The 72089-nt window shown below is 49.9% G+C and overlaps 1 long non-coding RNA gene across 1 annotated transcript; it reads right to left on the bottom strand.

The window, feature by feature from the left end:
- Window positions 1-17855: 17855 nt before the first annotated feature.
- On the bottom strand, window positions 17856-50890 carry LOC139278051 (uncharacterized). The gene is made up of 3 exons (XR_011596204.1): window positions 50836-50890; window positions 18831-18988; window positions 17856-18544 (listed from the first exon to the last, which is right to left on the bottom strand). It is a non-coding gene; the product is annotated as an uncharacterized lncRNA (long non-coding RNA).
- Between the last annotated feature and the right edge of the window lie 21199 nt (window positions 50891-72089).

Raw genomic sequence — 72089 nt, 5'->3', positions numbered from 1 at the left:
ATGTTGGGGCAGGAGACTGATGCTTCCACATACGTGACCCCGGGGTGGCTGGAGTAGCTAGTGGAATTGGACCCCAACCATCCTGGCCACCTTCCCCTGTGGGTATATACTGCGGTCTCCTCTACCCCTGGTGTCCCTTCTCCTGTGGAGACAGTCGGTGCCTGCCCCGCTGAACATCCAAAAATAATAGCTTCTTCAGTCTCTCCACGGTAGCCGATGCGCATTCTGATGTAGGTGCACAGGAGCAGGATTTTCCTCATCTCTGGTTCCTCTTCTGAAAGACAAAACCTCATTTGGTTCAAAAACCCTGAGCCCCCTGGCTCATCCCTCCCCCATTTTCCACTCTGTCTACACCTCACAGTACCTCTGCACGGGTTTAAACTGTGTGTGCCTATTTTACCGTGGATGTCAAGGGGTTTCAACTAATAAACACTTGAAACAACAAACAAACCTTACACAAAAGAGAAAGTGAGAGAAAAAAGTCCAGACTCCCTATCCTATTGGCTCAAAAGCCTCACTGTTATACTCCCTATATTGCAGAGGCCACCTGAGCCCACTACACTAGAGAAAACTTTATATATATATATATATATATATGTATATATATATATATATATATGTACACACCTACTGATCTCCTTTTTAACCTGCTTGCCATCCTTCCCGGGTGGCTGTGCTAATCCCTGGGATGCTCCTTGGTTTTCCTTTTATGCGGGGGAATGTAGGGGGAGACCACCTCTCCTTTGGCCTCTTGGGCCGGACCGACCTCCGCGGCCCCTTTGTCTCCCCTGCCAAGGTGTCTTCCGAGCTTCGGGTGGTGCTTACTGGGCTGATACAGCCCCTCACCCCCTCCAGGGATGGCTCACTGCCCTCGGGAGCAATGAAAATTCCCCCGGAAGGCTCCTCACTGCCGGGGACTCCCGTATCCTCTGGGGCCTTTGGGTTGTATAAGGGTTCCACCCGAAACCACTCGCAGCTGATACTCTCACAGCGTTTCCTCTGTTCTTCCAGGGGCCACTCACTACTGGGACCCGCCGCCACCCTCTCTCCTGCAGGCTCTGGGCTGTCTGCACCAAAAGCTAGGCTATCCCCAACAGGCTGCTCACTGTCGGTGGCCCCTTCCTCGGTACAACCCCTTCCCTGTCAGGAGACTCTCGTTCTTCTAGGGATCACTCACTGCTGGGACCTGCCGCCACTATCTCGCTTGCAGGCTCTGGGCTGTCCACACCAAAGGCTAGACCAGCCCCAACAGGCTCCTCACTGTCGGTGGCTCCTGTCTCCAGTACAACCCCTTCCCCGTCAAGAGACCTTGGCTGTGGGGTCACGTCCAGTGACTGGCTGCCTGCCCTGGGAGGTCCTTTTCCCCTAGTGCCTCTCGGGAAAGTAAAACAGGCTGCTAGGGACGGTGGCACCTTGGCTGCGGAGTCCGAACAGATTTCCTAATGGGTGGAGGTGAGTCCTCATCCCATATATAAGGTGGGAATCCCCCTTCCTGTGGGTCCCAAATCTGTGGGTAGTCTGTACCTGTGAAGCAACTCACTGCTCCTTGTGGTGGGATCGGTGGGGCTGCAGTGGTGGGCTAGGGGCCTGGGCTTCCCATCGGGATTATTCCTCTGGGCTGCCCTTTCCCACGAGGTTTTGCCTTGTTGGGGTTAAACAGTTTACATTGGTTAACGTGAAACCATTTAACCCGGCGGGGCATCTTGACCGCGTATACCACGGGGCTTGCCTTGTCGACAATGCTGTAAGGCCCCATGTATAGTGGCTCAAAGACTCCCACCCTGGCAAAGTTGCGGATCATGACCTGGTTCCCCACCTGCCACTCGTGGTGTTTGCTCGATTCCAGCAGCAATCGGTTGGTCTGATGCTGCTTCCCCATGTTAGTGGCCACCTGCCAGTGAATCTGCTTGAGGTGCTCCAACAGACTCTTGGTAAAGCGATCCCTATTCACCTCGATTACCTGAGCTTCTGTCAGGACCGGGGCAAGTACATGGGTTGGGGTTCACATGGCTCTTCCAGTCATGAGCTCATATGGGGAATACCCCGTGCTTTTCGACTGGCTGGCCCGGATCCCCATCAAAACCAGGGGCAACCTCTCCACCCACCTCTGCGGGGAATCCCCAGTCTCCTTCCTGAGTTTTTCTTTCAAGGTCCTATTCATACACTCCACTAGCCCCGAGGACTGGGGGTTGTAGGCAACGTGACACTTCCCCTCAATCCCCAGCACCTTAAGGGTTGCCTGCATGACCTGTCCTGTGAAGTGGCTCCCCCGGTCGGACTCCACGTACAGTGGAAGTCCCCACCTGGAGAACACCTCCCTAACCAATATCCTGGCGGTCCCCGCTGCTGTGGCTGTTCGGCAAGGGAACCCACTTTGTGAAAGTGTCCACAAAAACAAGGCAGTACCGGTACCCTCCCTTAGCCACAGGTAGGGGCCCTATGTAATTGATTTGTATCGATTGCATGGTCCCTCTATCCTCCTTGCGTGACCTAGAGACACCTTTCTTTTCTGGGGATCTGGACAGACAAGACAGTTTGCGCAAAATTCACGAGTGTCTTCCCAGAGCTGGGGCCACCACACGACCTGTTCCACCCATTGCCAGGTGACCTCCAGTCCAGGGTGTCCAGCTCCAGGGCCTGCGTGGGCCAGCCGAAGGAACTCCCTCTGGTGCTGCTGTGGCACTATCCACTGCTCTCCTTTAAACAACATCTTCTCCCTAACATGGATGCCTGTGCCCCCGTACGGTCCTTCGACCTTTTCTCCCACAGTCAGCTTCTCCATGACGGACTTGAGGACGGGATCTCGCGCCTGTACCTGCTGGAGGTCCGGGGCCAAAGCCACCCCTGCGCTCCCTTGTGTCCCCTGTCCGTCCCGGATAGCTGCTATGGGGCCTGCCTCGAGCGGCTTCCACTTGGTTCCCGTTCGGGTTCCCTCTTTGGCCAGCTGATCTGCCTTTTGGTTCCCTGCAACCCTGGGCTCATGTTTGTAATGGGCCTTTACTTTGTGTACAAATGTATGCCCCGGTCCCCACTGCCTGCATGATGTGCTGCAGTAGGGGTTTTATGGCCAGGGGCTTACCGTCTGCAGATGTATACCCGCAACGGGACCAGATGGCTAGGTACTCCGTGCAGGCATTTCAGGTGAACATACTATCTGAACAGATGGTATTGGGCCATGGGAATTCATCGGGGTGGGTGACTACATACATGACTGCCGACAGTTCAGCATGCTGGGCGCTCATGGTGGTTGGGAGCTTTATGGCCCTGGCAATGCCTGCCTGGGGATCATAAATCCCACACCCTGTGAGCCTTTCCCCCGCCACCACCGTGCTGGAACCGTCAACATAGATCTCCCGGCCGTGGGGATGGATCCCCGCCTGGAGCCCTATGTCCACGTCCCAAACTCCCTCAACGGAGCAACGGTGGGCTTTCCCGGGGTACAGCATGTTGGCTGCCAGTCAGGGCTCACACATCCCTTTTACTCTCAAATCCACCTGTGAGAGCAGGAGGGTCCAGCGAGCAATGTGTACGCTGCTCACTGTCCCATCCTTAATTCTCCCATCCAGCAGCATCTGAGTGGGTCTGTGATGAGTGAGGAGGGTGATTGGGGACACTCCTGTGAACACCTGCGACCGCTTCACAGTGGGTGGCCAGCCGATGCCTTTCACAGTTTGAGTAACCCCTCTCAAACTCAGTGAGGACCCTGGAGGAGTAGACCACCGGCCTCAGCTGGTCGTACCGCTGTTGCATCAGCACAGGAGTTAAGCTATCCCCACTGGCTGCTACCTCCAGGAAAAATTCCTTGCCCTCCCCCAGGGCCGGAGCTTTCTACAGGTCTCCCTTGAGGCGGGTAAACGCTGCATCACAGTCCTCATCCTACTCTCACTCCACGCCTTTGCGCAGGAGCCGGAGTAGAGGGGCTGCAATGGCTGCGTAATCCTCAATGAAGGCCCTGCAGTAACCGGTCAGATCCAGGAACGACCTCACTCCTGTAACTGTAGTCGGAGCCAGTAACTCCTGAACTGCCCTCCTCTTAGCCTCATCAATGGCTCTCTCCCCTGCCTGCACAGTCAGCTCCAGGAATTTTAACTCTGTCTGGCCGATCTGTGCCTTCTTAGGGTTTACTTTAAAACCCTCCTCGTGCAGCAGTCCCAACAGCTCTGCAAGCAGGGGACTGTGCTCTTCCTCCGAATCAGAGAATAGGAGGAGGTCGTCCACATACTGGACTAGCTGTCTGGGTCTGCTGAACTCTTTCAGGCAGTTGGCCATACACTGATGAAAAATGCTCGGACTGTTGTGGAAGCCCTGGAGAAGACAGTTCCAGGTATACTGCTGTCCTTTGAATGTAAAGGCAAATTTGTACTGGTCCTCCCACCGCAGCGGGATGGACCAGAACCCATTCGAGATGCCCAGCACCGTAAAGACGGCTGCGGACACGGGGATGGCTGCGACTAGATCGGCTACGGCTGCCACTGTGGGCGCACAGGCAGAGATATTTTTATTGAGGACTCGGTAGTGCACTGTGGCCCTCCAAGAATTGTCCGGTTTCCTAACCGGCCAAAGTGGAGAGTTCACATGTGTGGCTATTGGTCTCAACACTACCTGTCTTACTCGAGATCCAATGCGACCTCTAGGTCTGCCTCAGCCTCCCTGGGGCTTAGACATGAGGTCCCCATCTACTCTGACCTCGACCCCATTTACCCGTCCACAGTCGTGCTAATGCTTGGCAAATGCCGACAGGTTGGCCCGCACAAAAGCCTGATAGATCATCGGGGTGCCGTCTACCAGAGCGCTGAGGTCATATCCCTCCTTCGGCTTTACAGTGCAGAGAGAACCCTTCCCCTGCTTCCCCTGGATGACTGCTGTACCTTCCCCCTCCCCGGTGTCAGCTGCGCCCCACAGACAGTGGTTCCTCAGGTCGACCAGAATTTCCGTTGAGGAAATCTGCCCCTAGGATGCCTTTACCCACTCCCTACCACGGCAGAAGGACATACTTCCACATGGTGTGGAGGGTGCCTATGTGTATCTGCAGTGGTTTGGAGAAGAAGCCCTCGCGTTCTTCTCCAGTGAAGCTGGTTCGGCAGTAAGGGATCCCACTGGATAGGGTCGTCTACATGAACCAGGGTGCACGAGGCCCCTGTGTCCAGCAAATACTCCCCCTGGACCCCCTCAACCCCCATCATGACACGGGGTCTGCTCCACACATCATAGGTGACCGGGCAGAGGTACACAGGTTCCTTGGGGTCTAGTCATTGTGGGGTGTTGGTCTGGGCCTGAGGGACTTCGCCCCCGGTCACGGCTGCGACCTTCCCAGTCTGGGTAAGGAGTGCCTGCAGAGCCGCGAGGAGACCCTCGAGTGGGGCGGCAGGGCTGGGCACAGCTGGCTTGGGAGGGCTTGCAGCCGTGGGGACTGGGGCTGAGGTTGGGGCCTGTAGACCTCTCTTTTCCTGCCTCGGAGCCCGGCATTCCCTCCTCATGTGCCCTGTCTTCCCGCACCCGTAGCAAACCACCTCTCTGCCTGCCAGCCAATTCCCTTCATGCCCCCACTCTCTTTTATCAGAGCCGGGGCGGATCTCACACACCTTCCCCTTGGTGGGTTTCTCCCCCCCGATTCTGCCATTGTGAAAAGAGAGGGTCAGCTACCTCAGCACCGTCTCCTCTGTGGCTTGTGGGTCTCTGAAATCGAACCACAGGTTAGCCTGGGCGCGCAACTCTGGTAGGCTGTTTGCCACCAGTGCACGCAGCCAGCGACCACGTCAGTGTGCATCCAGCTGGGTTCGGTCCAAATTCCCCTCACTGGCTTCCCCATACACTGGCCACAGTTGATCAGCGAACGCCTGGGGCGTCTCCCTGGGTCTCTGGACAGTGGCCTGTACCCGGTCGAACGGACAGCCATCGTTCAACCCCATAGCCTCCGGGATATCCTCCTGGAGAGCGGCCACTGTTCGCTGACCCCTCTTGCTCTCAGCAGAGCCTGACACAGGGCTGGGTCCAGTGAGAACAGTATCAGTTTGCTCCGTTCAGCCTCATCGCAATCATTTATGTCTCCGACCTGCTCTACTTCCATAAAGTGGACAGAGGGGTCTTCTTTTCGGGTAAGTTTATTCACATGAGCCACCTTCTGCCGCAGCTGGGTCGCATTGTGGGGAAGCACGTATTGGTTCTGTAGGGGACCCTCAGCCTGACCCACTGTGGGTGGTCCGAATCTACTCTGCCTGATGGGGCACATTGGGGCTGGTCCCGGAGGTTTAGATTCCAGCATTTCACCCTGCCTCTGTTCCGGGATCCCCAATGGGGCTGTGGGAGAGGGCCTGTAGGATTCTTCCTCCCTATCCTCCTCCCCACAGCCTGTTTCACTTTGCTCCTTCCTCCGCACCTCGGCTGGGCTGATAAGGCCAAGGGCTTTTGCCTCAGCTCGGGCCAGAGCTTTGATGTCGGGCCGGGTGGGGATTTGCGTCTCGGGCATTTCCAGAGCTTTTGCTCCGGCTAGAACAAGGGCTGCTTTGGCTTCAGCCAGAGCCAGGGTGAGCCGATCAATTTGTTCCTGAAAGGAACAATGATCCGCCTCTGCCCTGCTGTGGCACGCCTGAAGCGCAGCCTGTAGCTGGAGACTCTTACCCTCCCCCAACCTTCCCTGGTTCTGAGCCTGGACAAGTTCCTCCTGCAGTCCCCAACGTAACCTTTTCCCTCAGTTACCTGGGACTGAAGGTACTCCCTGTGGTTGCGATAGCTTTCTCCATCTCTATCTCATTCCTGCCTCTCCCACTTTAGATCCTGATCCAGCTTTTCCCTTTCTTTGCTGGTCTTTACTAGCTCCTCTCTCTGCTTAGCTAACTCTGTCTGCAGGATGTCTACCTGCCTGTCCAAGACCTGTATTTGCTTCTGAAAGCAAATCAGCCACACTGCCTTTTCCACTGATCTTTTATGATCTTTACTCTGGGTCCATCTGGCTGCTGCGTCCTCAGGCCGTTCAGCCCTCAGCAGCACCTGCACCCACTTCCTTGAGCAGTTTATTCTTGCTGTTACATACCTAGCAATCCTACCCTACATTTTATACTCCTCTCCACCAAGACTGACTGCCTCTTCACCCTCACTCAACGCACGTCCCTTTGTGGTCTCCATTGTAAGGGGAGCTTGGGGTGTGGGTTCGAATCCACACTCCCCTGGGGTTCTGTACGTGCGATTTATGAGGATGGGTGAGTAACGAGGCACCAGACACAGTGGGTAAGAGTACAAAATGGCTAATATTGTTTATTTAGAATAGTAAACACCAAGATAGAGGGCATAGGAAGAGGTCATAAATAGCAGTAATGGCACAATCTCACTCAACAACACGAAAAATTCTCGCAACAGAGAAGGGGAAAATAAGAGGTTAAAACATTCCACTCACACACAACCACGCCTCCCACTTCTACCCTTCTTACCAATTCCTATCCTAAATTAAGTCTGTGAGGGGGTTTGGGTTATACTCACAATCCTATCAACTCCGGGGTTCTGGGGGCACTTATTTCAGCTCGGGGTCCCTCTGGGGTGGGGTTATACGTTGTTGGTCGGTTCGGTTTTCCTCCTCGATGTTGTGTTGGTTTCTTCTCTTTGCATTTCGGTTGGTTCCTAAGCAAAAAGCTGCTGGAGTTAAGCACACCTTCCCCAGAGCGAGGGCCCTGTGAAAAGCTGACTCAACTCCCAAAAGTTGACTCCAACCTCCAACCTCTGGTTGGTTTCCTTGCTCAGCTCAGCTGTGGGAAGTCACTGCCACTGCCTGCTGGTTTTCAGTCTTGGTGGCTTCGTCTGCGGAACTGCTGCTTCTTCCTCTGGTGGAGCGAGAGCGAGAGGGAGAGAGAGCTCTCTCTGGATACAAGCTGCAAGCTCCAAGCTCCAAGCTCTTCAACTTCCAAAACCTCCCCCCTCTCCAAAACCTTTCCCACCTTCCAAAACCTCCAACCTCTCCAACTTCCTTGTGTGTTTTTACAGCTTTTCTTATAGTCAGTTCATGGAGTGTGAATGGCAGTTCGATGTGTATCCATCTGTCTGGAATGAAGATGATTGTTCACTATCTCGACAGAGCTGACTCTCTGTCTGGGCTGGCCAAACTGATTGCATCAGACCTGTGGGCCTTTGTTTAATTATTCAAACTGATACCCTTTGTGTTGCCTTGTGTATTACTGGGGAGATTTTACCTGTACAGGGTGGCCAGAGTCCCATCATCCTCCACGGTTTACAGGCTGTTGGCTGCAGTTGATCATTTTAAACATGGCATTTTCCTATTCTCCCTGCCACATGTCTCCATGGTTGGTTTTGCAGAACGTTGCACCACCGAGGAGACAGTGGTCAGACAGCTGACCCTGGCTTACCGGAATGACAGAGGGATGAAAGAGCACCCAACTAAAGGAAAGGTCCACGAAATAAGGCCAATGCAGAATAAGAAAGAGAGGCACCAGGAAGGGAATAACCCTTCCGATATGAAGCATAACTGCTTCGGAAGTGGGAAGCGTGGGCATTGGAGAAAGGACTGCAGGAATCCATGGAAGGATAGCATAGGGAAGAATTCTCCAGTTCCTGCCCAAAAGGCCGGGATCGGGACACCAACCTCTCCCCATACGTTCGACGCATTCGTGGCTGCGCTCTGAACTGTATTAGATGGCCCAGAGAAGGTAGCCACTGCCACCGGTACTGTAACCCCATCTGCCACATGCAACCCAGAACAGTTACTAGAATCGGCGCAGCCTGTCTACCTGTGTCCCCTTGAGTATGATACTTGGAAGAGACCATGTGTTCAGATGGAGGTGGAGAAGGTGAAGGGGACTTATCTGCTGGATACTGGAACGTCAAGCACCCTTGTCTATTAAGATAGCCTGACTACCTCACCTTTGTCTAATGGGGTCCCATACAGCTTAGTGGGGTTTGCAGGTAACGAGCAGGCGGGCTCGTTCTCCATCCCGCTTTCCATTCATTTTGGAGCACTCCACACCAAGTGGACTTGTGTCTGAATGAAGTGGGAGCAGCAAGGAAAGGGTATCTTGGGGGCTGATTTCATCATAGGCCACAGGATTCTAGTGGATCTTGGGAACCACTGTCTTTGGGTGGCAGTATGTACCGGCCAGGAGAGTGAGGTGGCAGTTATCCCAGAAAAACAGGGCAAGGGGACTTTGTGCATCGTGATGCCAAAGGAGGGTTACGACCTCGAACTGCTGGTCAGTAACACTCCGATGGAATACCAGGCGTATGTGCGGGCACACCTTGCAGCATTCGCCACCCACAAACATGATTGTGGGAGGGTAAACAGGCTCGAGGTTAGTGTGGATGGGGATCCCATGAACCAACCACAAAAGCAGTACAATTTCCCCAGGGAGGCAGAGGCAGATATGGAAACGGCTGTGGGTTCTTTAGTTAAACAGGGGGTATTGAGACCGATAGCCACCCACGTAAACTCTCCATTGTGGCTGGTTAAGAAACCGGACAACTCCTGGAGGGGCACGGTGGACTACCGGGTGCTCAACAGTATCATCCCAGCATGTGCACCCACGGTCACAGCTGTCGCCGACCTCATTGGAAGTATCCCAGCATCCACGACCACCTTCGCGGTGCTGGATATTTCCAACGGATTTTGGTCCATCCCTTTACGGTGGGAGAACTAGTACAAGTTTGCCTTCACATTCAAAGGCCAGCAATACACCTGAAACTGTGTCCCTCAGGGCATCCACAACAGCCCGAGCATTTTCCACCAATGCATGGCTGATTGTTTGAAGGGCTTCAGCAGGCCCCAGCAGTTAGTACAATATGTGGATGACCTGCTCCTATTCATCGATGAGGGGGAGGAGCATGGCCCACTTATGGCTGAACTGCTGGAACTGCTCAGGGAGGAAGGCTTCAAAGTCAATCCTAAGAAGGCGCAGATCGGCCAGTAGAAAGTAAAATTCCTGGGGCTGACTGTGCGCACTAGGGAAAGGGCCATTGACAAAGCTAGAAGGGAAGCAGTGCAAGAGTTACCAGCCCCCAACACAATGACAAGAATGAGATCTTTTCTAGGGCTAACCGGTACTGCAGAGATTTCATTGAGGATTATGCAGCCACTGCAGCCCCTCTGTTCCGACTCCTACACAAGGGAGTGGGGTGGGATTGGGACGAGGGTTGCAAGGCAGCAGTCATCAAACTTAAGAAAGACCTGCAGACTGCACCGGCCCTAGGGGCTATTGATGGGGGGGAAGGAGTTTTTCCTGGAGGTGGCAGCCAGCGGGGACAGTCTGAGCACAGTGCTGCTCTAGGAGCGGCACAGCCAGCTGAGAGTGGTGGTTTACTCCTCCAGGATACTCACGGATGTGGAGAAGGGGTATGCCAACTGTGAGAGGCACCGCCTAGCCACTCACTGGGCTGTGAAGAGATCATTGATCTTCATAGGGGGATCCCCTATCACACTCCTCACACATCACACGCCCACCCAGGTGTTCCTTGAGGGAGAATCAAAGACAGGACAGTGAGCAGTGCCTGCATTGCTCGCTGAACCCTAATTCTCTCCCAGATGGATCTCAAGGTAAAAGGCTCGCAGCCAATATGATATATCCAGGGACAGACCACCGGTGTTCCATTGAAGGGATATGGGAAGTTAACATAGGCTTTCAGGCCGGGATACACCGCATGGGCGGAGAAATCTATGTAGATGGTTCAAGCACAGTATCTTACTGGATGCGGAGTTTATGACCCAGGGACAGGCATTGCCCTGGCGATTAAACTCCCCAGCACCATGAGCACCCAGCATGCTGAAATATCAGCGGTGGTGTACGTGGTCACACACCCCAAGGAATTCCCTACCCCGTACACGATTTGCTCGGATAGGAGGTTCACATGCAATCCGTGTACGGAATTCCTGGCTATCTGGTCCTGTTGCGGGTACACTTCTGCTGGCCGGAGACCCCCGGCAATTAAGCCTTTGTTGGAGAAAATCATGGTGGCCGTAGGGGAGGAAGGAAAGGTCTATATCACCAAAGTAAAGGCCCATTCAACCAGTGAACCCCATGGCGAGGGAAACCAGCAGGCCGACATGTTGGCCAAGGAGGGTGCTCGCACGGGCAAGTTCTGCGATCCGTACAACCCAGTCCCAATTGCAGCGGTTAGTGGCAGGATTGGGACAACAGGGAGGGCAGGGGTAGCATTGGCCCCGGACCTGAAAATGGTTCAGACCCAGGATCCCGTCCTCAAGACTGTCCTGAACGTGCTCACAAAAGGGGAAAGGGTAGAGGGCCCGTATGGCACAGCAGCTATTGCCGCAAAGGAAGGCATGCTGTTCAGGGGGCGAGCAGTAGGTAGTGCTGCAGCAGCACCAGAGGGAATTCCTCCAACTGGCCCATGAGGGTCCAGGAGCAGGAGATCCTGAACCTGAAACCACCAGACAACGGGTGGAACAGGCAGGGTGGTGACCGGGACTCTGGGAGGATGTCCGCTAGTTTTGCGCCGGCTGTCTTGTGTGTGCTGCCAACAACACTGACCCACAGAAAAGGAAGGTGTCTATGGGACACATCAGGAGAGTAGATGGACCATGGCAGTCGATCCAGATTGCTTACATTGGGCCCCTACCCACTGCCCAGGGAGGCTACAAGTACTGCCTAGTGTTGGTGGACGTGTTCGCCTAGTGTTGGTGGACGTGTTCACCAAGTGGGTGGAAGCCTTCCCATGCCGTATTGCTACCGCATTGGGAATGGCTAGGATCCTGGTCAGGGAAGTGTTCTCACAGTGGGGACTACCACGGTATGTGGGGTCCGATCAAGGGAGTCACTTTACCGGGCAGGTGATGCAAGAGACCTTCAAGGTGCTCAGCATCGAGGGGAAATGGTATGTCGCCCACAACCCGCAGTCATCCGGGCCTGTGGAGCGTTTGAACCGCACAATCAAAGAAAGGCTACGAAAGGAGATGGGAGACTCACCCAAGAGTGGGTCCTCATGAGGATCTGGGCCAGCCAGTCAAAGAGCACGGGGTACTCCCCGTAGGAGCTCATGACCGGTAGAACCATGCGAACCCCCAACCATGTGCTAGCCCCGGTGCTCACGGAGGGTCAGGTCAGGCAGGTGAGATGGGACAGTTTTGTCAGGAACCAGGTTCACTGGCAGGCTGCTAGCAACATGGGGAAGCAGCACCGAAGCAACCAGTTGCTGCTGGAGCCCTGCAAACAACAGGAGTGGGAAATAGGGGACCAGGTTATGGTAAGGAACTTTGCGCGAGTAGGGGCTTTTGAAGCACTGTACATGGGGCCATACCATATTATCGACAAGGCAAGCCCCATGTTCTATGTCATAAAGATGCCCCGCCGCAAAAAGTGGTTCCACATAAATTAATGCAAACGGTTTAACACCAGGAAAGCCGCAAAGCGTAAGGAACAGCCCTGATGGGTGAATCGTCCTCAGGACAGGGATCCTCAGCCAGCAGCCTCCGACTGTGGCAAGTCCACAGGGGACGTTGCAAACTCACAAACCGTACAGATGGGGGTGGTGAATTGTATTACTGGAGGGGCTATCCCACCAATTGTTTGGGACTTGGACGCACCCCCAGTAGCCGGAGCCATAGAAATATAGAAACATAGAAACATAGAAAATAGGTGCAGGTGTAGGCCATTCGGCCCTTCGAGCCTGCACCGCCATTTAATGAGTTCATGGCTGAACATGCAACTTCAGTATCCCATTCCTGCTTTCTTGCCATACCCCTTGATCCCCCTAAGAAGGACACCCCGTACACCACAGCCAAAGACACCATGGTCACCAGCACCCCAGTTTCAGTGGTTCAGCTCTGGGAGGGTTGCAGCCCGTAAAAGAATGCCCATGGTCAAGGATCATTCTAGGGATAGGGATCCCCAGCCTGCAGCCTTCAACAGTGAGGGACTCACAGGAGAGGTATCGGTGGGCCAAGAGAATGACAAGGGTCCGCAGCCTGCGGCCTCAGGCTGCGCGAACCCATAGGGCAGGACATAGACTCAGGAGCGACACAGAAGGGGGTAGTGTGTTGTAGTGCAGGAGGGGCCATTCCCCGATCATCTGGGACTCAGGGAAACTCCCAGTTACATTAAGAAGAACTCTCCAGTCCTGCTGTACAGGCCACCTTACACCCAAGCGTACAAGCTGCCGAGAGGCCGCACAAGGCAGAGGCCGAACAGGAATTAGCCTGGTTACTCGGAGATGGGCGGCGGATGTACATAGTGTTTCTGATGGTTTAAGTGTGTTTTAAGATTTTTTGGTAGTTTCAGTTTTAGAATTAAATTATTTCAGAAGTAAGTTTAAGTTTGGAACTCGATCACTCTTTGTCAAGCCAGAGAACCTTCACAGGGCATGGCTATCTGTTTTGTGTGAGCCTACAGAAAAGAAATCGACATAAGAAGGGTCCTGCTCCTGCACGCCCTGGTGGGGTTGAGCATCGGTGACCGAGGTGATGTGGAGGAATTCTGCATTTATGTGTGCTCGGGAGAGAGAGCACCGATTGTTACTGCTGGGGGTGGCACGCCAGGTGTGGAGGAGGTCGCTATTTATTTCCATGAGGGAAGGTGGCCAGTGTGGCTGGGGTCTAACTTCACTCGATACTCCAGCCAGGCCGGGTTCATCTATGGGGATGCCTCCATCCCATACCCCAGGGTACAGGTCGTTGCAGCATGGGTCAGTGTCACTGAGGGGAAACGTGTGTGCCTTACGTGTAAAGGACAGATTCCCCTGGATAGGTGGTGGTGGCTCAGGAAGCTGAGTAAGGTCACGGGGGACCATTGAGTGACTGGGAACGACTGGGGAACAACACCTACCGGACGATCACGGGGACCCGAGGGGAGTGAGTGTGTGTTGGGATAAGTGGTGGGAGTCTGAACAGGGGATTTTACATATGCATGTGGGGATCTGAGAGGGTCCATCCAGGCATATCGATCGCCTTCTCCAGACAATGGCAAGATACCGGGAAGGGGATGGGGTGGGATTCCAGCCTGCATGCGTGTACGTTCCCACATTCCCCGATCCCAGTCAACGCCACTGAACTCGTAACATGCACCAGAAAGCCCCTGCCCACGACCCCGACAGTGCGGACAATGATAGACAGGTATCCTACCACCATCAATGGACCAGGGAATGGGTTAGTGTTAGTACCGACTGAAAAGGTATTATACCAGGGGGTACACTATGCAGTAGCTTCAGTCGTCTTAAACCTTACAGAAGTACACTTACCTGCATGGAGCCCAAAGGAGACAGAGCAGCTATACCAGGCCCTACTCAGAGAAATGTTCAGGAAATTTTATGAATTAGATTTTGGCAACGTAGACAAAGCAGATTTATACACACTATACGCTGGGCACACTATGGGCATGGGGAGACAAAGGAGGGGAACCCGGAATGACGTTTTCACTGCATATAATATAGGATCCTCTGTGATAAATAGCATGGGCGATATGGAACTGCAAATGCAAATAAATGGTCTAAAAAACCAACTACAGCAGATCCTAAGGGAAGAGAACACAGTGGCAGACTCAGAGCTGCAAGAGGACCAAGCTATGATTGTCCATTTAAAAGAGATTATTGCTGAGCAAGAAAGACACACAAAAACAGCAAATGCACTTATACGGGAGGATAGGAATGCCTCGAATCAGGCTGCAAGGAATGAGGTGTGTGTGCTGTACAGGGCATGGTTGTTGGGCGAGGGCCATAGCAACCTGGAGGATTTAAAGCAAAGTTCAGTCCCCTCCTGGATCAGCAACAAGCACCTCGCAGCCCTCCACCCATTTAGTAATTCGCTAAGCCCGTGTCAGCTCTGTCTAGCTTCTGAAGCCTACCCTGTCCCAGTGGATTGCGGGCGTTCCAATCACACTATCATGGGGATAGTAATAAGGATGCCGGTCATGGGTGGGACAGCCCAACCCGCACCAGTATACAGGGTGGAGTATATTGGGGTCATTCAAGGGGGTGTACATGTTCATTTCACGGCGGTCCCACCTTATGTCATAAAGTGGGAGTACGCTATGACAGGTACTGACCTCTCCGGGTGCCGGAACCGGGGTGCCCCCAGCACTTGAACGCCTATTCCAGACCACAGTGTGGGTTTAAAGCTGCTGGCGCGCAACATACCATGGAGGTAATGGCACAAGACCATGTTCCTTCACAGGTAGCACATATAGGGGGTGGAACATACTGTGTCACCACAAGTGCACCTCACTACCAGCTTGGACAGCATATCTGGTGACAGCAGTTTCTGTTTTAAACCCGAGGCAGAAGTTCAAGTGGCCCAGGAACGGATTGTCTCCAATCCTGAACTCTCCACTGTTCACCTCACTCTAAGTGACAACATAACAAACCTGCAAGATTATGTCACACATTTTGGTTATGAAATCCCCCCTTCGCCCGAACATCTTACCGCCCTACTGAAAGCTGTAGAAGTATCACAGAAACATTTCTATACTCTAGAACAAAAAACAGTTGAGATAGGGTGCGAAATTTCGGATATCACTATTCCACCCTGGTGGGATATAGAGGTCCCTCCCTGGATTAGAATAGCTTCCCATGCTTTAGTGGTCTGCCAGCTGGTTCTCATGTTGTATTTATTGAGCACTAGTTGCAGGGTGAGGGGCAGGAGGCGCCGATCCCGACATGAAAGGGTATTGGACGAGCCTTAATTGTCATTATAAGATGAGGTTTGTGATCGTGTATTTTTACTATGTATTTACTGTATTTTCCGAGTGGTGCAGAGGTGTTGGACCCACTCCGTGCTTGGATGTGAATGTGTAACTGAATTTGCCTGTATATATTTATCTGAACACTACATTTAAAGGGGAATGTATGTTTTGGGTTTTAGATAGGTAAATTGCAGGGGAGGGTTGGCTCTTGGGGATCAGGAATTTTGCTCATTCAGAATGACACTCTAGCAAGTAGAGTATCACAGCAGGGACAGTAAGATTTCTCAAAATTAACAGATCCCCCAATGCTTGAAGAAACCCTAAGGAGAATAACTTTGGACTCTTTTAAACAAGCTTTGGGACGGTAAAATACATGCTGGGCCTAAGAGAGGGAGATTGAAGGTCGAAAACCAAGGTTTGGAACTTTAAAGGTGCATGTTGGGCCTGTAAAGGGAAAAAGACTGCAAACCAGGGGTTGGGATCGACTTCTGTAAAGTCAGTTTGGATATTGGAGTTAATCAAATTGGCTGGGGGAACTGTTTAACCTCAGTCAGCCCTCTGGAAGACATTAATATTTCTAACAATCGACCCACGGAAGAGCAGTCCCCACCCTAATCTCAGGACCCAGTCGACACATGCATAATTCTAATCACCTTTCCAACCTGCATAGAAATCTCGGACCCAGACAGGCAACTCAAAACCAGAGTATAACTTTAACAATAGCTGGGAGCTATGAATAGTGAGTACAGCAGTCCCAAAACCATTTTTTGCAATATTGACACATTTTAATCAGGTTACCGTTGACGAGCCCGCCAAAAATTAAACAAAGAATGGGGGTCGATTTGGAGCGCAGATTAGAAGACCTCTCAAGGTATAATTGAGGGCCTGTCTCACAGTCAAGTCAAGTCGAGATGGGGCAGTTAAGAGTTGAGGCGCTGCAGTCAAGAGTTCTACAGTGCACCCGAGTTCAGTGACATCTTCAAACAGCTTCAGTGGCCCAGATCATCATCGGACACATCGTGGCAACAAGAGCCTTACAAAACTATCAACAAAGCATTACCATCAACCAACTTGGTAATACTGAGCCACAGTGACCGACAAATTTCGGCAAAAACCAACTCGGGAGAAACCCGGAGATTCGAAAGTTTTCCACTCTACAACCTGTTCCTGACCTGCTAATGGGGAAAACCTTACCTAAAGTAACTCAAAACCCTATCTCTGCAAGAAGAAAAGTGGGAACTTACCCCATACATCAAACACGCGCCCTACCGCATCAGCGGACACACCCCAACTGAAGGAGAACGCAGTAAGAGGTCTTCAACTACATTCGGCATATGGCAGGCAGAACCTACTGAATCCAGCGAACCCCGAAATCGCGAACCACCATCAACTGTCAAAAGGAAGGATTGGTGATCATTATCCCTGGTACCCTCGAGTTCAACTTAGCTAGAGAGAGGAATTAGAAGGTGGGAGGTATTTTCCGCTGTATTTTCCTTGTGTATATTAAAGTGTTCCCCATTTTAGAGAGTCTAAGATTTTGACAGTGCATCATAATATTGTATTTTATTTCTCGAATAAAACCAAAAGTTTCTTGCACCAAAACCAGTTGTCTGCTGCACTTTTGTCACATCCCCAAATAAATCCAAGGTCTAGAATCGAGGGAGTGGGAGCGAGTCGAACCATTCAGAAAGTCAGAGGTGAAGCTGACCCACACACTACCCTCAACAATGTGAGAGACAAGATTGACACACTTCTGTGTGTGTGCAGCTCAGACATCAATGGTGCCCATCACCTTGGTGCCAGTTAAAGTTTACATTAATTGAAGTTAAGTTGTATTTAAGGAATCACCAGTGAGTAACGGTGCCACTATCTGAGACAATGTGCAACAAGGTTACGATCAATAACAAAAAATTTATACCAACATTGGTCTGAAATCATAAGTATCACAGGCAATAACACCCAACCCCCACCCACACCCCACTTTTTCCACGATTGACAGCAACCAAATGTTCAAATGTCCAGCAACACAGAATACAAAGGCAAAGTAGGTGCGAGGTCCCCAGTCCCCATACATTGCAACAAATTACATACACCCAGATGGAGATATAACACAGCCATCACCTGCGGACATGCACCTCACTTTCCTTCCCTCCCTCCCCTACTTCTCCCCACCTCTACCCCTTCCCCTCCTCGCTCCATGGCACCTGGCCGAGGAGCTTCTCAGGAGGTGCCTCACTGGGGGAGATGAAACAGATGCGGACGTTGCATGGGTATGGGAGTGGGGGTTGCCGAGGGGGCAACATTATCTGATGCAGAAGCTGGATCTTGTTCCTTGCTCTCATCTGTCGTTCACAGTGGTGGTGCGGAACCTAGGGGTGGAGTGCCATGCTCGGGGACCACTGGGAGGCCTGCGCCAGCGGTGTTCCTGGCTATCGCATCCAGGGCCTCTGCCATCTGTGGAATGTACTCGGGTTATGGTGGCCAGCTGTCGGGATATGCCCCCCAATGCTTTGATGAGCTGGTTACCAATGTCTACAGTATACCAGGACAACTGTACCATCTCTCCGCTGTCATGTGGCGCTCGTGGAACAGACCTGCTGCATCCACAAGACTTCCACAGTGTCGGCGCTGTCCTGGGGACAAATGGGGTGCCCTGTGGCAAGGTGCTTGGGGCTGGTACCTCCAGAGTGGAGGCGAGAATGACCGGACGACCAATAGATGGCCTTGGGATGGAATGGCTTCTGGAGCGTGTTGATGCAGGTTCCTCGAAGTCCGTGCTCTTATCCGTGGAGAACAGACCCAGTGGATTGACGGGCAAAATCAGAGCTCCTCAGCACCAGATGTTGGATCGTCCGGAGAGTCGGGCCCTGCGCCTCCGCGTTTTGGCCTCTGTGGCTTTGCCTGGGGCCACGCTGCTGGCTGAGCTGCAAAACACAAATGAGGTTATTAGAGGAGAAGGTAGTGCTTGGGTCACAAGGTGAGTCCAGCGCTACACACAGCATATGCACGGCAAAAGCACCACCGCTCTCAAAATCATCGCAGACATCATATTTCATGGCCATCAACACACTTGCATTGCAATGATTTTCATTAGGCCATCATTATTTCTATGACAATTTTAGAAGTCATCTATCAGATATGATTGATCGGATATGAATGGGTGTTGCATCTATTGATGTCACATCATGCAATGGTTTAAGCTTTACTCACGTGGCATCACTTCTGGGCTGCAGATGTGTCGTTGACTGTCCGGAGGGTGCTTCCCCACGAGTGCTGGCACTCGCTCCTCCATCTCAGTGATGTCGCTGGGGACTGGTGGCCCCCCCACCTGTTCGCCTCTGCACGGACCTCATCATCGATAGCTTCTTCTGTAAAAGGTGACAGGACGACATGGCATGAGATCATTGCATGATATGATTGCTAGGTACTGTCACAGAGACTGATGCAACACATAACCAACAGATGTAATCATAATTATTATGAAAATTATCATTTTTTACCTAAAGATATACACCGTGACCGCAGGCTTTGAGTAAAACATTCCCGGGATAAGTGAAAGACCTCACATCTGCTGATAGTCACTCATGACTGTTACAAATCAAATTATATAAATACTTAAGTACATGTAAATTAATGCAATACTTATTCTTGCGAATCCCACAAGGTCGTTCCATCGTTTGTTGCAAAGGTTGCCTTCACGAACCCCGTTGGTCGCCGACGAGACCACCTCTGCTATCTCAGTCCATATCTCTGGTAGAGCTGTGGGATGGGCTTTCCACACCCTCCCTGTGTCAAATCACCCTGCAGGAGGGAGGCATTTGCCTCGTCCGAGAACCTCCTGGCTCTTTTGCTCCCTCCAATGTGCTCCTCCCTGACTTCACTGCACTCTCCAGAGTCAGTCTCCACAGCGTGCTGTGATGCCTCCTCCTCTCTCTCCATTATAGGCCAAATTTGGGCAAATATGTGGCTGGTAACAGCTAATTTTTGTTTGCCTACTTGCTGTGAAGCTCTAAAGTCTCCCTCCTTCCTCCCAAAGCAACCACACCACACCCAGCCACGCCTTCCGTCCTCTGAGCTCCCTCTTTCTCTGTCTCCTCTTCTGCGCATGTCATGATGACCCTTGACCTCCTGAATCATGGGAATCGAGCATTGCCATGCCATTACTAAGGATGACCACACTTTACAGCAGAAGGTCAGCGAGATTTAATGCTACCACCCATTTCATATCGCTCGCGATAATGCCCATTTTCAAAAATGGAGACTAGGTGCTTTGAGAATGGACGAGAAGCCGGCGATCTGAAAACCCTTTTTTACTGCCCACACCGGAAATAACGCCCATTTTTGGGCGATAACCACTAAAGTGGAGGTTCTAGCCCCAAGTCCCATTCACCCATCACCCCTGTGTTCACTGACTAACATTGGTTCCCAGTCTGACAATGCCTCAATTTAAAACTTCTCATCCTTGTTTCCAAATCTCTCAATGGCCTTGCCCATCCCTATCTTATAAAATTTTTCAGTTATACACCCCTCCTAGATCTCTGCTCTCCTCCAATTTTGGCCTCTTGCACATTACAGTTCTTAATCGCTCCACTATTGGCAGCTATGCCTTTAGCTGACTTGGCCCTAGGCTCTGGATTTCCCTCCCTAAGCCTCTCTGCCTCTCTACTTCTCTCCGCCTCTTCATAAAACCTAGCATTTCAACCAAGTGTTTGGTCACCTGTACCAATATCTCCTTCTGTGGTTCGGGGTCAAATTTTGTTTGATAATGCTCCTTGAATCACATTGGGACATTTTAAAGGTGCTATATAAATGCAAGTTGTTGCTATTGCATCAGCTGTTTACAAAGTCTGAAAGATCTTGAGAAACACCAGCCTGCCATCTTGCCCACCTTCATGAGAACTGCAAGTGTAGCAGGAGTCAGGCAGTCTGTAGCTGTGAGGAAAGCACGCAAACCGCAGCTTCCAATTAAATAATTCATTGGATTATCTTTGATTCCTCGGAGATGTGCAGTTAGGCAGGTACTAATTCTAAACATTGTTCCAAGTGCAACCATAGTTAAAATGCCATTGGTTGCTCTCTGCACTGCTTCAACACTTTTTTCAGGTCGGAATGCTACAATATGATAGCCGAGACAGTTTCCCAGGTTTTGCTCAGACATCTATCTCCATCTTCGAAGACCCAACACTACACATCAACCAGTCATGAGCAAACAGAATTAGCAATAGATGTTAGCATTGTCAAATCTGGTTGGACATATTGTTGGAGGTTTCATCAGATGACCTCCTGCCTCTAACCGCCCCACAGTCCTGCCATTGGTGCACTACCTTCCTACACCAATTGGAAAGTAGTTATACTCTTCCCCATCAGATAGGGTGATTCATCACCATCAGTCAACAGTCTTTTCCCCATGTCCGATATTTTTATAACTAATAAACGGAAGTGTTTAAAGAAAATGCTCCAGTGTTTTTTTCTCCTGGGTTATAATAATAACATAATAAGAAATAGGAGCAGGAGTAGGCCATTAGGACCCTCAAGCCTGCTCCGCCATTCAATAAGCTTATGTCTGATCTGATCTTGGCCTCAACTCCACTTCCCGGCCCGCTCCCCATAACCCTTGACTCCCTTATCATTCAAAAATCTGTCTAACTCTACCTTAAATATATTCAACGAACCAGCCTCCACAGTTCTCTGGGGCAGATAATTCCAAAGATTCACAACCCCGTGAGAGAACAAATTCCTCCTCATTTCTGTTTTAAATGGGCGACCCTTATTGTGAAATGATGCCCCTAGTTCTACCCACGAGATTGCTCACAGCAGTGTCCTGGAGACAAGCCTTTAGTTTCTGTAAACTCCAGGGCAATCCTGGAGGGTTGGCAACCTTGCAGATGTTGACTTTAATGTCCTAAAACTTGCCTAAACATTATTTACTTTAAGATAATTACACCGAAGCAGAACATCGCAGCAAGAGACTCACAGAATAATATCTAATTAATTACATAAACTCAATCAAAACAGTAAAAGTGTTAAATTTTTAGAAATTAATTTTAATAATTTTGAATAGCATCTCTTTGAAAACATTAAATGATTTAAAAAAACACACAGCCCTTTTTACTGCCTTAACATGGACACAAACAGTCAAAACAGGAAACTCGAGTTCACAGTGATGTCCCCCAGGCGTTGGTATTAGGACCACTGCACTTTTTGATTTATATTAATGACCGGGACTTGACTATACACGGTATAATTTCAAACTCTGCGGATGAAAAGAAACTCAGAAACATAGAAAGCAGTGAAGGTGAAATGGGCAGACACAAGGCAGATGACATTTAATCCAGAGAAGTGTGAAGTGATTCAATTTAGTAGGAAGAATGAGGAGAGGCAATATAAACTTAATTGTATAATTTCAAAAGGGGTGAAGGAACAGAGAGACCTTGGGGTGTATGTACCTCAATCTTTGAAGGTGGTAGGACAAGTTGAGAAGGCTGCTAAAAGGCATAAGAGACCCTTGGCTCTATAACTAGAGCCTGGGGGGAATGTTAATGTGGGTGAGCTCGTGGGTTTGGGTGCAGTTGGGGGCTGAAAGCCCAAAAAATGCGACCACATCGGTAAGCCGGTTCCACCCCGCCGATTTCCGCATTTAACTACAGCACATTAGGCTGCGTGTGAGCAAGCCCTGTGGAAGATGCGGTTTATCAATTTCAATATGTTAATTGCTCAATTGCAGTGATATTAACGTGGGTTTTGGAGTTTAACTTTGGCTCCACAGGTTTCCTGGGCTTCCTGGAGCTCGCCAGTGGAAGGAAGGCAAGAAGTGACACTTGAGGGAGCTGAATCCATGACAGGGAAATAGACCAATCAGGACTGAGTAATCACTGCTGCATTCTTTTTTTTTGCAAGGGCACTAGAACCCACAAAGTAACAATTTAAAACTTAAACAAAAACCTTAAATCAAATTAGAGTTCATTGCCGGGGGTGATGATACACTCCAGTCCCTCCTGCGCACACCTCTTCAAAGCTGGTGTCTTACCTGCTTGTGTGAAAGGGTTTGATCACAGTACTTGTACTGAGAAGTTACTTTATACAATTTGGAGATGTCGGGCTGATTTTTGGCTTTTGGTGATTTTGCCTGTTTCCGGCGCAAATCGCGGCAAAATCAAAATTTTACCGCCGGGTTAGTGTTAGTGCCAGAGCATGCAACATTTGCCAAATAAAAGCTCACGAGGAGCGTTAGCGCTAACTCTGGCGTTGCACCACAGAATTTACGCGCAATTTTTTTTTCACCCATCGCTTCTGGTCTGCTGTCCAATCGCAAACGCTAATGCAGGACGCGGCCACGCACAGGCGCAGTACACCTGGGGCTGAATCAATCATTTTATAATTCGATTTTGATCATGGAGGAGGAGGAGGATAGCAGACAGCTGCGAGGAAATTTACTCAAGAGGCTAACGAAGCTCTTGTGGGGGCTGTGGGGAGGAGTTGGCAGGAATTATATCGGAAGATTGGATCTAGACCCCTGCCAGCCATTTTTAATGGAGTATGGAGGGAAATTGCTGAGGAGGTCTCTGCCTCAGACACTGTGGCTAGGAATGGGAAACAGTGTCGCAAAAAGTTCAATGATCTTTGTCGGGTCGTTGGAGTGAGTACAATTTTAATTGATGCACTCCTTCATTACTTCAATTATAAATCTGACGCACTATTTATTCTCATGCTTTTGGTCGTCAGCAATCTGTGGGTATTCTCATGCTGTCTCTCAGCACTCTGTGGGTTGTCTCCTAAAATGCATGACACATAGATAGGCTAAGTTTAGCACTCTATTTGCCATGAATAATCTTTACACATTATTAAGATTGCTTTCTGAGATCTCATAAGATGATTTTGCACTTCGATGTCCTCCTGATGAACCACATGCAACTTCCAAGGCCATTAAACAGAGGACTGTATTACATTCAGACAGTATGGTATAAGTGCTTTGGTGACTATCTGTGTGTGCCACAAGAACAGATGGACCCTCTGGTAACCAGTCCCATTTTCATCTTTGCAGGCAAAGAAGCCCCATAACCGCCACGAGCAGGTGAGGACAGGCGGTGGTCCGCCTCAGACCGACCTTGAGGAGCGAGTGGCAGGCCTCATTGGCATCTCAGGTCAGGCAACTGCCACTGGGGGTGTTGACCCCCGCTTGGATACTGAGGGTAAGTCCTGCACACTCCCTGGGCTGGGCTGGGGCAATCTGACGCATTGTCTGTGGACGAGGGTTGGGACAATGTGATACAGTGTCTCTGGACTAGGGTTGGGACAATGTGATGCAGTGCCTGTGGACTAGGGTTGGGGCAGTGTGATGCAGTGTCTGTGGACTCGATATAATGAAGTAGCCGCGGTCCTTCAAATGAGCCTGTGCTATGTGACCTTCCTCATGTCACCCTGCCCCCTCCCCTGCTGCTAACCACTGGTCTGTTGCTTTCTACTTCCAGATCACCAGTCACAGGTGCAGCATCCCTCAGATCAACCCTCCACATCAGGCCATCATGTGGAGGAGGAGAGGAGGAAGAGGAGTGCAGAGATCAGCCGACTCCGGGGCAGATGCACTCTACCCCTCTTTTCCCAGCGGCAAACACCTTGTCTGAGGACGATGATGTGACTTACTCAGGGTTTACCTCTGAGGATCCTGGGACTAGTGGCATGCAGCAACGCAGTTCTGGGGTCGAATCCCATATGCCATCTCTCCGGTGGGCGAGTCGGCAAAGTCGGTCCCCAGACAGAAAGGTAGACACAGAACTGGATAGGGTGGGACTGTCCAAGGAGAGCATTCACCTCACCCGTCAGCTAATTGATGTCTTGGGTAGGTTTCCCGCGACTATCGAGAATCTCACTGCGACCATTGGGGAGGTAGGGTCACAGATTGTCGGTGCGAGCTGTGAAACATGTGAGGCCATCAGTGCCCACACATGGTTGGTGGCCTTCACCAGTGACAGTGGAGTCCCGGAGAGTGTGGAGCGAAGCCTTGCCGAATATGGTGCGTCAAAGGCACAATCTCTACTCCAGCTTGGGCAGGTGTTGCAGTCCATAAACCCTTCCGCCATCCTCTCTGCATTCCCCAGTGTCACACCCAGACCCACACCAGCTGTGACTGGCGACACTGACGAAGAGGCTCGCCAGTCAGAAGCTGGGCCTTCCACACCACGAGCTGGTCCAGTGTCTCCCCAGGCGACGTCTCCAATATCTCTACCCCCAACACAGTAGTGTTCTGACAACTTTACTGCATGCCATCGTGGTGCCACTTTGGGTAGGAGCAGCAGGCAAGGGAGGGGGATAAGGGTAATGATGGGGGTGGAGAAAGCCAGTGGTAAAAGCCAGTGGGCAAGGGTTGCTGCATTATGTTCTGCATTCTGTTGTTTATAATGTTGTTGTTCATGCTGGATGCAGATAATTGATGTTATTTTATTAAAGTTTCAATGTTTCAAAATTAAGTCAACAAATTTATAAAAGTTTACAATGTTTGATCAATTATGTTATTCACCTTAACTATTCCTGTGCAGTGTCTCATTTGCAATATAAGAGGGGGAATAGTCAACATGCTGGGATAGTGTCCAGGCAACGGTCAAACACACCATTCACTCTTCAAGCAAAGCGTTGAATTATGAGCTGCTGCCTTAAGGCTTTTGCAGCGGCGAAATTTCCACAATCCCTCTCCTGTGGTTGTGGTGGGGTTGGTGGTGGCATGGGTTCCTCACCAGGCTCCTCTTCCTCATCTACCTCCTCCTCCTCTTCCTCCCACCACCCTCTCTCCTGAGGTGGTCCTGCAATCCCCATTGGCAAATCCGGTCCCCTCATGATCGCTAAGTTGTGTAACATGCAGCACACCACAATGAACTCAGCAACCTGCTGAGGGGAGTATTGCAGGCAGCCTCCAGAGTGGTCCAGGCATCGGAAGCTCTGCTTGAGCACTCCAATTGTCTGTTCAATATACCGATGCTCGGCTTCTGTCTGAGGGTTCCGGAGGGAGTTCATGAGCCAGGTAGCGAGGCCGTAACCTTTGTCTCCCAGCATCCGGCTCTGGCCTTGTGGTTGATGCTGGAACATATGTGAGACGCTGCTCTCACTCAAGATGAAAGAATCATGGATGCTCCTTGGATATTGGGCATTGACTGCCCTAATGCACTGAGTATGGTCGCAGATGACCTGTACATTCATGGAGTGGAATCCCTTTCAGTTTCAGTAAACCTCTGGATTCTGTAAAGGTGCTCGCAGGGCGATGTACGTACAGTCAAGGGCACCCTGAACCTTGGGGAAGCCAGCAAATCATCCAAAACCTACAGCCCTCTCACTTTGGGTCTCCTTGGTTATTGGAAAGTTTCTGAAGTCCATCCTGTGTGTGTACAGTGCAGTAATCACCTGGTGTATGCAGCAATTGTAGCATGCTTCAAGATGGAGCATATGTCTCCTGTTAATGCCTGAAACGATCCAGATGCATTGAAGGCAAGTGCCGGAGTCACCTTCACATCGACAGGCAGTGCAGTCCTGTTGTCTCTGGTAGGCTGTAGTTCTGCCTGTATGAGCTGGCATATCTCTGTGACCACCTCTTTTCAGAAGAACAGCTTTCTAATGCACTGTGCCTCAGAGAGCTGCAGATAGGAGCAATGTTCCCTGTAAACTTGTGGGTTAAAGCCTCCTCCCATATGTCTGCGACTTCTTCGATTACATTGACAATGATTAAAGATAAGCCTTCTTCCAGCTCGACGCCGTGTAAATATAGCAGGCAGGATTAATGGCTGACATAGAATGGCCCTCATCTTTTAAAAAGACCTTAAATGTGCTTTAAAACAAACTATAAACTCACGTAAACTTCACAATCAAATGTATGCAGTAACGCAGTGTTCCTCTCCCAATGCTTTCAAACACTCAGATCTCCGAATTTCTCCTGTTTCCAAGATGGCGGCGTTAGTGCCAGGTGTGCCCGGGGTGCAAGTGCTTTTTGCCGGTGGGTTCCCGGGCGGACGCTAAATCGGCCGATATGCTCAAAAGTTCTGCCCGGGGCACTAGCGCAACGATGCACGATGATTTATGTCATCCAAACGGTGAAAACAGTGGGCGGGAGCAAAGTTTTAGCACCAAGGAAGTGGCATACAAATTGGCCAGAAATAGCAGCGAACCCGGGGACTGGGAGAAATTTAGAACTCAGCAGAGGAGGACAAAGGGTTTGATTAGGGCAGGGAAAATGGAGTACGAGAAGAAGCTTGCAGGGAACATTAAGGCGGATTGCAAAAGTTTCTATAGATATGTAAAGAGAAAAAGGTTAGTAAAGACAAACATAGGTCCCCTGCAGTCAGAATCAGGGGAAGTCATAACGGGGAACAAAGAAATGGCGGACCAATTGAACAAGTACTTTGGTTCGGTATTCACTGAGGAGGACACAAACAACCTTCCGGATATAAAAGGGGTCGGAGGGTCTAGTAAGGAGGAGGAACTGAGGGAAATCTTTATTAGTCGGGAAATTGTGTTGGGGAAATTGATGGGATTGAAGGCCGATAAATCCCCAGGGCCTGATGGACTGCATCCCAGAGTACTTAAGGAGGTGGCCTTGGAAATAGTAGATGCATTGACAGTCATTTTCCAACATTCCATTGACTCTGGATCAGTTCCTATGGAGTGGAGGGTAGCCAATGTAACCCCACTTTTTAAAAAAGGAGGGAGAGAGAAAACAGGGAATTATAGACCGGTCAGCCTGACATCGGTAGTGGGTAAAATGATGGAATCAATTATTAAGGATGTCATAGCAGTGCATTTGGAAAGAGGTAATATGATAGGTCCAAGTCAGCATGGATTTGTGAAAGGGAAATCATGCTTGACAAATCTTCTGGAATCTTTTGAGGATGTTTCCAGTAGAGTGGACAAGGGAGAACCAGTTGATGTGGTATATTTGGACTTTCAGAAGGCTTTCGACAAGGTCCCACACAAGAGATTAATGTGCAAAGTTAAAGCACATGGGATTGGGGGTAGTGTGCTGACATGGATTGAGAACTGGTTGTCAGACAGGAAGCAAAGAGTAGGAGTAAATGGGGACTTTTCAGAATGGCAGGCAGTGACTAGTGGGGTACCGCAAGGTTCTGTGCTGGGGCCCCAGCTGTTTACACTGTACATTAATGATTTAGACGAGGGGATTAAATGTCGTATCTCCAAATTTGCGGATGACACTAAGTTGGGTGGCAGTGTGAGCTGCGAGGAGGATGCTATGAGGCTGCAGAGTGACTTGGATAGGTTAGGTGAGTGGGCAAATGCATGGCAGATGAAGTATAATGTGGATAAATGTGAGGTTATCCACTTTGGTGGTAAAAACAGAGAGACAGACTATTATCTGAATGGTGACAGATTAGGAAAAGGGGAGGTGCAAAGAGACCTGGGTGTCGTGGTACATCAGTCATTGAAGGTTGGCATGCAGGTACAGCAGGCGGTTAAGAAAGCAAATGGCATGTTGGCCTTCATAGCGAGGGGATTTGAGTACAGGGGCAGGGAGGTGTTGCTACAATTGTACAGGGCCTTGGTGAGGCCACACCTGGAGTATTGTGTACAGTTTTGGTCTCCTAACCTGAGGAAGGACATTCTTGCTATTGAGGGAGTGCAGCGAAGGTTCACCAAACTGATTCCCGGGATGGCGGGACTGACCTATCAAGAAAGACTGGATCAACTGGGCTTGTATTCACTGGAGTTCAGAAGAATGAGAGGGGACCTCATAGAAACGTTTAAAATTCTGACGAGGTTCGACAGGTTAGATGCAGGAAGAATGTTCCCAATGTTGGGGAAGTCCAGAACCAGGGGACACAGTCTAAGGATAAGGGGGAAGCCATTTAGGACCGAGATGAGGAGGAATTTCTTCACCCAGGGAGTGGTGAACCTGTGGAATTCTCTACCACAGCAAGTTGTTGAGGCCAATTCACTAAATATATTCAAAAAGGAGTTAGATGAAGTCCTTACTACTAGGGGAATCAAGGGGTATGGTGAGAAAGCAGGAATGGGGTACTGAAGTTGCATGTTCAGCCATGAACTCATTGAATGGCGGTGCAGGCTAGAAAGGCCGAATGGCCGACTCCTGCACCTATTTTCTATGTTTCAATGTAACTTCGATGGTATGAGACGTGAATTGGTTAGAATAGACTGGAGAATGATACTTAAAGGGTTGGCGGTGGATAAGCAATGGCAAACATTTAAAGATCACATGGATGAACTTCAACAATACATCCCTGTCTGGAGTAAAAATAAAATGAGGAAGGTGGCTCAACTGTGGCTAACAACGGAAATTAAGGATAGTTTTAAATCCAAAGAAGAGGCATATAAATTGGCCAGAAAAATCAGCAAACCTGAGGACTGAGAGAAATTTAGAATCCAGCAGAGGAGGACAAAGTGTTTAATTAGGAGGGGGAAAATAGAATATGAGAGGAAGCTTGCTGGGAACATAAAAACTGACTGCAAAAGCTTCTATAGATATGTGAAGAGAAAAAGATTAGTGAAGACAAACGTAGGTGGTTCTGACTTCACGAAGGAAGACACAAATAACCTTCCAGAAATACAAGGGGACCGAAGATCTAGTGAGAAGGAGGAACTGAGGGATATCCTTATTAGGCGGGAAATTGTTTCAGGGAAATTGATGGGATTGAAGGCCGATAAATCCCCGGGCCCTGATAATCTGCATCCCAGAGTACTTAAGGAAGTGGCCCTAGAAATAGTGGATGCATTGGTGATCATTTTCCAACAGTCTATCGACTCTGGATCAGTTCTATGGACTGGAGGGTAGCTAATGTAACACCACTTTTTAAAAAAGGAGGGAGAGAAAACAGGTAATTATAGACCGGTTAGCCTGACATCAGTAGTGGGGAAAATGTTGGAATCAATTATTAAAGATGAAATAGCAGCGCATTTGGAAAGCAGTGACAGGCTCGGTCCAAGTCAGCATGGATTTATGAAAGGGAAATCATGCTTGGCAAATCTTCTAGAATTTTTTGAGGATGGAACCAGTGAAGTCGACAAGGGAGAACCAGTGGATGTGGTGTATTTGGACTTTCAGAAGGCTTTCGACAAGGTCCCACACAAGAGATTAATGTGCAAAGTTAAAGCACATGGGATTGGGGGTAGTGTGCTGACATGGATTGAGAACTGGTTGTCAGACAGGAAGCAAAGAGTAGGAGTAAATGGGGACTTTTCAGAATGGCAGGCAGTGACTAGTGGGGTACCGCAAGGTTCTGTGCTGGGGCCCCAGCTGTTTACACTGTACATTAATGATTTAGACGAGGGGATTAAATGTCGTATCTCCAAATTTGCGGATGACACTAAGTTGGGTGGCAGTGTGAGCTGCGAGGAGGATGCTATGAGGCTGCAGAGTGACTTGGATAGGTTAGGTGAGTGGGCAAATGCATGGCAGATGAAGTATAATGTGGATAAATGTGAGGTTATCCACTTTGGTGGTAAAAACAGAGAGACAGACTATTATCTGAATGGTGACAGATTAGGAAAAGGGGAGGTGCAAAGAGACCTGGGTGTCGTGGTACATCAGTCATTGAAGGTTGGCATGCAGGTACAGCAGGCGGTTAAGAAAGCAAATGGCATGTTGGCCTTCATAGCGAGGGGATTTGAGTACAGGGGCAGGGAGGTGTTGCTACAATTGTACAGGGCCTTGGTGAGGCCACACCTGGAGTATTGTGTACAGTTTTGGTCTCCTAACCTGAGGAAGGACATTCTTGCTATTGAGGGAGTGCAGCGAAGGTTCACCAAACTGATTCCCGGGATGGCGGGACTGACCTATCAAGAAAGACTGGATCAACTGGGCTTGTATTCACTGGAGTTCAGAAGAATGAGAGGGGACCTCATAGAAACGTTTAAAATTCTGACGGGGTTCGACAGGTTAGATGCAGGAAAAATGTTCCCAATGTTGGGGAAGTCCAGAACCAGGGGACACAGTCTAAGGATAAGGGGGAAGCCATTTAGGACCGAGATGAGGAGGAATTTCTTCACCCAGGGAGTGGTGAACCTGTGGAATTCTCTACCACAGCAAGTTGTTGAGGCCAATTCACTAAATATATTCAAAAAGGAGTTAGATGAAGTCCTTACTACTAGGGGAATCAAGGGGTATGGTGAGAAAGCAGGAATGGGGTACTGAAGTTGCATGTTCAGCCATGAACTCATTGAATGGCGGTGCAGGCTAGAAGGGCCGAATGGCCGACTCCTGCACCTATTTTCTATGTTTCTATGTAACTTCGATGGTATGAGACGTGAATTGGCTAGAATAGACTGGAGAATGATACTTAAAGGGTTGGCGGTGGATAAGCAATGGCAAACATTTAAAGATCACATGGATGAACTTCAACAATACATCCCTGTCTGGAGTAAAAATAAAATGAGGAAGGTGGCTCAACTGTGGCTAACAACGGAAATTAAGGATAGTTTTAAATCCAAAGAAGAGGCATATAAATTGGCCAGAAAAATCAGCAAACCTGAGGACTGAGAGAAATTTAGAATCCAGCAGAGGAGGACAAAGTGTTTAATTAGGAGGGGGAAAATAGAATATGAGAGGAAGCTTGCTGGGAACATAAAAACTGACTGCAAAAGCTTCTATAGATATGTGAAGAGAAAAAGATTAGTGAAGACAAACGTAGGTGGTTCTGACTTCACGAAGGAAGACACAAATAACCTTCCAGAAATACAAGGGGACCGAAGATCTAGTGAGAAGGAGGAACTGAGGGATATCCTTATTAGGCGGGAAATTGTTTCAGGGAAATTGATGGGATTGAAGGCCGATAAATCCCCGGGCCCTGATAATCTGCATCCCAGAGTACTTAAGGAAGTGGCCCTAGAAATAGTGGATGCATTGGTGATCATTTTCCAACAGTCTATCGACTCTGGATCAGTTCTATGGACTGGAGGGTAGCTAATGTAACACCACTTTTTAAAAAAGGAGGGAGAGAAAACAGGTAATTATAGACCGGTTAGCCTGACATCAGTAGTGGGGAAAATGTTGGAATCAATTATTAAAGATGAAATAGCAGCGCATTTGGAAAGCAGTGACAGGCTCGGTCCAAGTCAGCATGGATTTATGAAAGGGAAATCATGCTTGGCAAATCTTCTAGAATTTTTTGAGGATGGAACCAGTGAAGTCGACAAGGGAGAACCAGTGGATGTGGTGTATTTGGACTTTCAAAAGGCTTTTGACAAGTTTCCACACAAGAGATTGGTGTGCAAAATTAAAGCACATGGTATTGGGGGTAATGTACTGACGTGGATAGAGAACTGGTTGGCAGACAGGAAGCAGAGTCCGGATTGACGCATCCTTTTCAGAATGGCAGGCAGTGACTAGTGGGGTGCCGCAGGCCTCAGTGTTGGGACCCCAGCTCTTTACAATATACATCAATGATTTAGATGAAGGGATTGAGTGTAATATCTCCAGGTTTGCAGATGACACTAACTGGTTGGCGGTGTGAGCGGTGAGGATGCTCAGAGGCTGCAGGGTGACTTGGACATGTTAGGTGAGTGGTCAAGTGCATGGCAGATGCAGTATAATGTGGATAAATGTGAGGTTATCCACTTTTGGGGCAAAAACACAAAACCAGAATATTATCTGAATGGCGGCAGATTAGGAAAAGGGGAGGTGCAACGAAACCTGGGTGTCATGGTACATCAGTCATTGCAAGTTGGCATACAGGTACAGCAGGCGGTGAAGAAGGCAAATGGTTTGTTGGCATTCATAGCTAGGGAAATTGAGTATAGGAGCAGGGAGGTCTTACTGCAGTTGTACAGGGTCTTGGTGAGGCCTCATCTGGAATATTGTGTTCAGTTTTGGTCTCCTAATCTGAGGAAGGACATTCTTGCTATTGAGGGAGTGCAGTGAAGGTTCACCAGACTGAATCCGGGATGGCAGGACTGACATATGAGAAGAAACTGGATCGACTGGGACTGTATTCACTGGAGTTTAAAAGGATGAGAGGGGATCTCATAGAAGCATGTAAAATTCTGACGGGACTGCACAGGTTAGATGCAGGAAGAACGTTCCCGATGTTGGGGAAGTCTAGAACCAGGGGTCACAGTCTGAGGATAAAGGGTAAGCCATTTAGCCTTAGATGAGGAGAAACTTCTTCACTCAGAGAGTTGTTAACCTGTGAAATTCCCTACCGCAGAGAGTTATTGATGCCAGTTCGTTGGATATATTCAAGAGGGAGTTAGATATCGCCCTTACGGCTGAAGTGATCAAGGGGTATGGAGAGAAAGCAGGAAAGAAGTTCTGAGGTGAATGATCAGCCACAATCTTATTGAATGGTGGTTCAGGCTCGTAGGGCCGAATGGCCTACTCCTGCACCTATTTTCGATGTTTCTATTATACTCCATCCACCACTTTCTTGCCCACTCACTTAACCTTTCTATATCCCTTTACAGACTCTTTGTGTCCTCCTCACCGCTTACTTTCGCGACTAGCTTTGTATTATCAGCAAACTTGGATAGATTACACTCGGTCCCCTCATCTAAGTCATTTAAATTTCTTTGTGTTTCAATCCTACCAAATTTTTATAAACCATTTTTAACAATAAGTAAAATATTTCCATTGTTTATATTTTGCTTTTGCCAATTTTCTTTCCTCTCAGCCCATCCTTTCCTTTCCTGAAGGAATTGATTCCCTTGCTGGAGTATGGCTCTATGGGCACCTGCTGGTTACCCTCTGAGTGACCATTATTTATGTGTGAGCCGTGACAGTGAGTGTGGGCAGACTTTGACTTCACTGTGTCATTCCACCAACTCAACCCCCATCACAGGCAAGCTCAGTCCTGTCCTCAAATGATATCCATTCCTGTGTATTTCTAGTGAGTCATTGAGGAAAAGGAACATTAGCCCATTTTTCTCCTAACCAATGGGCATCAAGACCAACTGTAGTGCCCTTTCACCCACCCAGTTTTAGATCAATTAACTCAATGCAGACAATGGATTAAACCTGGGCTCTTATTTTTACTTTTTTCCTGGGATGTGGGCATCGCTGGCAAGGCCAGCATTTATTGCCCATCCCTAATTTCCCTTGAGAAAGTGGTTGTGAGCCGCCTTCTTGAACCGCTGCAGTCCTTGTGGTGAAGGTTCTCCCACAGTGCTGTTAGGGAGGGAGTTCCAGAATTTTGACACAGCGAAGATGAAGGAACAGCGATATACTTCCAAGTCAGAATGGTGTGTGAAATCCATAAAATCGTTGAGCTATTTGAAAAGTTATCACTTATATTTAACAAGTTTACTAATAAACATCCCTGTTACTTTCTATCACGAGTAATTGTAGCAGAAGTGATTCTATCACTTTAAAAGCTAATGTTTAACACAGATCACCACAGTGTTTGGTGTCTTTATTCAATTCTTTGTTTTTGTCTCTCTCCTTCCCAGTAACAAATCTGATTTGTCAGTCTATTGAAGAGTGGAAGCAAGAAGGTGCCTATCGCCAGGATGGTGGAAAAGCAACACATCATTTGGCTTATCTGTATGATCCACATCACACAAGAAAATGGCAAAAATTTTTAACAATACACTTTTAAGTAAAGATTTTGTAAAAACATCAGAAACCAATTTTCCCCAGGACTACTGGGTGACAGAAATGTAAAAGTGACCAGATTCCTAGTTCTATCCATGTATGGATGTCAGATTACATCGGGATTGACCTCAATAACATTGCCTGTTGACATTCACTGTATAAGCTCACAACTGAAGAGTGGCTGTATGGGTAGAGTGCCAGCAGGTTACCACTGACTGTTGCACTGTACCCAGTACAAGGTAGTGCATTCAGGTGTGGGTGGAAGTGTTATGTCTATAATGCACTTATGAATGACTCCACGAGCAATGTGTTGTACTCAAACTGTAGTGATCTTGTCCTTTATTCGTAACTCGAGAGTGAGGCATAAGCATGGTGAGCAGCCTTTTATACTGAGCCCTGCACACCTATGCAGGTGACCCTCAGGTCTCCCACTGCAGTGCCCTCTGGTGGACAGCCTCTGCCACAGGGGCAGGAAACGCCGGTCTCCACAAATTGCACCCTCTAGTGGTGTCAGCATAGTATATACACAGTGTAAACCTTATTGATAGTACAGCAGGTAACAAGTCTCCATCTTATGTAACAAGATAGTGATTACACAGAGAGTATATCTATAGTCTGCATATATAACATCACTCTCCCCCAAGTCCTTTGTGCCGATTACATTTGCACTATGTGCTCTGGCTTAGCTCTCCCCAGACTTAAGTGCCATTAGCCCTTGCACCTTGGCTGTGCTTTGGCTTGGCTCTCTCCCTGTTAACCCCAAGTCCTTTTGCCACAATATTGGATCGTGGTTACCAGCTTGGATGGTTCGATGATGCAGTGGAGGTTCAGTTGGTTCTGGGTATGATCCATGTGTGTGTCCATGGCAACAAACATCCATTTTCAACCCCCCCCCACCCCCCGCCCCACAGCAAGATCATACAGCAGGCCCGTTATATTAACATACAGGACCGGACACAGTGCAAGTACAAAGAAAGGAAGTTACAGTTTGTATCATGACTCCTTGGTTCAGTGACTTACGTTTGTTATGTTTTCCGGTCATATGCCAGGATTGGGTAGATTACATTTATGGTTCAGTTATAGTAAGTACTGAGGTAGCAGTACAGGTATGCGAGGACGCAGGTTCCAGAGCAACTGGATGGGGTCTGAGTCTTCTGATAGTGGCGCTGTGCCCCCTGCTAGTGGGGTGGGCTTGGTTCGCTCACCTAGCCAGGACTCAGGGCCTTTGCCATTGCCTCGTGGGGGGAGAGCCACAAATGTGTGTGGCCTCCCTGCCCTCCTCTGAGGACTACAGAATCTTCTGCCTGCTCTCTAACGGTATTGGGAAGCTGGCTGTTCCAGGTCAGTTTGGGGGACTCCTTGGTTCTCGCTTTTCGCTCCCGGACATGGGTGAGGTAGCAACTGGGTCTGGGGGCTGCGCCCTCTCCACCTGGATGGTGGGCAACGGTGGCCTACTCCGCGTATTGGCGCTGTTTTTGTTTCCAGGTCCGTGACGAATAGAGTCATTGGGTGTCTGCAGCGTGGGATAGACCTGGGGCAGGGTATCAGGATCAATGCCTTCACCCACCTGAGGTCGCTGGCCTATAACTTGTGAGTACACCTGGGGCAGGGCATCAGGATCAGCGCCATTAACCTCGCAAATTTGCTCGCTTGCTACTTTTGGGGACACTCTGCTCCTGACATCTCGCAACAAAATGTTGTTCTTTACATTAGGATTGGTACCGACATCTCGCAACAACATTTTGTTCTTCACATTAGGAATAGTACCGACATCTCGTTACAACATTTTGTTCACAATCTTAATCGGTTCATTACATTGATTGCCATGCATACAATGTCTCTTTACGTTCAGTTGGTTCTAGGTCTCCTTTAAGAAATGCCTGCTGGCTTTACCCCAAACAAATCCTTTGTTAGACACCACGTGTTGGTCCCTCAGCATTGCACCTCGTGATATGGCCATGGCCATCTTTTTTTTCAGCCACACTGCACCTTGCTGCAGCAGGGATGCCATCTTGCCTCTATCGACTGCCTTGATCCTTCTCTCCCGCGATTCTGCCACAAAAGCTGGAAGAGTGCCTGGGAATTCGATCTTCTTCCCTAGTAGTCATGCCACTGGAGCTGGGTAGGTACTTTCAGATTGTACCGGTTGGATCATTGCCACACAGTCATGGTGGGCGGTCTGTGCCTCAGGTGCTTTGAGGATTCTTTAAGGATATAATGAGCATGGTGGATAGAGGTGTACCGACGGATGTGGTGTATTTAGATTTTCAAAAGGCAGTCAATAAGGTGCCACACAAAAGGTTACTGCAGAAGATAAAGGTACGCGGGGTCAGTGGAAATGTATTAGCATGGATCGAGAATTGGCTGGCTAACAGAAAGCAGAGTCGGGATAAATGGGTCCTTTTCGGGTTGGAAATCGGTGGTTAGTGGTGTGCCACAGGGATAGGTGCTGGGACCACAACTGTTTACAATATACATAGATGACCTGGAAGAGGGGACAGGGTGTAGTGTAACAAAATTTGCAGATGACACAAAGATTAGTGGGAAAGCGGGTTGTGCAGAGGACACAGAGAGGTTGCAAAGAGATTTAGATAGGTTAAGCGAATGGGCTAAGGTTTGGCAGATGAAATACAATGTCGGAAAGTGTGAGGTCATCCACCTTGGGGGAAAAAAACAGAAAAAGGGAATATTATTTGAATGGGGAGAAATTACAACATGCTGCGGTGCAGAGGGACCTGGGGGTCCTTGTGCATGAATCCCAAAAAGTTAGTTTGCAGGTGCAGCACGTAATCAGAAAGACGAATGGAATGTTGGCCTTCATTGCGAGAGGGATGGAGTACAAAAGCAGGGAGGTCCTTCTGCAACTGTATAGGGTATTGGTGAGGCCGCACCTGGAGTACTGCGTGCAGTTTTGGTCACCTTACTTAAGGAAGGATATACTAGCTTTGGAGGGGGTACAGAGACGATTCATTAGGCTGATTCCGGAGATGAGGGGGTTACCTTATGATGATAGATTGAGTAGACTGGGTCTTTACTCGTTGGAGTTCAGAAGGATGAGGGGTGATTTTATAGAAACATTTAAAATAATGAAAGGGATAGACAAGATAGAGGCAGAGAGGTTGCTTCCACTGGTCGGGGAGACTAGAACTAGGGGGCACAGCCTCAAAATATGGGGGAGCCAATTTAAAACCTAGTTGAGAAGGAATTTCTTCTCCCAGAGGAAGCAGTTGAGGCTAGCTCATTGAATGTATTCAAGTCACAGATAGATAGATTTTTAACCAATAAGGGAATTAAGGGTTATGGGGAGCGGGCGGGTAAGTGGAGCTGAGTCCACGGCCAGATCAGCCATGATCTTGTTGAATGGCGGAGCAGGCTCGAGGGGCTAGATGGCCCACTCCTGTTCCTAATTCTTATGTTCTTATGTGCTGTGCTGGTCTGTTCTCTGGTGCCTGGCCCAAGTGAAGGTGAGGTTTTGCTCTACCACTGAGCATGTGGGACATTGATTGCTGGAGTGAAGAGGTCTTCCCATTTCCACTGGATCTTCCCATCCACTTTGCAGCAGCGGGTCACGATCAGTTGCAGGCACCCAGGCCGATTCTCCTCTATTCAGCTCAAGGGCACAGAGGGCCAATCACATCACTATCCCAGCTGAGATGCACAAATTCAGCACAGATCAGGCATTGAACCCATCCCCTTCCTGATCTGTGTGGCTCAGTGTTACTGATGCACTGCCTTTATCAACTGACCCACTGCATTCTGTTTATAAAGTCTGTGCTTCACTCAATCAATCCAACTTGGTGCTAAAGCTCAGAAACTGTTACACTGTCACTTCACAAGTGTGGAAATCCAATTTAAAAATTCCCCAATACTGACTCCACGCTGGTAATTAAGAAACTATATTCTCGCCCTGGATGGAAATGGTAAATGTAGATGCAGATCCAATAATTGACATCAACGGGCAGGATTCAGCAATGGCTCACCTCATTGGAGCAGAGGCTTTTGCCCATTAATAATCCACTGCACGGGGATGGTACAAAATGGCTGTGAAAGCTTTTTTTTTTGGATAAATGTAATTTGCAAAGCTATAACCAAACCATATTAATCGGCATTCCGGGCCTTTATGGTAAAAAGTTAAATTACCCGTCAGATACAGGAGAGACCATAGTGCAGATTTTTAAATCGCCACCCGGACATAAACCTGGTGTCACACATCGGCTGCCAGTTATAGAACCACTCCCTCCATGATTGGGCAATAGTTCCCTCAGGTCTGTCCTTTTCCCCAGGAAACTCCCGTGTGCTGGCACTGCGTGTTCAGAAATCCCAATTCTCAGATTATCATTAACATGCGGAGAGAAACAATGGCCTTGGGGGCGGTAACGTCCGGGAGCCGGGACATTTAGCGGCAGGCGTGAAAGTCCCGCCCCGATCACTAAATTTGGGTTCCTGCCCCCGGAAGGAAGTGGAGCGCTAAACCTTCCTGGGGCGGTGACGGGGCGCACACCTCAGCAGCATGACACACTGAGCCGCACAGCACTACTGTGTACAAGGGGCTCTTCCCTCAATTACAGGGAAGGCCCGAGCTGCAGACTCTGCCGAAGGAGAAGCCACCTACCTGGAGCCCGGGGGGCCGGGGAGCCACGTGATCAGTCCGTCACTTACGCAGAGTGCCAGGCTGAGCGATCGTGGAACCGACCCCGCCAACAAACCATGACCGGAGCGGCAACCAAAATGGCAGATTTCTTGTCCCAGCAGCAGGCCACCTCCCCTTTAATTGTCACCCCGGTAACAGCCAACCGCCGGGTTCGTGTCCCCTGATTTTAGCGGCGGCGCGGACGGACCTGATGAGGAGCGCCGGCTCGGACCACTTTTCCAGGGCCAGATGGGCTCGGTTGCGGCGACCTTGGCTCTCGACCATAAAGTCCCGGAGCTCCTTTACAGGAATGAGGGATGACTCAGCGGTGGGCACGAGGCGATGGACTCCAGATTTTCTCCCGCGCCCTCCACCGAGTCCCCATCCCCCTCCGGGAGGTCGCCGCCAATAGCCAGTCCGTCGACTGCACGAGGTACGGCAAACGGCCCGTGAAGACAAAGGCCTACGACGATGTCTGCGCACCCACGGCTCGCGGTACGCGGACGCTACTATGGGGAGGGGTGGCGGCGGCGCCAGCCTTGGCAGCCTTTGGTGTTTTGGCAAACATGCCCCACCTCCCTACAGGCATGGCACCGCACGCCGTCCGACGTCCAAAAGACGCGATAGGCAGTCCCCTTGTGCACCACGTTGAAGGTGCCCTCCGTTGTCTCCTCCCGCGCCAGCCGGACAAAAAGCTGGCGGCGGAAGGAGAACACGTGACGCAGGCTGGTCTCCCTGAGGCCGAGCAGTATCGGGTTAATCCCTGACCTTACCTCCCCCAGTTGATGTAGGTGGGGGAGCAGGAGCTCAGCGGGAACAAAGGGCGGGAGGTTTGAGAGAATGACCCTCTGCGCGGTGGCCTCGAGAGGGTCCACCGGCCGGAACGTCCCGCCCACCGTGAGCCCCTTTTCAAGGGCCAGGGACACCGCCCGCTCCGACCCCAGGAAGAACACGGCCTTCCCAGACATCTTGGAGGCCGCGACAATGGCCGAGGAGCCGACTAGCCCAGTCATCGCCCGTACGCACTCCTCAATGGTCATAGTGGGGTGAGTGTAGCTCTTGACCCCGTTTTTTTTTGTGATTAATCGAAAAGGTGGCAGGGCAGCAGGAGGCGCCGTGGATGCAGACGCCGCCTGCGCGTATGTCTTAGCTGGCCCTGCCACCGGCGTGGAAGGGGACGCCATCACGGGGTCCCTTCAAGGGCCACACCCACCCCAAAGTCACAGGCCCTAATGGTCTTAATTGGCCTCGTTGATGTTTGAGCAGAAGGAGCTCTTAATGAGGCACACCTCTCCCCTCGTTGACGATTGGGGAGGGGCCTTGCTCCCTCTGCTCAGTTGTCTTAATAGGTTTTAATGAGGAGGAAAGGGGCTCTCAGAGAGGGGAGAGACAGAGAGAGAGAGTGATGGAGAGAGAGTGGGGGTGGGAAAGAGGGAAGCTGTGAGGGCAGGTCTCCCCTCACAGTGCTGGGTGGGTGTTTTGCTGGGGTGCACTTCCCAGATGGTGAAACAAAACAGTCTTATTAGGTGGTCTTCGGTTGGAGGGAGAAGATGTCTTCACCTGGGGCAGCTGGAGCTACCCAGGCACAGCACTCCCAGCGATGTTAATAGGGTGATAATGAGGTGTTCACCCAGGCAGCTCCAGCTAACCCAGGCCAGGCAATGGGGGAGGGGTGCTTCAGTGGTGTGTGGGGCCTAGTCTTTAGCAAGACCCCCACACACACACAAACCCCGCGCGATGTTCCGGCCTCTGGATTAGTCTTCTTTCCTCCCCCCACCGATAAAACAAAGTCTGATTGGGGAATGCACCAGTACACCCACCTGTAGATGTTGAAGTCAATGGCTCTCCCTCCTTCCTCACTGGATGATATTTTCCAAGTTGATATTATTCCCCCTCTCTCCAACTCTCTGCAGCAGTGGTATAGTTGATGAATTCTGCTCTCCTCCTCGCCCTCTGGATGAATTGTAGAGTAGCAAGCCCCTTCTACCTCTTCCTGGGGTGTTTCTCAGGGTTTTCCAGGCCTCCAGGCAGGAGCCAAAGCAGGAGCTCCTTCCCTCACTGCACCAAGCTCCAAATGATTAGGCCACGCCTCCAACAACTCTTGAGGAAAACATAATAAATTAAATCAAGTGCCCCCCGATCTGGGGGACACTCCAAACACTTTTCACGTGCTCTTTTATTTTAGTTTTTTTTTGTTTTTATGGTGATTTTTGTGGGGTTTTTTGGGGGTTTTTTGGGCACTAAAATCATAATTTTTTCCAAGTGCCCCCTATAAAAGGGGAGGGGAACACTAAAACCAGCATTTAAAATAAATTAAACTTTAAAACATAAAATCAAATTAAAATTTGGTTGCCGGGGGTGACGATGCACTCCAGTCCCTCCGGCGCCCACCTCTCGCGGAAAGCCGCGAGCTTACCGGTGGACACCACGTGCTCCATCTCCAGGGACACCCTGGCCTGGATGTAAGGAAGGAAGAGAGGAAGGCAGTCAGGCTGAACGACCCCCTCGACCGCCCGCTGCCTGGACCGGCTGATGGCCCTCTTGGCCGTGCCCAGGAGCAGTCCTACGAGGAGGCCCTCGGACCTATCCGCTCCCCTCCGCACAGGGTGCCCGAAGATCAGGAATGTGGGACTGAAGTGCAACCAGAAATTGAGGAGCAGCCCTTTTAAATAATGAAACAGGGGCTGCAACCTCGCACACACGATAAAAACGTGGAACACGGACTCTTCCAGACCGCAGAAATTGCAAGTGGCCTGGGAGCCCGTGAACCGACTTAAAAATTTATTGCACGGGACTGCTCCGTGCCCCACCCTCCAGGCCAAGTCCCCGATAAATAGTGGGAGGTCTCCTGCGTAGAGTGCACTCCATCGAGGACCCCCGCCTCCTCTGGACGGCAAGATGGTACGCCATGGCGTGTCCGGACGGCAGACGAGGATGGCAAGGTGGAGAGTGTGCAGGAGCAGCCTGTACAGGAAACCCCTCCGCGCAGAACTGAAAGGCACGGAGGGGATTTCCCCGAGGCGGCTCAAGTTGTGAGGCGCCGGCTCCCGAGGGAGGTTCCGGGGTTTGGCGCCGATGAGGAATTCCGTCCGGACGGGGGTCAGTTCTGACGGGATCTCCCCATGTGCTTGAGCCTCCTCGACACACCTAACGGAGTCAGGGCCCAGAGCTGTTTTAAAGCGACTCGATGGCTTCGGCCGTGCGGCGGACGTCGGCCGAATTTAGGCACAGCGCCAGCGTGTCTGGCGCCATCCAGCCCGCTCCTCCGCCATCGAGCAGGTCCCTGACCCTGGGCACCTCGCCAGCCACAGCCCTCTCGTCCGACTGCCACCTAAAACCTCGGTCGTGGAGGTATGGATTCCCGAGCAGCGGCTCCTGCAGGACAGCCGCCACTCCAGCCGGTGGAGAGCTGCGCTTGGTGGAGACTTTGTTCCAGACCCTGGTTAGATCCTTGTAAAAGACAGGCAGCTCCTGGATGGCGGTCCTGACGCCCCCCAAGCTCACAAACTGGAGCTGCGTGTCATAGTTGAGGCCGTGCTGCTGGCGGAAGGCTCGACGTAAAGGTATCTCTGCAGGGTCTGAAGACGGAAAGTCGCTAGCTGGGTGCTGACGCACACCAACGACTGACTGTCCTCCTTAAGCGGGAAACTCAAGACCGCGGCAGAGACCCAGTGCTTCTTGTTGTTCCAGAAGAAGCCCACCAGCTTCTTCTGTATCCTGGCGACAAACTCAGGGAGAGGGGTCATAGTGACCAGCCGGTACCACAGCATAGCGGCCACCAGCTGATTTATGACTAGCGCTTGACCCCTGTAGGACAGCACTCTGAGCAGTCCTGTCCAGCGCCCAAGGCGAGCAGCAACCTTGGCCTCCAGCACTTGCCAGTTCGCCGGCGACGCATCCTCGTCGAGGCTAAGGTAGACTCCAAGATAGAGGAGATGGATTGTGCTCCAGTCAAAAGGCCTGAGCTCCTCCGGCAGGGAGTCCACCCGCCACTGACCCACCAGGAGTCCGGAACATTTCTCCCAGTTGATCCTGGCAGCCGAGTAAATCTCCTGGCACTCATGCATCCTCCGCAGGTCAACGGGATCCTCTACCGTGAGTAGCACGTCATCGGCGTAAGCCGAGAGGACGACCTCCACGCCCGGCCCTTGCAGAGCCAGTCCCGTCAACCTCTTCCGCAGGAGGCGCAGGAAAGGCTCCACGCAGATGGCATATAACTGGCCAGACATGGGGCATCCCTGGCGCACCCCTCTCCTAAAGCGAAGGGGGCGCCGTCAAGTACCCGTTAACTTTAATCAGACACTCCGCGGCGGTCTGCAAAAGTCGGATCCGGCCGACGAAATGCATCCCGAACCCGAAAGCGCGCAGACTTCTGAACAGATAGTCGTGATCCACCCTGTCGAACGCCTTCTCTTGGTCGCAAGATAGGAAGGCGACCGACAGAGCAGTCTCCTGGGAGTGATGGATGAGGTCCCGGACCAGATTGATGTTATCGTGGATTGTCCGGCCCGGGACCATGTAGGACTGGTCGGGGTGGATCATGTGGTCCAGCATGGCGCCAAGGCGAGCAGACATCACCCTGGCGAAGATTTTGTAGTCCGTGCTGAGGAGGGAGACCGGGCGCCAGTTCTTAAGTAGGCGAAGATCGCCCTTCTTCGGCAGCAGGACGATGACTGCCCTGCGCCAAGAGAGGGGCATCTCCCCGGTTGCCAGACTTTCCCTCAGAACACCCTGTGGAACTCTACGGTCAGCCCGTCCAGCCCCGGGGCTTTTCCCCTCGAGAGCCGGTCGAGGGCGCCGGTCAGCTCCGCCAGGCTAAGCGGAGCTTCCAGATTTTCGGCGCCCTCCGGGCCGACCTTCAGCAGGTCCTCCCACAAAACTCTACATGCTTCCTCGCTGGACGTCTCCGGAGAGAACAGAGCCCCGTAATATTCACGGGCCCTGTTGTTGACGCCCTCCGGATCCGAGATGAGAGAGCCGTCGTCGGCCAGCAGCGTCAAGAGCTGCTTACGGACACCCTGTCATTTTTCCAGCGAGTAGAAGAAGGGGAAGCCGCGGTCTAGATCCCTCAGGAACCGGATCCGCGACCTCAAAAAAGCGCCTTGGGACCCGATGAACTGCAGGTCCTTCAGCGCGGCTTTCTTCGCTTCGTACACCGTCTGCAGAGCCAGGTCCTCGACGACTTGACCGAGACGGGATTCCAGGTTGAGCACCTCTTTTTCTAGTCGCCCGACCCTGGCCGCCCGCCTCTTGGTCGACCCCCTCGCATACTCTTGACAGAAGACATGGCCTTGCCCACGTCCCACCATAGCCTCAAGAAGGGGAAGCCCCACTGCTTCCTTCTCCAGTCGGCCCAGAAATGATAGAACGAGTCCTGGAACCGCACGTCCTCCAGCAGCTGGTTGTTAAAATGCCAGTACGCGGACCCCGTCCTTGCGCGGAGCGAAGCGAGCTCCGCCCACACCAGGTGGTGGTCCGAACACGGCACCGGCCACATGGAGGCCGCCGGGACGCAGGAAACGTACGCCCGAGACATGTAAAGGTGTTCGATTCTGGACCATCCTACTCCAGGCCTCACCCAAGTAAAGTTGCTGGAGTCAGGATGGAGATTTCGCCAGACGTCCCCCAAGTCGAAGGACCCGACCAGGTCCCTCAACTTCTCGATCGCCGTCATGCTCTGCGGGGCACCGGAGCGGTCCTTCACCTCGGGGTGCAGTTAAAATCCCCCCCGAGGACAATGCAGTCGCCGACGTCGACGGAGCCAAGAAGAGCGGACACTTCTTAGAAGAAGCGCGTTTGCTGCGGGCCGGGCTGAGGGGCGTACACGTTCACGAGATGGAGCGGCACGTCCCCCAGGCAAACCGTTACGTGCAGCAAGCGGCCTGGCACGGGCTCCTCGACCCCCAAGATCTCCGGCTGAAAATGCGGGGCCAGCAAGATGGCCACACCACAAGAAGTGGCGGTGAGGTGGCTCATGCGGACCTCTCCTTGCCATTCCAGGAGCCACGTGGCTTCGTCTCCCGGAACAGTGTGGGTTTCTTGCAGGAAGCATACCGCATATTTCCCCTCCCGCAGGAGCGAAAAATTGTTAAATCTATGGCGTGCCTCTCTGCCGCCGTTGATGTTGAGGCTGGCTATGGTTATCTTCATGACAAAAGCATAGTGCAACCTCTACCTAACCTATTGTGGGGGGGGAGTGGAGTCATTTGTTGACCTCCACTCCCTCAGCAACCCAGCGAGGAATGTTTTCAGCCGGCGCAGCTCAAGGCTTTGCGCCTTTGATAAGGGCCCGCCCGCGGCCATGGTTTTAGCGGCGGCGCAGACGGATGTGATGAGCAGCACCGGCTCGGACCATTTTTCCAGGGCCAGGTCGGTTGCGGCGACCTTGGCTCTGGACCAAAAAGTCCCGGAGCTCCTTTACAGGAATGAGGGGGGACTCAGCGGCGGGCACGAGGAGATCCACCGCCTCACTGGCGATGGACTCCAGATCCTCTTCCCCGTCCTCCACCGAGTCCCCGTCCCCCTCCGGGAGGTCGCCGCCAGCAGCTGGTCCGTCGACCGCACGAGGTACGGCAAACGGCCCGGCCGCTCCATCCGGACCTGGCTCTGCCCCGATTCCACCCCCAGGATCGTCGGCAGAGAGTCCCCACTGGGCTCCTTTACTTGTGCTGCTGGGTCAGGAAGCGGCCGTGGAAGGGGTTCCTCCTCTGCCCCAGGGACCGGGGAACATGGAGAAACCTGGTCAAAGAAATGCTCCAGGTCCTCCAATTCCCCCAGCTCCAAAGTTGGGGGCGAGAGTTGGTGTTTTTCCCCCTCCCCACCGCCACCCCGCAGCCCAGCGTGTGTCAGTTCTTTAAAATGTTTTAAATATTCTTTGTCTGCCGGATCGAGCAAGTCCCGGGGGATGTTGATTGTTGGCTGGGCGGGCTCAGGTTCGGCCTTTTCGGCCCCGCCTGCCTCAGTCCCCAGGACGCTCGACCCGGCGGCGACACATTCCTCTGCTGGCCCCACGCCCCCCACGACAGGTAGATGTTCCTCGCCATCCCCGGGAGGCAGAGGCTGGGCAGCCTTGACTGTCTGACCCTCCCCAGGGACAGATTCCCCCCACCTACGGCGCGGTTTGGGGGTGCTGGTGTGGGACGCAGGACAGGCGGCGGGCACCAATTCCTCCGCGGAGGGATGTTGTTCCCCCACCACCTCATTGGAGCGGCAACTCCTTTTTTTCCTGGGGGGGCGCGGAGGCAGGGAGACCTCCATGTCTGCCGAGTCCTCCTGCTCCACTACCCCCTTTTGTTTTTCTTGCCCGCGCCCGAGCCCCTCTGCGGTATTGGTTGAGGGCTCGGGCACGGGCTTAGGGCACCCCGCACTCGCCGGTGACAGGGGTGGGCGAGCGCGGTGATGGGGCTGTCCGGTGCACTGAGGGGACCCGCCTCGAGGTGCTTACTTTTCCTCCGCACCTTCCTTCCGCCCGGACGCTCTCCCTCCCCCCCACCGGAGGCCGTGAAAACAAAGGCCCCCGATTATGCCCGCGCACCTACGGCTCCCGGTACTCGGACGCTAATAGGGGAGGGGTGGCGGCGGCACCAGCCTTGGCCGCCTTAGAGGCAGGGCAGTTCTTACGAACGTGCCCCACCTCCCTACAGGCATGGCACCGCATGCCGTCCAGAAGACGCGGTAGGCAGTCCCCTCGTGCACCACATTAAAAGTCCTTCCGTTGTCTCCTCCCGCACCATCCGGACAAAAAGCTGGCGGCGGAAGGAGAACAGATGACGCAGGCTGGTCTCCCTGAGGCCGAGCGGTATCGGGTTAATCCCCGACCTTACCTCCCCCAGTTGATGTCGGTGAGGGAGGAGGAGCTCAGCGGGAATAAAGGGCGGGACGTTCGAAAGAATGACCCTCTGCGTGGTGGGCTCGAGAGGGTCCACCGGCAGGAACGTCCCGCCCACCGTGAGCCCCTTTTCAAGGGCCAGGGACACCGCCCGCTCCGACCCCAGGAAGAACACAGCCTTCCCAGACATTTTGGAGGCTGCGACAATGGCCGAGGGGCCGACTACCCCAGCCATCGCCCGCACGCACTCCTCGATGCTCATAGTTGGGTGAGTGTAGCTCTTGACCCTGTTTTTCTTTGTAATTAATCTGAATGGTGGCAGGGCAGCAGGAGGCACCGTGGCTGCAGACGCCGCTTGCGCATAAGTCTTTGCTGGCCGTGCCACCGGCATGGATGGGGACGCCATCACGGGGTCCCTTTAAGGGCTACACTCACCCCAAGTCACAGGCCCTAAGGTCTTAATGCCCTTGTTAAAAGTTGAGCAGAGGGAGCTCTTACAGAGGCACACCTCTCCCCTGGTTTAAGGATTGGGGAGGGGCCTTGCTCCCTCTGCTCAGTGTCTTAATAATAATGTGTTTTTTAATTAGGAGGAAAAGGCTCTCAGAGAGAGAGGGGAGAGACAGAGTGAGAGAGAGGGGGGTGGGAAAGATGGAAACTGTGAGGGGAGGTCGCCCCTCACAGTGCTGGGTGGGTGTTTTGCAGGGGTGCACTCCCCAGATGGCGAAGGAACAAAGTCTTATGGATGGTCTTCGGGTGGGGGGAGAAGATGTCTTCACCTGGGATAGCGGGAGCTACCCAGGCACAGCACTCCCAACGATGTTAATTAGGAAGTAAACGATTGTTCACCCAGGCAGCTCCAGCTAACCCAGGCCAGGCAATGGGGGAGGGGTGCTTCAGTTGTGTGTGGGGCCTAGTTGTGGGCAAGACCCCCACACACACTTCCACACACACACACCCCCGCGATGTTCCGTCCCTCGAGAAGGTCTTCTTTCTCCCCCCACCAATAAAACAAAGTCTTTAGGGAATTCACGAATATACACCCACCTGAAGAATGATATTGAAGTCTCCCTCCTTCCACACTGGATGGATGTTATTATTTCCCCCTCTCTCCAACTCTCTGCAGCAGTAGTAAAGTTGATGAATTCTGCTCTCCTCCTCTCCCTCTGGATGATTGGAAGTGTTGTAAGCCCCTTCCTCCTCTTCCTGGGGTGTTTCTCAGGGTTTTCAAGACCTCAGGCAGGAGCTAAAGCAGGGAGCTCCTTCCCTCACTGCTCCAGGGTCCAAATGATTAGGCCACGCCTCCAACAGCTCTACAACACCTGTGAGCAGGTGCCTATATTACAACGTCCATCATTCCTGCTATTCAATCCCAATTATTATCTCCTTTATAAACCAAAGGGAGGTATCAATATGGTGCCTATATGACTGACGTCAAACGATCGACAAAGATTCAAGTAACTTCATCAAAAAATGGAGACTTAAGTTCAATCTGTTTAGTCGGCTGTACACCATATTTTTCAATGTGAACAATTTGCATTTTTATACCATTTCGCAAAATTGTAATCAGACAACGATAGATGTCAACCCAAAGAAGGAGATATTTGGAAGGGTCAGAGGTGGCTTTTAAGGAAAGTCAAAGGAGAGGTAGAAAGGTGGAGAGGTTTAGGGAGGGAATTCCAGAGCTTGGGGTCTTGGTAGCTGAAGACACAGCCGCCAATGGTGGAGCGAAGGAAGTGGGGAATCTCAAGAATCCAGAATTGGAGGAACGCAGAGATCTCGGGAGGTTGCGAGGCTGGAGGAGGTTGCAGAGATGGGGAGGGGTGAGGCCATAGAGGGATTTGAACATACAGATGAGAATTTTAATTTGCTGGACCGGGAGCCAATGTCAGTCAGTGAGCACAAGGGTGATGGGTGGACGGGACTTGGTGCGGGTTAGGAAAGGGGCAGCAGAGTTTTGGATAAAGTTTATGGAGGGTGAAGGATGGGAGCCGGACAGGAGAGTGTTGGAATCATTGAGCCAGCAGTTAACACAAACATAGATATGGGATGGGCAGCAGGTGGGCTGAGGCAGTGCAGGAACATAGAAACATAGAAACATAGAAAATAGGTGCAGGAGTAGGCCATTCAGCCCTTCTAGCCTGCACCGCCATTCAATGAGTTCATGGCTGAACATGCAACTTCAGTACCCCATTCCTGCTTTCTCACCATACCCCTTGATCCCCCGAGTAGTAAGGACTTCATCTAACTCCCTTTTGAATATATTTAGTGAATTGGCCTCAACTACCTTCTATGGTAGAGAATTCCACAGGTTCACCACTCTCTGGGTGAAGAAGTTTCTCCTCATCTCGGTCCTAAATGGCTTACCCCTTATCCTTAGACCGTGACCCCTGGTTCTGGACTTCCCCAACATTGGGAACATTCTTCCTGCATCTAACCTGTCTAAACCCGTCAGAATCTTAAATGTTTCTATGAGGTCCCCTCTCACTCTTCTGAACTCCAGTGAATACAAGCCCAGTTGATCCAATCTTTCTTGATAGGTCAGTCCCACCATCCCGGGAATCCGTCTGGTGAATATTCACTGCACTCCCTCAATAGCAAGAATGTCCTTCCTCAAGTTAGGAGACCAAAACTGTACACAATACTCCAGGTGTGGCCTCACCAAGGCCCTGTATAACTGTAGCAACACCTCCCTGCCCCTGTACTCAAATCCCCTCGCTATGAAGGCCAACATGCCATTTGCTTTCTTGACCACCTGCTGTACCTGCATGCCAACCTTCAATGACTGATGTACCATGACACCCAGGTCTCGTTGCACCTCCCCTTTTCCTAATCTGTCACCATTCAGATAATAGTCTGTCTCTCTGTTTTTATCACCAAAGTGGATAACTTCACATTTATCCACATTATACTTCATCTGCCATGCATTTGCCCACTCACCTAACATAGAAACATAGAAACATAGAAACATAGAAAATAGGTGCAGGAGCAGGCCATTCAGCCCTTCTAGCCTGCACCGCCATTCAATGAGTTCATGGCTGAACATGAAACTTCAGTACCCCCTTCCTGCTTTCTCGCCATAACCCTTGATCCCCCGAGTAGTAAGGACTTCATCTAACTCCCTTTTGAATATATTTAGTGAATTGGCCTCAACTACTTTCTGTGGTAGAGAATTCCACAGGTTCACCACTCTCTGGGTGAAGAAGTTTCTCCTCATCTCGGTCCTAAATGGCTTACCCCTTATCCTCAGACTGTGACCCCTGGTTCTGGACTTCCCCAACATTGGGAACATTCTTCCTGCATCTAACCTGTCTAAACCCGTCAGAATTGTAAACGTTTCTATGAGGTCCCCTCTCATTCTTCTGAACTCCAGTGAATACAACCTATCCAAGTCACAACCTAACCTATCCAAGTCACTCTGCAGCCTCATAGCATCCTCCTCGCAGCTCACACTGCCACCCAACTTAGTGTCATCCGCAAATTTGGAGATACTACATTTAATCCCCTCGTCTAAATCATTAATGTACAATGTAAACAGCTGGGGCCCCAGCACAGAACCTTGCGGTACCCCACTAGTCACTGACTGCCATTCTGGAAGCGGGTGATGTTACGGAGGTGGAACTAGGCGGTTGAACTCTGAATTGGGATCAAATAGGAGGCTGAGGATGTTAACAGTCTGGTTCAATCCCGTGCAGTGCCCGGGGAATGCAGGATTAATGTAGCTCGACCTCTGAAAGTCAGACTGTGCGACTCTCTCCAGGCCAAGGGACACTGCCTTACTAACTTAGATTTTACCACTTCACACTAAATAGTGTTCATTTTGCAGAGGGCGCAAAAATGGAGCAGCAGAAAATAGTGAGACAGAAAAGATCGTAAATGTATTTTAGATTGGATTTAAGTTTTGACCAAGGAGACAACTTTCTAAATCCATGTGATCCTCAGGGGAGGTCCCCATGGATCCCGCTCTGTATCCAGGATCTATTTAACCTCATTAACTTTGTGTTTCCTTAGTGAACCCCAGATGATTCAGCAAATGAAGTCCCCTGTGGGGAGTGGGGTTTGATGGCACTGCATATTGGGGAACACTACTTCATTTCAAAGAGCAGGAGCGGGTTTGAATCAGTTTTTGATCTGAGCTGCTCTGAGCAGAAAATATGGTGGCCTAGAAATCCCTGTCACAGCCTTCCCGCGGGCAATCGGGTAAATTAAAGAAAGAAATGCGCACCTTCCATTTTCTCCTGCGCCCTCCTGCGTTTCCGTTTCTCTGTTGAAAATTCCTGGGCAGCGTATGACGTCACGCCGCCCGGGAACGCTGCGCGCGCAGCCTGTGGCTCCCTTTGGAGACTGTCCCCGCCCACAGGAGCTGTCAAAAGGAGCTCATTTAAATAGGCCACGCCCCCGGGTTTTTTTAGACTTCAGTCCTGCAGCAGCTTTAGAAATCACTGCAAGGCTTTGAAAGGTAAAATTTTTCAAAGACTTTTTAATCTTTTAGAATAGTTTAACGATTTTCTAATTTAGTTTAAACATTTTAATAGTTTTAAACACTTTAAAAGAGAATTAAAGCAATGTAAAGACTGTTAAAAACCTTTAAATAATTTGTAATAATTATCATTGAACAGATGAGCGAAATGGATGTATCTAATGCTGTCGTCATGAAAAGGGCTCAGAATTTCTGTGACGATGATCTGACAACACCTTCAATGAGGTTGAGGCGAAAAGCATCCGGCTCATTGGGAACACAAAGTCAAAACCATCGCGGAAAGTCCAATGGCAGTATGGAATGAAGTTGCGATGGTTGTTAGCACCAACTCCACCGTTCCACGGATGGCGGAGCAATGCCGCAAGGAATTAAATGATTTGATGCGATCTGCTAAGGTTTCTACAGTTATGAGAAATTTGAAATGTTTTTTAACCTATTTCAAAGTCCATTGTTAACTGATCTATCATTTGGTAAGCTGAGTGCATTGTGAAGTTTTATGGCTGTGATTCAATGAAACGGCTTGTTTACTTTTATCTTTGAACTGCTTCTAAGTTGTAAAAAGTCAACATTTGTGTGTCTCTAACAGAGACAGGAGCTTGTCTGTGCTAAGGTGTTGTGTTATTTTGTATTTCACTATTTTATTTAATATTTATAGCTTGAAATGTTGATTCAATGTTTTTTCTTAACAACCAACCAGATGTTACAACTGTTTGAAAAGTAGCAAATAAGTTTACATCTTATTGTGAGTCTTTATTACAATAGGAAACCAAATAAATCACTTTAAACTGTTTGCATGTTTTTATCAAAGACTTTTGAAAATGTTTGTAAAGTAGCAAATGTTATCTAACAAAGATGAAAAATTTTGATGCAATAACATTTTAATTTTTCACTTTAAATTCTGTTTCAACTTTTCTGTGCCTTGCTGGGCTGGGGCAGGGGGGAGGGAGGAGGCGACAGTATCATCACCTCGTAAACATGTTGGCGACCTGCTGTTCCCTGCAATGGAGCAGCTTGCTCCTCCCCTTTACGCCTCCCCACAGGGACATTTTCAAGATCTTTTATTTCAGCAGGGAGTTCATCTAAAGAGTCAAGAGTTAGTCCTTCTTTCAGGGCAAAGTTGTGCAAAGCGTAACAGGTCACCACAAACCTTGCCACTTTTGCAGGACTGCACTGCAATTTCCCCCCTGATCTGTCCAGGCACCGGAAGCGTGATTTTAAAACCCTGATTGTCCTTCCGACATCTTGACGTGTCCCCACATGTGCTTGGTTGTATCTCTCCTGTGCCTCATTATTGGTCCTGCGGTATGGTGTCATCAACCACGTTTTTAGCGGGTAGCCCTTGTCGCCCAATATCCATGCAGATCCCGGAGGCAATTCGTTGAGACAGTCATATAAGTTGGAGTGTTGGAGGACAAAGGAGTGACCTGCATTCATGTTTAGGATCCTCAGTTGCACATCACAGGCGATCATTACATTTAATGAATGATACCCCTTTCTGTTGATGAATCTCACAGCATTACCAATCGGTGCCTTCAATGCAACGCATCGACGGCCGCAATCACTTTTGGGAAGCCAGCAATTCTATAAATAGCGAGGGCACTCTCCCTTTGCTGCGGAGCAGACAAGTCAAAACGTATGAACTCATCGCCGCTACGTAATATGGCATCCGTTACCTGATGAATGCAGAACCTCGCAGCAAACTGGCTTATGTTTGTAATGTCACTGGTGCCTGTCTGAAATGACTCTGATGCAAAGAAGGTCAGTGCGGTGGTTACCTTCATGGACACAGACAAAGCAGTGCGGGTCATGGGGCGTGTTTGAAAGTCGTCTCTCAACATGACACACAGTCGTCCGATTGTCTCTTTGCTGACGTGCTGCCTCCTCACACATAACTTCTCCGACAACATTTTCACAAGGTAGCCTTTCCCTGTAAACTGTCTCTGGTGGGTAGTTATTCCTTCTGATGAGGCGGTGTTCATGGTTAACCAATCTTCTTAGTTGTTCCCTGTGACGTATGTTTCTCTGCTCCAGACTGTCACAGATATGTATGGTAATATCATAAGCAGGCATGTTTCTCCCTCACAGATAGATGCTGTACATATAGGTACAAAGAAGGAAATACTTGTAGAACTCATTTTTAAAGTCGGTAGGTACAAATTCACATTGGGCTCCAATGAAACCTGCTTGAAATTATTGCAGTTAATGTACTTATTAAAAAGCCCTTACTTTTAAGAGAGAACTTTCTCATGTTAGTTCATCTCGTTCAAACAAATAATCCTTCCAATAAATTTCCATTTCCATTTTCAGGCCAAGACGAAGTTTTAACCCATATTTGACCCATATTTTACTTCTCTCAGAGCTACCAACAGTTGAATTAGTTTTCTTAAACTTTCTAGCTGTTCATGCATTTCCTCAATCTAATTAAAGAACCTGCATTTAATTTTACAGTTGTCTGAGAGGAATTTTGTTTTTAAACATGGAAATTAGACATGCCTTCTGCCAAAAGTAAAATAAAAACTTCCCGTTGTAAATGTCCTCCAATGACTTGGTTTTGCTTCCTCCTCCTGCAGCTCTACACACAGAATGCAATCTCCAGATCCAGCTTGACAGATGGGAAAAGCCGGTTTTCAGCGCATGCGCATTGTGCGTTGAAAAACGGCTTTTCCGTTGCCATCCCGGGTCCGTACGCACTCGGTACGGACCCGCGAGCCCGGAATTTCCAGGCCGCTATCAGGAGACCATCATGATTGTACGGTCTCTGGTGCCGCCAAATTGCCACCCGGAATTATACGGTGCCTCGCGCCACCTAGTGGCTACCTGGAATTGTATGGTCTCTGGTGCATCCGAGTGGCCACCCGGAACTGTGTGGTCCTTGGCAGCTCCTGGTAGCCACACAGAATTGTACGGTCTCTGGTCCTTCCTTATGACTACCTGGAATTGTACGGTCTCTGGCGCCGCATTGTGGCCACCCGGAAGTGTGCGGTCGCTGGCGCTTCCCAGTTGCTACTTGGAATTGCATGGTCCCTGGCGCCGCCTTATGGCCACCCGCAATTGTATGGTCTCTGGCACTGCACAGCAGCCCCCCTATTTGTACGGTCTCTGGCGTATCCTCGTGGCCATCCGAAATTGTACGATCTCTGGCGCCAGCTAGTGGCTACGTGGAATTATGTTGTCTTTGGAGTCTTCTCGTGAGCATTTGTACGCAATCTGGCGTGTCCTATTGGCCCCCACAATTGTATGGTCTATTGCGCACCCTAATGGCCACCCTCAATTGTACAATATCTCGCAATGCCTAGCGGCCACACGCAATTGTCTGATCTCTGGGTTCGCCTCATGGCTTCCTGCAATTGGACGGTCTCTGGCGCTGCCTAGTGGCTACCTGGAATTGTATCTCTGGCCCCTCCTAATGGCTACCTGGAATTGTACGGTCTCTGGCACCTCCTTGTGGCTAGCTGGGATTATACGGTCTCTGGCGCGTCCGACTGGCTAACTGAAATTGTATGGCCTCTGGCGCCACCAAGTGGCCACCCGGAATTGTATGATCTCTATCGTATCCTCGTGGCCAACTGGAAATGTACGGTCTCTGGCACCATCTACTGGCCTTTCGCAACTGTACAGTCTCTTGCGCATCCCAGTGGCCACCCGGAATTATACAGTCTCTGGCCCCCCCTACTGACTACCTGGAATTGTACGGTTTCTGGTGCCTCCACGTGGCAACCTGGAATTGTGTGGGCTCTGGTGCCTCCTAGTGGCTACCCAGAATTGTATGTCTCTGGCCCATCCTCGTGGCCTCCCGCAAATGTACGGTCTCTGGCGCTGCCTAGTGGCCACCTGGAATTGCACGCTTTCTGGCACCACCTACCGGCCTCCTGCAATTGTACAGTCCCTTGCATGTCCTCATGGCCACCTGCTATTGTACAGTTCCTCGCGCCGCTATGTGCCCACCCACAATTGTATGGTCCCTGGCTCCTCCAAATGGCTACCTGGAATTGCACGGTCTCGGTCCTCTTTTTGTGGCTACCTGGAATTTTATGGTCTCTGGAGCCTCCTAGTGGCTATGTGGAATTTTACATCTCTGGTGCCTCCAAGTGGATACCCACAATTGTACGGTCTCTGGCGCTGCCGAGTGGACTCCTGCAATTGTACGGTCTCTGGCGCATCCTGGTAGCCACCCGGAATTGTACGGTCTCTGGCCCCTTCTAGTGGTTACCTGGAATTGTACGGTCTCTGACCCCTCCTAGTGGCTACCTGGAATTGTACAGTCTCTGGCGCCTCCTAGTGCCTCCCGCAATTGTTCTGTCTCTGGCTTGTCCGAGTGGCCACCCAGAATTGTGCGGCCTCTCATGCTGCCTCGTGGCCACCCGGAATGGTATGGTCTCTGGCGCCTCCAAGTGGCCTCCCACAAATGTACGGTCTCTGGTGCCTCCTCATGGGTACCTGGAATTTTACCTTCTCTGCTGCCTCCTAGACGCAGCCTGTGATTGTACAGCCTCTGGTGCTCCCGAGTGGCCTCCTGCAATGGTACACACTCTGGCGTGTCCTAGTGGCCCCCGCAATTGTCTCTTGTGCACCCTAGTATCCACCCTCAATTGTACGGTATCTCACAACGCCTAGTGGCCACGCACAATTGGATGGTCCCTGGCACCTCCTAGTGGCTACCTGGAATTGTATGGGCTCTGACCCCTCCTAGTGGTTCCCTGCAATTGTACGGTCTCTGGCACACCCTAGTGTCCAGACAGAATTTTACGGTCTCTCGCGCCGCCTCATGGCCAACCGCGATTGTACGGCCTCTGGCGTGTTCTAGTGGCCACCCGGATTTGTATGATCTCTGGCGCCTCCAGGTAGCCATCCGAAATTGTACACTCTCTGGCCTCTCCTTGTGGATACCTGGAATTGTAAATCTCTGGCGCCGCCTAGTGGCTTACTTCAAATGTACTGTCTCTGGTGTCATGCAGTGGCCACTTCCAATTGTACGGTCTCTGTCCCCTGCTAGTGGCTATCTGGAATTGTACTGTCTCTGGCCCCTCCTCGTGGCTACCTGCAATTGTAAGGTCTCTGGCACTGCCTAGTGGCCTCCCACAAATGTACAGTCTCTGGCCTCTCCTACTGGCTACCTGGAATTGTGTGGTCTCTGGTGCCTCCTATTGGCTACCCACAATTGTTCAGTCTCTGGCGTGCCCAAGTGGCCTCCGGGAATTGTGCGGTCTCTCGCGCCACCTAGTGGCCACCCGGAATGGTACGGTCTCTGGCGCTTCCACGTGGCTGCCTGGAGTTGTAAGATATCTGGCGCCATCTAGTGGCCACCCGCAATTATATGGCCTCTGGCGCCGCCTAGTGGCTACCTTGAATTTTACAGTCTCTGGCACCTCCTAGTGGCTACCTGCAATTGTATGGTCTCTGGCACTGCCTCGTGGCCTCCCGCAAATGTACAGTCTCTGGCACCTCCTAGTGGCTATCTGGAATTTTACGGTTTCTGATGCCTCCTAGAGGCAGCCTGCGATTGTACAGTCTCTGGCCCTCCCGAATGGCCTCCCACAATTGTACACACTCTGGCATGTCCTAGTGGCCCCCACAATTGTATGGTCTCTTGTGCACCCTAGTGGCCACCCTCAATTGTACTGTATCTCCCAATGCCTAGTGGCCCCCCGCAATTGAATGATCTCGGGGGTCACCTCGTGGCCTCCTGCAATTGCATGGTCTCTGGTGCCACCTAGTGGCTACCTGGAATTGTATGGTCTCTGCTACCGCCTACTGGCCCCCCGTAATTGTACAGTCTCTGGCGCCTCCTGTTGCCACCCGGAATTGTACAGTCTTTGGCCCTCCCTTGCTATCTTGAATTGTACGGTCTCTGGCACCTCCTAGTGGCTACCTGGAATTGTACAGTCTCTCGTGCTGCCTCGTGGCCACCCACTATTGTACGGTCTCTGGCGCGTCCAAGTGGCCACCCGAAATTGAACTGTCTCTGGCACCACCTACTGGTCTCCAGCAATTGTGAGGTCTCTGGCCTCTCCTAGTGGCTACCTGGAATTGTACGGTCTCCAGCGCCTCGTATTGGTTAACTAGAATTGTACGGTCTTTGCTGCCTCCTAGTGGCTACCTGGAATTGTATGGTCTTTGGCCCCTCCTAGTGGCTACCTGGATTTATGCGGTCTCTGGCCGCTCCTAGTGGCTACCTGGAATTGTATGGTCTCTAGCGCTACCTTGTGACCTCCCGCAATTGTTCAGTCACTGGCAGCGGCTAGTGGCCTCCCGCAAATGTATGGTCTCTGGCGCATCCCTGTGGCCACCCGGGATTATACGGTATCTGGCGCCTCCTGATTGCCACCCAGAATTATACGGTCTCTGGCCCCTCCTAGTGGCCACCTGGAATTGTACAGTCTCTCGAGCCGCCTAGTGGCCACCCGCAATTGTACGGTCCCTGGGGTCGCCTAGTGGCCACCCAGAATTGGACGGTCTCTGGTGCCTCCTGGTAGCCACCCGCAATTGTACGGTCTCCCGTGCTGCCTAGTGGCCACCCATAATTGTATGTTCTTTGGCGCCTCCTGGTAGCCACCCGGAATTGTACGGATCTGGCCCCTCCTAGTGGCTGCCTGGAATTGTATGATCTCTGACGCCACCTAGTGCCCACCCAGAAATGTAGAGTCTCTGGCGCTGCCTAGTGGCCACCCGCAATGACACGGTGTCTGGCGCTGCATACTGGCCTCCTGCAATTGTCCAGTCTCTGGTGCGCCCTAGTGGCCACCCTGAATTGTACGGTCTTTGGTACCACCTACTGGCCTCCTGCAATTGTGCAGTGTCTTGCGTGTCCTAGTGGGCACCTGGAATTGTACAGTCTCTGGTGCCGCCTCGTGAGTACCCAGAAGAGGGCGATGAGAGCAGTTTCGGAGCAGGCTCGTCACTCACCTGATTGGCTACAAAAAACAGACCTGAAGGACAAAAAAGTAAAGGAGAAAATTCCTTGCTGATGCTGCCGGATTTTTTTTCTTGTCCAGGAAAGCGAAGGTCAAATGAGATTCACGTTAATCTCAGCAGTGCACCTTTCCCCCTGAAGCTGAGTTTCCTGCTCTACGAGTGACTGACATCTCGCACCATCGACGGTCTGTGTAAAGCTATTGCCAGGAGCCTGTGTTCAGTCTTACTCTGCAGTTCTACCTGGATGGGGATTGAAGCATTCCATCTTTACATTGTCCTGATTAAAGTGTTCAACACCTATGTGCAGAAGCTGTGCCTCGTTGCCTGGGGTAAGAAATGCTCAGCACAGGGGGCTCAGCTTCTTCCACTGCACTTCTCCACAATACATACACCTCTTTCATTTCACACCATTTTCCTACAGTGTCCACTCTTTATAAAAGGGCTCAAATTTCCCAAGTGTTTTGTGCTGTTTTTTTTGGTGGGCATCGCTTTTTTTGGCCTAAATTAAAAATCCGTATCCCCAAAGATTGTGCGGCAACATAACTGCGTTAGTTACAAATTTTTTAGGTTAGTTTTTTTGTGTCATGGGGGCGTAATCTGATGTCTGTGACAGTTTTCCACAATTATGCAAGTTTGGCCAACTTACATTTCTCCTAGGACAGTCTATGTGACCGCTCCCAGAAAACCTTCTGGGCACTTAAGAAAAAACAGCGCTCATCAAACAATTGGTGCAGAAAGGCACCATTGTTTTCAGGCAAAGTTTTGGAGGGAGTCAAGAACACATAAATATGCATCATCAAGCTTCAATTTTTCCAACTGAAAAAGCAGAGAATGGAAGTTTCATGCAATTCTTAAGTTTGATTTTTTTTTAAAGTGCCACGCCTCCACCGAACATCCCCAAACCAGGCTCGAGGGTCGGAGCGTTGGCCGGCAGAATCCATCCCTCGCTCGGACACAGCGGCTGTGGAAGCTGAACTGAAGGGATGAGAACCCTTACATTATGCTACTATGCAGCAAGCAGCATCAAATGAAGCCCGGGCAAGGGGGGGAGGGGTGTTATTTTGCGATCGAAGCAAGCCCATTGCACATGCTCAGACCTGGGTCTGGCCCTTACTAGGGCGTCGACCTTGGGGAGAGAGACAACAAAGAAGCTTGTCCTGCCTACCGTTTTGAGCTTCTTGTAAAGGTACAATTTAATCATGGTGGCAATACTGACAATGCCATACCTCTTGCAAGCCTCTGCATGTTGGTGCTGTGGAGGAGACAATTGATCCAATGTCATCGCATGAGGAACCTCAGAGCACGTAGGACGATGGGTAGGAGGCCTTACCCACCTCGGGTATGTCGAGACATGTGTTCTTACCTGCACCTGAGTGATGCAGACTGTGTCATAGGCTGCTTTTCCATAAAGAAGTTGTAACTGAGATCTGTGAGTTAGTGAAAGCAGACCTGCAACCTAGAGGTGTCAGGAGGACTGCTTTGTCAGTTGAAGTGAAGGTTGCAGCTGACTTTCATCGTATGCATCTGGATCGTTCCAGGCCACAACTGGGGATGTGTGCCTCATTTCTCAACATGCAACACATACTTGCATTCGGCAGGTGAATGCTGCACTATAAGCCCGGATGGATGACTACATAAAATTCTCCATGATCGCTCAGGCAATGCGTGAAAGGGCTGTAGGCTTCTCCAGGATTGCTAGCTTCCCATAGGTACAGGGCTGCATTGATTGTACACACATTGCCGTGTGAGCACTTTTGGAGGATTCTGAGATGTACAGGAACAGAAAAGGCTTCCGCTTCATTAATGTGCAAGTTATATGTGATGACATGCATCGTATTATATCAGTTGATGCAAGATACCCTGGGAGCACCCATGATGCATTCATCGTACGTGAGAGCGCTATATCTGCCATGTTTCAGCAGCAACCAAAAGGGCAGAGCTGGCTATTGGGAGACAAAGGATACAGCCTCGTCACCTGGCTCATGACGCCTCCACCAGTAACCCGGGAATACAACATGTTGCATATTGCGACGCGCAGCATAATAGAGAGGACCATTGGCATCTTGAAACTGTGTTTCCGATGCATGGACTATTCTGGAGGCTACTTACAATACTCCCCTGAGATTGTCGGTCAGTTCAATGTTGTGTGCTGCATGCTGCATAACTTAGCCATCATGAGGCAGCAGCAGCTGGTAGTGGAAGACCGACCTGAGGTGAGAGTGGCTGATAATGATGAGGAAGATGCAGATGATGCGGAGGAGGAGGAGGAGTAGGACGAGGATGAGGAAGCCATGCAACTACCTGAACTCGGAGCATGACGGCGGAGAAGGGCGGGCCATCATGCCCCTTTAAAGATTGCTCGAGCCTTCCACCAGCAGTTCATCCGTGAAAGCTTTGCTGCCTGAAGGCTCAGTGGCAACTATTCCAAATGGAATATGTTTACTGTTTGGACCTGTTCTATATTGTTGTATTGTATCAATGGAACATATAATGGAAATGATTCTTCTTTCGTTCAAAAAGTAGTGTTACTAATGGAACAAATAATGGAAATGATTCAGTTATAATATTAAATATATTTTATTCAAAAATTTAACACTTGTTTATAATTGACTTAACTTTAATAAACATATTCTTGTATCGAACTTTAAAGTTTTCAGTTAAGATCACTAACAAACTTTAAGGAAATCCTTATTAGTCGGGAAATTGAGTTAGGGAAATTGATGGTATTGAAGGCCGATAAATCCCCAGGACCTGATAGGCTGCATCCCAGAGTACTTAAGGAAGTGGCCCTAGAAAAAGTGGATGCATTGGTGATCATTTTCCAATGTTCTATTGACTCTGGATCAGTTCCTATGGACTGGAGGGTAGCTAATGTAACACCACTTTTTAAAAAAGGAGGGAGAGAGAAAACAGGGAATTATAAACCGGTTAGCCTGACATCAGTGGTGGAGAAAATGTTGGAATCAATTATTAAAGATGAAATAGCAGCACATTTGGAAAGCAGTGACAGGATCGGCCCAAGTCAGCATGGATTTATGAAGGGGAAATCATGCTTGACAAATCTTCTAGAATTTTTTGAGGATGAAACTAATAGAGAGAACAAGGGAGAACCAGTGGTTGTGGTGCATTTGGACTTTCAAAAGGTTTTTGACAAGGTCCCACACAAGAGATTAGTGTGCAAAATTAAAGCACATGGTCTTGGGGGTAATGTATTGACGTGGATAGGGAACTGGTTGACAGACAGGAAGCAGAGAGTCAGAATAAACGGGTCTTTTTCAGAATGACAGGCAGTGACCAGTGGGATGCCGTAGGGTTCAGTGTTGGGACCCCAGCTATTTACAATATACATCAATGATTTAGATGAAGGAATTGTGTGTAATATCTCCAGGTTTACAGATGACACTAAGCTGGGTGGCGGTGTGAGCTGTGAGGAGAATGCTAAGTGGCTTCAGGCTGACTTGGACAAGTTAGGAGAGTGGGCAAATGCATGACAGATGCAGTATAATGTGGATAAATGTGAGGTTATCCACTTTGGTGACAAAAACAGGAAGACAGAATATTATCTGAATGGTGACAGATTAGGAAAAGGGGAGGTGCAACGAGACCTGGGTGTCATGGTACATCAGTCATTGAAAGTTGGCATGCAGTTACAGCAGGCAGTGAAGAAGGCAAATGGCATGTTGGCCTTCATAGCTAGAGGATTTGAGTATAAGAGCAGGGAGATCCTACTGCAGTTGTACAGAGCCTTGTGAGGCCACACCGGGAATATTGTGTTCAGTTTTGGTCTCCTAATCTGAGGAAGGATGTTCTTGCTATTGAGGGAGTGCAGCGAAGGTTCACCAGACTGATTCCCAGGATGGCAGGACTGACATATGAGGAGAGCCTGGATCAACTGGGCTTGTATCCACTGGAGTTTAGAAGAATGAGAGGGGATCTCATAGAAACATATAACATTCTGACAGGATTGGACAGGTTAGAGGCAGGAAGAATGTTCCCATTGCTGGAGAGTTCCAGAACCAGGAGTCACAGTCAAAGAATAAGGGGTAAGACGTTTAAGACTGAGATGAGAAGAAACTTCTTCACTCAGAGAATGGTTAACCTATGGAAATCTCTACCGCAGAAAGTTGTTGAGGTCAGTTCATTAAATATTTTCAAAAGGGAGTTCGATATGGCCCTTACGGCCAAAGGGATCAAGGGATATGGAGAGAAAGCAGGAAAGGGGTACTGAGGTTGAATGATCAGCCATGATCTTATTGAATGGCGGTGCAGGCTCGAAGGGCCGAATGGCCTGCTCCTGCACCATTTTCTATGTTTCTATGTTTCTATGTTTAAGATCACTTACACACTCTAAGATCACTTAAAAACTTTAAATATCACTTATAAACTTTTAAACTTGTAAATATACATAACTTACAAAAAACTTTTAATTTGAGAATACTTACAACAGTAACTATAATAATAACAACAGCAACAAGAGCAGCAAAGAAAGGCTGCACCCATCTCTCCTCCACCTTATTCTAAGACCACCCGCTGCGCTTGGTCTTGTTGACTCTACCCCTGCCCGCAGGCGATGGCGCAGCATTTCTCGGGTTGATACCAAGCTTATTCTTTCGAACATCTCAGGTAATGCGCACTTCTTGATGGGGTGGGTGGGGGGGGGCAGCCGGTAATGTGGAAGGCTTGGCTTGGGCCTCTTCAGAGGCTGTTCTGGGGATTGGATTGGGAGTGGAAGTTGATTCTGTAAATGGGCACGGAGTCTGGGCGTGTTCCCTTATTGTAGCAGCTAACTCCGACATTCCCTCCCTCATGTGCCCTGACAATGCGTCAACTACCTGCAACATTCCCTCCCTCGTGTGCACTGACATTGTATCCGCTGCCTGAGATATTCCCTCCCTCATGTTCCCGGACAGTGTTCCCATTTCTCGTGAGAGTGTTGTTACTTCTCCCAACAGTCCCGATACCTCATCACTCACGCCACTGATTGTGCCCAGGAGTGATCGCATAAGGTCAATGCTCTCCGCACTCATTGTCATCATCTGAAGCACATCTGTTAGATCCTGCACCTCATGAGAGCACTGTAGAGCTCTCCTTCCCCTCCTCACCCTGGATGTGCCTCGCTGCATCCCACTGGGACACGCAGCCTCAGACGGTGAGGCCCTGGATGTGCCTCGCTGCACCCCACTGGAATCCCCAGCCTCAGACTGTGGTAAACCATGGAATGTCCCAGCAACACTCATATCACTCAGGAAAGGGGCTGGCACCTCGATGAACGACACCTGCACCTCCTCCAAAGTGAGTAGAGCAGTGGGGGCTTCATCCATCCCCTGCCCCTCCCCCTCACTCCCACCCGCCCCACCCTCACCCCATGCTCTTGGTCTGGAAGTTGGGATTGGAAGATGTTCTCCTCTTCAGGCTCGCCTGCGTCTGAATCTTCTTCTGTATCGTCAGGGTTGGCCTCAAGTTCTGCAAAATATAACAGAACAGACAAATGATTAGCAGCAGAGGAGGGGACAGGGTGGGTGGCATGAGTAGGCTCACACAGCACAGGCAGCAGGCTGATTTGAAGGACCACGATGAATGATAGCACATTGCATCAACCGAAGCGTAGCTGACGGAGACTTCCCCATGAACCAAAGCATGGCTAGCCCACGCAGTACTTAACATTTAGCAAAGCCAGACGGAATTTGCAGGACTTACCCTCTCCCTCGAGTGTGGGCCCAGCTTGTGCAATGGTGGTTGCTTATCTCCAGGTAGGGCCCATCAAAGCAGTGACCCTCTCTTCTAAGCATGTCAGTGGGTGAAGATTTGCCGGGCCTCCTCCTGTTCGAGTTCTTTCCCATTTGTTGTGTGCCACCTTCCTCTGCAAGGATGAAAATATAACTTTTTAGAGAGGGTGTCTTTCTGCTGGGTGGGACATATACAGCTGGTCACATGTACAATTGCAGTTCTGTTGAATAAATGAAAATATTACTTACACTAACTACTTGACCAAGATCCTGCCACTTCTTTTTGCACTGGCCTCCAGACCTCGGGGTGGTCACCATTGCACAGTAATCTTCTGCAAGTTGGTTCCAGCGTTTCTTCATTTCTTTTAGTGAAACCTTTATGTCGCATCTGCTGGTGTCCAGCTCATGCCATCTGACCTCAATTACAGTAACCAGTGCCTCCACTTCATTCTGTGAGAAATTGTCAGTCCTTGATCCGCATTGCATATTGTGTTGGAGCTCCGATTTTTCCAATGAGAATTAAAGTTCTGACACACAAATGGCTCTTTAAAAATGGCCGAATGCAGACCGTGAGCTGTACTGGCCATGCACGCCCATAGCTATCACGTCAAAAACGTCCTTTTTTTCACGCATGCGCAGACATTAGGCTCGACTCGCCAAAGCTACAGGACCGGCTATGCGGTGCCAATTTCAAAAAACAGAACTGGGAAATTTGCTACTTATTTTTTTGGAGTAATTGGGACCAAAAAAAATGGGCGTAACTGTTATGTTCTTAATAAAGTAATCTAACTGAATACTGTAGATGTGAGTAAGTGTGACCTTAGTTTCGTTATTCTAACTCCAGAGTGCTGGAACAGCATGGGAGGCCTGCTTATATACAGTGCTCCCAAGGGATGCTGGGATTCCTTGGGACTCCACCAGGTATGCCCTCTGGTGACGGTATAATACTGGTTACATAGGGTTACATACATAACAGTAACTCTGACAATAAGCCAAAAAACGGCATTGGAGAAAATTGAGCCCTACCTTTGTCCTCTCACTGACTGATGCTGGAGAGGGTTCCATGTGCACTGGTCCAGTCTCCTAAACTTTAATGGATGACCATTCTTCAGGTTTGGTCTAGGCAGTGAATATTGGTGGGCTATTCCACTGTGTGGGCATCACGTCGTGTTCAATTTTGTTCTCAACAACTACTTGTAGTTATATAGCGCCTTTAACTTAGTGAAACATCCTAAGGTGCTTCACAGGAGTGTTAACAAAAAACATTTGACGGCAAGCCACATAAGAAGATATTAGGACATGTGACCATAAGCTTGGTCAAAGAGGTTTTAAGGAGCATCTTAAAGGAGGAGAGGTGGAGAGGTTTATGAAGGGAATTCCAGAACTTAGGGCCCTGAAGTCACGGCCATCAATGGCAGAGCAATTAAAATCAGGGATGTGCAAGAGGCCAGACTTGGAGAAGCACAGAGACCTCGGAGGATTGCAGCACTGGAGGAAGTTACAGAGATAGGGAGGGGCGAGGCCATGAAGTGATTTGCAAACAAGAATGAGAATTTTAAATATCGAGGCGTATGTGGTGTAGATCCTGACTTTGTGCAAAGCGGTGAGAGTGAGTCAGTACCCTGTTTTACATCTCTCCCAGGTTTTATTTCTATTGAAAATCACTGCTGGCTCATGGTTATAAAGGCTCGATATGAAGTGAGTTTGGCAGTCTCAATCCAGTTCCTAGTGAGGAGAGGTGGAGAACACAATTTAGTGGGCATCCTCACTCAAAGAGACCGAGAAAACAAGGGCTGGATTTTAGAATTGAGAAAGAAGGAACAAGAAATTGATAAGGAAAGAAAAAAAAAGAATAAATTAGCAAGAAACATAAAAACAGATTGTAAATGTGTATATTGGTACGTAAATAGAAAGAGATTAGTGACAGTAAACATGGGCCCATTAGAGGCAGAGAGAGGAGAAATTATAATGGGCAATCAGGAAATGGCAGCGACATTAAACAAATACTTTGCATCTGTTTTCACGGTAGAAAGCACGAGAAACATTTTGGAAATATTGGGGAACCCAGGGTCTAGAGAGAATGAGGAACTTAAAGAAATCAGTATAAGTAAAGATACAGGGCTAGAACCTCCACTTTTGAGCTTATCTCCCAAAAATGGGTGTTATTTCTGGCGTGGGCAGTAAAAAAGGGTTTCAGATCGCCGGCTTCTCACCCATTCTCAAAATACCTAGTTTACATTTTTGAAAATGGGCGTTACAGCAAGCGATATCAAATGGACAGTAGCGTTAAATTTTTTTGACCTTCTGCCGTAAAGTGTAGCCGTCCTTAGCAATGGTATGGCAATGCTCGGTTCCTGCGATTCTGGAGATCAAGAGTCACCATGACATGCGCAGAAGAGGAGACAGAACGAGAGGGAGATCAGAGGGGCTGAAAGCGTGGTTGAGTGCAGTGTGGCTGATTTGGGAGGAAGGAGGGAGACTCTAGAGCTTCACAGCAAGTAGGCAAACAAAAATTTGCTGTTACCAGCTAAATATTTGATGGAATTTGCCCTATAATGGAGGGAGAGGAGGAAGCATCGCAGCACGCTGTGGAGACTGACGCTGGAGAGAGCAGTGAGGTGGGAGAGGAGCATATTGGAGGCCGCAAAAGAGCGAAGAGGTTCTCGGATGAGGAAAATGCCTCTCTCCTGCAGGAGGTCGAGTTACACTAGGGTGATTTGACACAGGGAGGGCATGGGAAGCCCACTCCAAAGGCCTACCAGAGGATATGGACCGAGATAGCAGAGGTGGTCTCGTCAGCGACCAACGAGGTGCGTGAGAGCAACCAATGCTGCAAATGATGGAACGACCTTGTAGGATCCACAAGAGTAAGTATTACGTTGATTAACATGTACTTATGTATTTATATAATTTGATTTGTAACAGTCATGAGTGACTGTCAGCAGATGTGATGTCTTGCACTTTTACCGGGAATGTTTTACTCAAAGCCTGCGGTCACAGTGTACATCTTTAGGTAAAGAATGATAATTATCAGAATAATCATGATTACATCTGACAGTTATGTGTTGTATCAGTCTCTGTGACAGTACCTAGCAAGGATATCACGCAATGATCTCATGCCATGTCGTCCTGTCACCTTTTACTGAAGAAGCTATCGACGATGAGGTCCGTGCAGAGGCGAATGGGTGAGGGGCCACCAGTCCCCAGTGACATCACTGAGATGGAGAAGCGAGTGCCCACACTCGTGGGGAAGTACCCCTGGACAGCCACGGACGCATCTGCAGATCCTGAAGTGATGCCACATGTGTAAAGTTTACAGCATTGCGTGATGTAAGTCAATAGATGCCACACCAACTCATATTCGAACAATCATATCTGATAGTTGATTTCTTAAAGTGTCATAGAAATAATGAAAATCATTGCAATGCACAATGTGTTGATGGTCATGAAATGTGATGTCTGCGATGATTTTGAGAGCGGTGGTGCTTTTGTCGTGCATATGCTGTGTGTAGCGCTGGACTCACCTTGTCACCCGAGCACCCTCTTCTCCTCTAATAACCTCATTTGTGTTTTGCAGCTCAGCCAGCAGCGTGGCCTCTGGTAAAGTCACAGAGGCCAGAAGGTGGGGGCATGGGGCAGGAGACGGCGGACGATCCTATTACATCTGGTGCTGAGGAGTTCCGATTGTTGCCCGTCAATCAGCTGGGTCTGTTCTCGAAGAAGAGAGCGCAGACTTCGAAGAACCTGCATCACCGCACTCCAGAAGCCATTCCACCCCAAGGCCATCTCGTGGTCCTCTGTCCATTCCCGTCTGCACTCTGGAGGTACCGGCCCAAAGCCCCTCGCCACAGAGCACCCCATTTGTCCCCAGGATGGCGCCAACCCCCCAGAGGCCTCGTCTGTTCCACGAGCGAGACATGACAGCAGAGAGATGGTACAGTTGTCCAGGAGGATTGTAGAGATTGGTGACCAGCTCAACGAAGCATTGCCCGGGCCTATCCCGACACTTGGCCACCATGAGTGAGTACATTCCGCGCATGGCGGAGTTCCTGAATGCGATAGCCAGGAACACTGTTGCCACAGGCCTCCCAGTGGTCCCCGAGCGTGGCACTCCACCCCTAGGTTCTGCACCACCACTGTGAACGACTGATGAGATAAAGGACCAAGATCCTGCTTTTGCATCAGAGAATGTTGCCCCCTCAGCACCCCACCACTCCCGCAACCACTGCATCTGCCTTCATCCCCCCTAATGGGGCACTGCCTAAGGAGCTCCTCGGCCAGGCACCTTGGAGCGAGGAGGGGAAGGGTTAGAGGTGGGGAGAAGAAGGAGAGGGGGAGGAAAGTGAGGTGCATGTGCACAGGTGAGGGCTGTATTATATCTCGGTCTGGATGTATGCAATTTGTTGCAATGTATGGGGGCTGTAGACCACGCTCCTGCTTTGCCTTTGTATTCTGTGTTGGTGGACATGTTGAACATGTGATTTATGTCAATGGTGGAAAAAGTGGTGTGTGGGTGGGGTTTGGGTGTTATTGGCTGTGATGTTTATGATTTCAGACCAATGTTGGTATTAAACTTTTGTTATTGAACATAACCTTGTTGCGCATTGTCTCAGATAGCTGGACTGTTACACAGTGGTGATTCCTTACCATGAAAGGGTTAAATACAACTTCAATCAACATAAACTTTAACTGGCACCAAGGTGATGGGCACCATTGTTGTCTGAGCTGCAGACACACAGCAGTGTCATCATCATCATTATAGGCAGTCCCTCGGAATTGAGAAAGCCTTGCTTTCACTCCTGAAGTGATTTCTTTGGTGGCTGAACAGTCCAATATGAGCACAACAGACTCTGTCACAGGTGGGACAGATAGTTGTTGAGGGAAGGGGTGGGTGGGACTGGTTTTCCGCACGCTCTTTCCGCTGTCTGCGCTTGATTTCTGCATGCTCTCGGTGTTGAGACTCGAGGTGCTCAGCGCCCTCTCGGATGCACTTCCTCCACTTAGGGCGGTCTTGGGCCAGGGACTCCCAGGTGTCAGTGGGATGTTGCACCTTATCAGGGAGGCTTTGAAGGTGTCCTTGCAGCGTTTCCGCTGCCCACCTTTGGCTCGTTTGCCATGAAGGAGCTCCGAGTAGAGCACTTGCTTTGGGAGTCTCGTGTCTGGCTTGCAGACTATATGGCCTGCCCAGCAGAGCTGATCGAGTGTGATCAGTGCTTCAATGCTGGGGATATTAGCCTGAGTGAGGACGCTGATGTTGGTGTGCCTGTCCTCCCAGGGGATTTGTAGGATCTTGCGGAGACATTGTTGGTGATATTTCTCCAGAAACTTGAGGTGTCTACTGTACATGGTCCATGTCTCTGAGCCATACAGGATAGCGGGTATTACTACAGCCCTGTAGACCATGAGCTTGGTGGCAGTTTGGAGGGCCTGGTCTTCAAACACTCTTTTCTATCAGCGTTGTTACTCACATCAGCGCTCTTTCAGGCAAATCTTTCAGATATCAGCTCCTCACGTAAGAGTGGGATTTAACAAATGCCAGCTGCACCGCTGTCGTCATTCCGGTTAGTTCCACGTTTTGTGGGCTGTTTTTTGAGCAAGCGATATTGTGGGTGATATGTGTGCGAGGTGGTGAAATTGACGATGGGCGAACTCCATGGCCTCTAGTTTGGGTAAATATGCTCTTTACGACAAAAAAAATTGGGCGGGCGTTCATATTGAATCTCAGTGTTAATTCCGTGTGTAAAGTAATGCTGGGCGATATTATGGGCTTTGATTTTGCCCATTCTGCTGATTCCGCCCCAAAAATGTGGGCGGCCGGTAATATTTTTTCCAGGTGTTAAACCCATTGGGAAAATAATGCTCGGTGATATGTCTCCTAAAAATGCCCGTCAATTTCCATTTTGTACCAAAATGGGCGATATATGGGCATTATACATCATTTCAGCGGTAATTGGGCATTATACATCATTTCAGCAGTAAAATAGCCATTAAGTAGTCGTTAAGCATGCAAAAAAAGTGGAGGTTCTAGCCCATAGTACTGGAGAAATTAATGGGACTAAGTGGAGATAAATCCCCTGGACCGGACGACCTGCATCCTAAGGATTTAAAAGAGATAGCTGCAGAATTAGTGGCTGTACTGGTATTAATCTTCCAGAATCCCCAAGGATTGGAAGGCAGCAAATATAACCCCACTATTTATGAAAGGATGAAGAGAAAAAACAGGGAACTATAGGCCAGTTAGCCTGACATCAGTAGTCAGCAAAATGCCCGAATCAATTATTAGGGATGTGGGAACAGGGCACTGAGAAAATCATAATATTATTAGGCAGAGTCAACATGGTTTAATGAAAGGGAAATTGTGTTTGACAAATCTGTTAGAGTTTTTTGAAGATGTAACTAGTAGGATGGATAATGGGGGACCAGTGGATGTAGTTTACTTGGATTTTCAAAAAACATATGATAAAGTGCCACACAAGAGGTTATCACACAAAATTAGGACTCATGGAATTGGGGGTAATATATTAGCATGGATTGAGGATTGGTTAATGGAGAAAAAACAGCGAGTAGGAATAAATGGGACTTTTTCAGATTGGCAGGCTGTAACTAGCAGGGTACTGCAAGGATCAGTGCTTGGGCCTTAGCTATTTACAATCTATATTAATGACCGAGATGAAGCGACCGAGTGTAAAGTGTCCCAGTTTGCTGATGATACAATGTTAGGTGGAAAGTAAGCTGCGAGGAGGACGCAAAGAGGCTGCAGAGAGATATAGACAGGGTGACTGAGTGGGCAAGAATATGGCAAATGGAATACAATGTGGGGAAGTGTGAAGTTATGCACTTTGATCGGAAAAACAAAAAAGCAGAATATTTTTTGAATGGTGAGAGACTGAGAAATGTTTGCATTCAGAGGGACCTGGGTGTCCTTGTACATGAATCACAGAAATGTAACATGCAATTACAGCAAGCAATTAGGAAAGCAAATGGTATGTTAACTATTGTTACAAAGGAATTAGAGTGTAAGAGTAAAAATGTCTTACTACAATTATACAGAGCATTGGTGAGGCCACACTTGGAGTATTGTGTACAGTTCTGGTCTCCTTACCAAAAGGAAAGACATACTTGCCTTAGAGGGAGTGCAATGAAGGTTTATTAGACTCGTTCCTGGGATGAGGGGATTGCCCTGTGAGGAGAGATTGAGTAGACTAGGCATATATTCCTTAGAGTTTAGAAGAATGAGAGTTGATCTCATTGAAACATATACAATTATTAAGGGGCTTGGCATAGTTAATACTGAGAAAATGTTTCCCCTGGCTGGGGAATCTAGAATACGGGGCTACAGTCTCAGAATAAGGGGTCGGCCATTTAGGACTGAGATGAGGAGAAATTTCTTCACTCAAACGGTTGTGAATCTTTGGAATTCTCTACCCCAGAGAGCTGTGTGAGAGATGCTGAGTGATTGAGTATATTCAAGATACATTTTTCGGAAAAAAGGGAATTAAAGGATATGGGGATTGTGCGGTAAGGTGGAGTTGAGGTAGAAGATCAGCCATGATCTTGTTGAATGGTGGAGCAGGCTCGAAGGGCCAAATGGCCTACTCCAGCTCCTACTTCTTATGTTCTGATGGTGTGTGTAAAGTCCTGTCCCCTCAGTACAGATTCACACGGGGCATATAGTGAAGTCAAGGTCATTCTGGACCAGCACCTTTATTACACAGCTCTCGAATGCTCACATGCCTGAGACCTGTCCTTATATACCTGTCTGAGACAGGTATCCAGTGTCTCCTGCAAGTGCACCACTGGTGGTAAGGTATGCTGGTGGTTACAGGTCATATCTTATTACAGTTATGTATAGCATGGTAAAATACAGTTATATATAGTAATGTGAGATACATGACATCACCCGCCCCCAAGGTCTTATTGTCTTTATAGGTTCAGTCTCTCAGGTGGTCTACGCTCTCGCGTGGAGCGTCTGAGTTGTGGTTCAGTTGTTTGCCTTGGTGTCTGTTTTTCTTTGGGTGTGGTTGCTGGTATCTCACCTGGGCTGTCTGTTTCGATTGGTGTGATTGTTGGTGTCTCGCCTGGGTTGTCTGTTGGGATTGCCCTTTCCTCAGGTTGTTCCTTCTGTCTGTCCACCCGGTGTGGTGTGAGTTCCACATTGTAGTCTGCCTCTGGTTCCGCAGTGCTGTTGGTGAATCTGCTTTTGATTTGGTCTACATGCCTCCGGCAGGTTTTGCCATTGTCCATTTGTACTACCAGTAGCCTGTTTTCTTCCTTGCCCGTTACTGACCCTGCAAGCCATTTGGGACCCCTGCCATAGTTTAGTACAAACACTTTGTCCCCTATCTCATTCCATCTCCCCCT

This window comes from Pristiophorus japonicus, chromosome 13, assembly GCF_044704955.1.
Source record: "Pristiophorus japonicus isolate sPriJap1 chromosome 13, sPriJap1.hap1, whole genome shotgun sequence".
NCBI lineage: Eukaryota > Metazoa > Chordata > Chondrichthyes > Pristiophoridae > Pristiophorus > Pristiophorus japonicus.
Note: the sequence above shows the minus strand (reverse complement) of the source record. Positions and strands in the feature narration are given on the sequence as shown.